Source organism: Capricornis sumatraensis, unplaced genomic scaffold (genome assembly GCF_032405125.1).
Source record: "Capricornis sumatraensis isolate serow.1 unplaced genomic scaffold, serow.2 scaffold1, whole genome shotgun sequence".
NCBI lineage: Eukaryota > Metazoa > Chordata > Mammalia > Artiodactyla > Bovidae > Capricornis > Capricornis sumatraensis.
Genome location: NW_027184612.1, coordinates 16,435,686 through 16,503,354, shown reverse-complemented (window position 1 = coordinate 16,503,354; position 67,669 = coordinate 16,435,686).

Here is a 67,669-nt window from a genome sequence, read left to right as displayed (position 1 = left end):
GTGTGCGGCTGCATTCACTGCTTTGGCGGAGCTGAGTGCGCCTCCAGTACGGCAGAGCTCCAGCTCTGCTCAGAGGCCCGATCTGGCAGAGTCGCTGGCGTGAGGCTGCTCTGCCCTGGGCGAGCCTTGCCCAGACTTGCCTCGCGGCTAGGCTTCCAGTCCAGGAAGGAGCGGGCTGCGCGAGACTGGGAGATGCTACTGACGCCTTCCTGGCCTCAGCTCCACTCCTGCCTTGCCTTTGCACCTAGTCCTCAGGCGTTCTTGTGGAGGGCTTAGTTGCCGGTGGGTTGCACACTGCCAAGCGCTCCAGCTTGAGGGCTCTAGTAGAGGCAAAGTGAGGGCAACTGAAAGTCTATTCTGACGGTTGCTTGACCGCCCAGACTCAGCACAGCACGGAGAGCACAAGGCTCACAGGGCCTCTGCCTGTGGTCTGCAGCCCCACACACGCTGAGGCTGACTCGGTGAGCGCCCAGAAGGTGCCTGACAGACGTCATTTCCCTAGTGCTCTCCTCCACAGCAGAGACGTGTGCAGGTGGTTTGGGCCTGCCCCTGCGTGTCTGGGCTCCCGTCCACAGCCCCAGCTCAGGGAAGCAGGTCCTGAGCCAAGACCTGTGGGAGGCGCAGGGGGCCCCGCCTGGAAGCCTAGTTTACAGCATGTGGGAAGCGAGCCTCCTCGGGAGAAGAGAAGGCAGCCCTGCTGTGTGCGGCTGCATTCACTGCTTTGGCGGAGCCGAGTGCGCCTCCAGTACGGCAGAGCTCCAGCTCTGCTCAGAGGCCCGATCTGGCAGAGTTGCTGGCGTGAGGCTGCTCTGCCCTGGGGGAGCCTTGCCCAGACTTGCCTCGCGGCTAGGCTTCCAGTCCAGAAAGGAGCGGGCTGCGCGAGACTGGGAGATGCTACTGGCGCCTTCCTGGCCTCAGCTCCACTCCTGCCTTGCCTTTACACCTAGTCCCCAGGCGTTCTTGTGGAGGGCTTAGTTGCCGGTGGCTTGCACACTGCCAAGCGCTCCAGCTTGAGGGCTCTAGTAGAGGCAAAGTGAGGGCAACTGAAAGTCTATTCTTACGGTTGCTTGACCGCCCAGACTCAGCACAGCACGGAGAGCACAAGGCTCACAGGGCCTCTGGCTGTGGTCTGCAGCCCCACACACGCTGAGGCTGACTCGGTGAGCGCCCAGAAGGTGCCTGACAGACGTCATTTCCCTAGTGCTCTCCTCCCCAGCAGAGACGTGTGCAGGTGGTTGGGGCCTGCCCCTGCGTGTCTGGGCTCCCGTCCACAGCCCCAGCTCAGGGAAGCAGCTCCTCAGCCAAGACCTGTAGGAGGCGCGGGGCGCCCCCGCCTGGAAGCCTAGTGCACAGCATGAGGGAAGCGAGCCTCCTTGGGAGAAGAGGAGGCAGCTCAGATGCGTGGGGCTGCAATCACTGCTTGGGCGGAGCCGAGTGCGCCTCCAGTACGGCAGAGCTCCAGCTCTGCTCAGAGGCCCGATCTGGCAGAGTTGCTGGCGTGAGGCTGCTCTGCCATGGGCGAGCCTTGCCCAGACTTGCCTCGCGGCTAGGCTTCCAGTCCAGAAAGGAGCGGGCTGCGCGAGACTGGGAGATGCTACTGGCGCCTTCCTGGCCTCAGCTCCACTCCTGCCTTGCCTTTGCACCTAGTCCCCAGGCATTCTTGTGGATGGCTTAGTTGCCGGTGCGTTGCACACTGCCAAGCGCTCCAGCTTGAGGGCTCTAGTAGAGGCAAAGTGAGCGCAAGTCAAAGTCTATTCTTACGGTTGCTTGACCGCCAAGACTCAGCACAGCACGGAGAGCACAAGGCTCACAGGGCCTCTGGCTGTGGTCTGCAGCCCCACACACGCTGAGGCTGACTCGGTGAGCACCCAGAATGTGCCTGACAGACGTCATTTCCCTAGTGCTCTCCGCCCCAGCAGAGATGTGTGCAGGTGGTTGGGGCCTGCCCCTGCGTGTCTGGGCTCCCGTCCACAGCCCCAGCTCAGGGAAGCAGCTCCTCAGCCAAGACCTGTAGGAGGCGCGGGGCGCCCCCGCCTGGAAGCCTAGTGCACAGCATGAGGTAAGCGAGCCTCCTTGGGAGAAGAGGAGGCAGCCCAGATGCGTGGGGCTGCAATCACTGTTTGGGCGGAGCCGAGTGCGCCTCCAGTACGGCAGAGCTCCAGCTCTGCTCAGAGGCCCGATCTGGCAGAGTGCTGGCGTGAGGCTGCTCTGCCCTGGGCGAGCCTTGCCCAGACTTGCCTCGCGGCTAGGCTTCCAGTCCAGAAAGGAGCGGGCTGCGCGAGACTGGGAGATGCTACTGGCGCCTTCCTGGCCTCAGCTCCACTCCTGCCTTGCCTTTGCACCTAGTCCCCAGGCGTTCTTGTGGAGGGCTTAGTTGCCGGTGGGTTGCACACTGCCAAGCGCTCCAGCTTGAGGGCTCTATTAGAGGCAAAGTGAGGACAACTGGAAATCTATTCTTACGGATGATTGACCGCCCAGACTCAGCACAGCACGGAGAGCACAAGGCTCACAGGGCCCCTGGCTGGGGTCTGCAGCCCCACACACGCGGAGGCTGACTCGGTGAGCGCCCAGAAGGTGCCTGACAGACGTCATTTCCCTAGTGCTCTCCTCCCCAGCAGAGACGTGTGCAGGTGGTTGGGGCCTGCCCCTGCGTGTCTGGCCTCCTGTCCACAGCCCCAGCTCAGGGAAGCAGCTCCTGAGCCAAGACCTGTGGGAGGCGCAGGGGGCCCCGCCTGGAAGCCTAGTTTACAGCATGCGGGAAGCGAGCCTCTTCGGGAGAAGAGAAGGCAGCCCTGCTGTGTGCGGCTGCATTCACTGCTTTGGCGGAGCTGAGTGCGCCTCCAGTACGGCAGAGCTCCAGCTCTGCTCAGAGGCCCGATCTGGCAGAGTCGCTGGCGTGAGGCTGCTCTGCCCTGGGCGAGCCTTGCCCAGACTTGCCTCGCGGCTAGGCTTCCAGTCCAGGAAGGAGCGGGCTGCGCGAGACTGGGAGATGCTACTGGCGCCTCCCTGGCCTCAGCTCCACTCCTGCCTTGCCTTTGCACCTAGTCCTCAGGCGTTCTTGTGGAGGGCTTAGTTGCCGGTGGGTTGCACACTGCCAAGCGCTCCAGCAGTGAGGGCTCTATTAGAGGCAATGGGAGGGCAACTGCAGGGCTCCTCCAGCGGTTGCTTGACCGCCCAGACTCAGCACAGCACGGAGAGCACAAGGCTCACAGGGCCTCTGGCTATGGTCTGCAGCCCCACACACGCTGAGGCTGACTCGGTGAGCGCCCAGAAGGTGCCTGACAGACGTATTTCCCTAGTGCTCTCCTCCCCAGCAGAGACGTGTGCAGGTGGTTGGGGCCTGCCCCTGCGTGTCTGGGCTCCCGTCCACAGCCCCAGCTCAGGGAAGCAGCTCCTCAGCCAAGACCTGTAGGAGACGCGGGGCGCCCCCGCCTGGAAGCCTAGTGCACAGCATGAGGGAAGCGAGCCTCCTTGGGAGAAGAGGAGGCAGCCCAGATGCGTGGGGCTGCAATCACTGCTTGGGCGGAGCCGAGTGCGCCTCCAGTACGGCAGAGCTCCAGCTCTGCTCAGAGGCCCGATCTGGCAGAGTGCTGGCGTGAGGCTGCTCTGCCCTGGGGGAGCCTTGCCCAGACTTGCCTCGCGGCTAGGTTTCCAGTCCAGAAAGGAGCGGGATGCGCGAGACTGGGAGATGCTACTGGCTCCTTCCTGGCCTCAGCTCCACTCCTGCCTTGCCTTTGCACCTAGTCCCCAGGCGTTCTTGTGAAGGGCTTAGTTGCCGGTGCGTTGCACACTGCCAAGCGCTCCAGCTTGAGGGCTCTAGTAGAGGCAAAGTGAGGGCAACTGAAAGTCTATTCTTACGGTTGCTTGACCGCCCAGACTCAGCACAGCACGGAGAGCACAAGGCTCACAGGGCCTCTGGCTCTGGTCTGCAGCCCCACACACGCTGAGGCTGACTCGGTGAGCGAACAGAAGGTGCCTGACAGACGTCTTTCCCTAGTTCTCTCCTCCCCAGCAGAGACGTGTGCAGGTTGTTTGGGCCTGTCCCTGCGTGTCTGGGCTCCCGTCCACAGCCCCAGCTCAGGGAAGCAGCTCCTCAGCCAAGACCTGTAGGAGGCGCGGGGCGCCCCCGCCTGGAAACCTACTGCACAGCATGAGGGAAGCGAGCCTCCTTGGGAGAAGAGGAGGCAGCCCAGATGCGTGGGGCTGCAATCACTGCTTGGGCGGAGCCGAGTGCGCCTCCAGTACGGCAGAGCTCCAGCTCTGCTCAGAGGCCCGATCTGGCAGAGTGCTGGCGTGAGGCTGCTCTGCCCTGGGCGAGCCTTGCCCAGACTTGCCTCGCGGCTAGGCTTCCAGTCCAGGAAGGAGCGGGCTGCGCGAGACTGGGAGATGCTACTGGCGCCTTCCTGGCCTCAGCTCCACTCCTGCCTTGCCTTTGCACCTAGTCCTCAGGCGTTCTTGTGGAGGGCTTAGTTGCCGGTGGGTTGCACACTGCCAATCGCTCCAGCAGTGAGGGCTCTATTAGAGGCAATGGGAGGGCAACTGCAGGGCTCCTCCAGCGGTTGCTTGACCGCCCAGACTCAGCACAGCACGGAGAGCACAAGGCTCACAGGGCCTCTGGCTATGGTCTGCAGCCCCACACACGCTGAGGCTGACTCGGTGAGCGCCCAGAAGGTGCCTGACAGACGTCATTTCCCTAGTGCTCTCCTCCCCAGCAGAGACGTGTGCAGGTGGTTGGGGCCTGCCCCTGCGTGTCTGGGCTCCCGTCCACAGCCCCAGCTCAGGGAAGCAGCTCCTCAGCCAAGACCTGTAGGAGGCGCGGGGCGCCCCTGCCTGGAAGCCTAGTGCACAGCATGAGGGAAGCGAGCCTCCTTGGGAGAAGCGGAGGCAGCCCAGATGCGTGGGGCTGCAATCACTGCTTTGGCGGAGCCGAGTGCGCCTCCAGTACGGCAGAGCTCCAGCTCTGCTCAGAGGCCAGATCTGGCAGAGTTGCTGGCGTGAGGCTGCTCTGCCATGGGCGAGCCTTGCCCAAACTTGCCTCGCGGCTAGGCTTCAAGTCCAGGAAGGAGCGGGCTGCGCGAGACTGGGAGATGCTACTGGCGCCTTCCTGGCCTCAGCTCCACTCCTGCCTTGCCTTTGCACCTAGTCCCCAGGCGTTCTTGTGCAGGGCTTAGTTGCCGGTGGGTGGCACACTGCCAAGCGCTCCAGCTTGAGGGCTCTAGTAGAGGCAAAGTGAGGGCAACTGAAAGTCTATTCTGACGGTTGCTTGACCGCCCAGACTCAGCACAGCACGGAGAGCACAAGGCTCACAGGGCCTCTGCCTGTGGTCTGCAGCCCCACACACGCTGAGGCTGACTCGGTGAGCGCCCAGAAGGTGCCTGACAGACGTCATTTCCCTAGTGCTCTCCTCCCCAGCAGAGACGTGTGCAGGTCGTTTGGGCCTGCCCCTGCGTGTCTGGGCTCCCGTCCACAGCCCCAGCTCAGGGAAGCAGGTCCTGAGCCAAGACCTGTGGGAGGCGCAGGGGGCCCCGCCTGGAAGCCTAGTTTACAGCATGTGGGAAGCGAGCCTCCTCGGGAGAAGAGAAGGCAGCCCTGCTGTGTGCGGCTGCATTCACTGCTTTGGCGGAGCCGAGTGCGCCTCCAGTACGGCAGAGCTCCAGCTCTGCTCAGAGGCCCGATCTGGCAGAGTTGCTGGCGTGAGGCTGCTCTGCCCTGGGGGAGCCTTGCCCAGACTTGCCTCGCGGCTAGGCTTCCAGTCCAGAAAGGAGCGGGCTGCGCGAGACTGGGAGATGCTACTGGCGCCTTCCTGGCCTCAGCTCCACTCCTGCCTTGCCTTTGCACCTAGTCCCCAGGCGTTCTTGTGGAGGGCTTAGTTGCCGGTGGGTTGCACACTGCCAAGCGCTCCAGCTTGAGGGCTCTAGTAGAGGCAAAGTGAGGGCAACTGAAAGTCTATTCTTACGGTTGCTTGACCGCCCAGACTCAGCACAGCACGGAGAGCACAAGGCTCACAGGGCCTCTGGCTCTGGTCTGCAGCCCCACACACGCTGAGGCTGACTCGGTGAGCGAACAGAAGGTGCCTGACAGACGTCTTTCCCTAGTGCTCTCCTCCCCAGCAGAGACGTGTGCAGGTTGTTTGGGCCTGTCCCTGCGTGTCTGGGCTCCCGTCCACAGCCCCAGCTCAGGGAAGCAGCTCCTCAGCCAAGACCTGTAGGAGGCGCGGGGCGCCCCCGCCTGGAAACCTAGTGCACAGCATGAGGGAAGCGAGCCTCCTTGGGAGAAGAGGAGGCAGCCCAGATGCGTGGGGCTGCAATCACTGCTTGGGCGGAGCCGAGTGCGCCTCCAGTACGGCAGAGCTCCAGCTCTGCTCAGAGGCCCGATCTGGCAGAGTGCTGGCGTGAGGCTGCTCTGCCCTGGGCGAGCCTTGCCCAGACTTGCCTCGCGGCTAGGCTTCCAGTCCAGGAAGGAGCGGGCTGCGCGAGACTGGGAGATGCTACTGGCGCCTTCCTGGCCTCAGCTCCACTCCTGCCTTGCCTTTGCACCTAGTACTCAGGCGTTCTTGTGGAGGCCTTAGTTGCCGGTGGGTTGCACACTGCCAAGCGCTCCAGCAGTGAGGGCTCTATTAGAGGCAATGGGAGGGAAACTGCAGGGCTCCTCCAGCGGTTGCTTGACCGCCCAGACTCAGCACAGCACGGAGAGCACAAGGCTCACAGGGCCTCTGGCTATGGTCTGCAGCCCCACACACGCTGAGGCTGACTCGGTGAGCGCCCAGAAGGTGCCTGACAGACGTCATTTCCCTAGTGCTCTCCTCCCCAGCAGAGACGTGTGCAGGTGGTTGGGGCCTGCCCCTGCGTGTCTGGGCTCCCGTCCACAGCCCCAGCTCAGGGAAGCAGCTCCTGAGCCAAGACCTGTGGGAGGCGCAGGGGGCCCCGCCTGGAAGCCTAGTTTACAGCATGCGGGAAGCGAGCCTCTTCGGGAGAAGAGAAGGCAGCCCTGCTGTGTGCGGCTGCATTCACTGCTTTGGCGGAGCTGAGTGCGCCTCCAGTACGGCAGAGCTCCAGCTCTGCTCAGAGGCCCGATCTGGCAGAGTCGCTGGCGTGAGGCTGCTCTGCCCTGGGCGAGCCTTGCCCAGACTTGCCTCGCGGCTAGGCTTCCAGTCCAGGAAGGAGCGGGCTGCGCGAGACTGGGAGATGCTACTGGCGCCTTCCTGGCCTCAGCTCCACTCCTGCCTTGCCTTTGCACCTAGTCCTCAGGCGTTCTTGTGGAGGGCTTAGTTGCCGGTGGGTTGCACACTGCCAAGCGCTCCAGCAGTGAGGGCTCTATTAGAGGCAATGGGAGGGCAACTGCAGGGCTCCTCCAGCGGTTGCTTGACCGACCAGACTCAGCACAGCACGGAGAGCACAAGGCTCACAGGGCCTCTGGCTATGGTCTGCAGCCCCACACACGCTGAGGCTGACTCGGTGAGCGCCCAGAAGGTGCCTGACAGACGTATTTCCCTAGTGCTCTCCTCCCCAGCAGAGACGTGTGCAGGTGGTTGGGGCCTGCCCCTGCGTGTCTGGGCTCCCGTCCACAGCCCCAGCTCAGGGAAGCAGCTCCTCAGCCAAGACCTGTAGGAGGCGCGGGGCGCCCCCGCCTGGAAGCCTAGTGCACAGCATGAGGGAAGCGAGCCTCCTTGGGAGAAGAGGAGGCAGCCCAGATGCGTGGGGCTGCAATCACTGCTTGGGCGGAGCCGAGTGCGCCTCCAGTACGGCAGAGCTCCAGCTCTGCTCAGAGGCCCGATCTGGCAGAGTGCTGGCGTGAGGCTGCTCTGCCCTGGGCGAGCCTTGCCCAGACTTGCCTCGCGGCTAGGTTTCCAGTCCAGAAAGGAGCGGGATGCGCGAGACTGGGAGATGCTACTGGCTCCTTCCTGGCCTCAGCTCCACTCCTGCCTTGCCTTTGCACCTAGTCCCCAGGCGTTCTTGTGAAGGGCTTAGTTGCCGGTGGGTTGCACACTGCCAAGCGCTCCAGCTTGAGGGCTCTAGTAGAGGCAAAGTGAGGGCAACTGAAAGTCTATTCTTACGGTTGCTTGACCGCCCAGACTCAGCACAGCACGGAGAGCACAAGGCTCACAGGGCCTCTGGCTCTGGTCTGCAGCCCCACACACGCTGAGGCTGACTCGGTGAGCGAACAGAAGGTGCCTGACAGACGTCTTTCCCTAGTGCTCTCCTCCCCAGCAGAGACGTGTGCAGGTCGTTTGGGCCTGCCCCTGCGTGTCTGGGCTCCCGTCCACAGCCCCAGCTCAGGGAAGCAGGTCCTGAGCCAAGACCTGTGGGAGGCGCAGGGGGCCCCGCCTGGAAGCCTAGTTTACAGCATGTGGGAAGCGAGCCTCCTCGGGAGAAGAGAAGGCAGCCCTGCTGTGTGCGGCTGCATTCACTGCTTTGGCGGAGCCGAGTGCGCCTCCAGTACGGCAGAGCTCCAGCTCTGCTCAGAGGCCCGATCTGGCAGAGTTGCTGGCGTGAGGCTGCTCTGCCCTGGGGGAGCCTTGCCCAGACTTGCCTCGCGGCTAGGCTTCCAGTCCAGAAAGGAGCGGGCTGCGCGAGACTGGGAGATGCTACTGGCGCCTTCCTGGCCTCAGCTCCACTCCTGCCTTGCCTTTGCACCTAGTCCCCAGGCGTTCTTGTGGAGGGCTTAGTTGCCGGTGGGTTGCACACTGCCAAGCGCTCCAGCTTGAGGGCTCTAGTAGAGGCAAAGTGAGGGCAACTGAAAGTCTATTCTTACGGTTGCTTGACCGCCCAGACTCAGCACAGCACGGAGAGCACAAGGCTCACAGGGCCTCTGGCTGTGGTCTGCAGCCCCACACACGCTGAGGCTGATTCGGTGAGCGCCCAGAAGGTGCCTGACAGACGTCATTTCCCTAGTGCTCTCCTCCCCAGCAGAGACGTGTGCAGGTGGTTGGGGCCTGCCCCTGCGTGTCTGGGCTCCCGTCCACAGCCCCAGCTCAGGGAAGCAGCTCCTCAGCCAAGACCTGTAGGAGGCGCGGGGCGCCCCCGCCTGGAAGCCTAGTGCACAGCATGAGGTAAGCGAGCCTCCTTGGGAGAAGAGGAGGCAGCCCAGATGCGTGGGGCTGCAATCACTGTTTGGGCGAAGCCGAGTGCGTCTCCAGTACGGCAGAGCTCCAGCTCTGCTCAGAGGCCCGATCTGGCAGAGTCGCTGGCGTGAGGCTGCTCTGCCCTGGGCGAGCCTTGCCCAGACTTGCCTCGCGGCTAGGCTTCCAGTCCAGGAAGGAGCGGGCTGCGCGAGACTGGGAGATGCTACTGGCGCCTTCCTGGCCTCAGCTCCACTCCTGCCTTGCCTTTGCACCTAGTCCTCAGGCGTTCTTGTGGAGGGCTTAGTTGCCGGTGGGTTGCACACTGCCAAGCGCTCCAGCAGTGAGGGCTCTATTAGAGGCAATGGGAGGGCAACTGCAGGGCTCCTCCAGCGGTTGCTTGACCGACCAGACTCAGCACAGCACGGAGAGCACAAGGCTCACAGGGCCTCTGGCTATGGTCTGCAGCCCCACACACGCTGAGGCTGACTCGGTGAGCGCCCAGAAGGTGCCTGACAGACGTATTTCCCTAGTGCTCTCCTCCCCAGCAGAGACGTGTGCAGGTGGTTGGGGCCTGCCCCTGCGTGTCTGGGCTCCCGTCCACAGCCCCAGCTCAGGGAAGCAGCTCCTCAGCCAAGACCTGTAGGAGGCGCGGGGCGCCCCCGCCTGGAAGCCTAGTGCACAGCATGAGGGAAGCGAGCCTCCTTGGGAGAAGAGGAGGCAGCCCAGATGCGTGGGGCTGCAATCACTGCTTGGGCGGAGCCGAGTGCGCCTCCAGTACGGCAGAGCTCCAGCTCTGCTCAGAGGCCCGATCTGGCAGAGTGCTGGCGTGAGGCTGCTCTGCCCTGGGCGAGCCTTGCCCAGACTTGCCTCGCGGCTAGGTTTCCAGTCCAGAAAGGAGCGGGATGCGCGAGACTGGGAGATGCTACTGGCTCCTTCCTGGCCTCAGCTCCACTCCTGCCTTGCCTTTGCACCTAGTCCCCAGGCGTTCTTGTGAAGGGCTTAGTTGCCGGTGGGTTGCACACTGCCAAGCGCTCCAGCTTGAGGGCTCTAGTAGAGGCAAAGTGAGGGCAACTGAAAGTCTATTCTTACGGTTGCTTGACCGCCCAGACTCAGCACAGCACGGAGAGCACAAGGCTCACAGGGCCTCTGGCTCTGGTCTGCAGCCCCACACACGCTGAGGCTGACTCGGTGAGCGAACAGAAGGTGCCTGACAGACGTCTTTCCCTAGTGCTCTCCTCCCCAGCAGAGACGTGTGCAGGTTGTTTGCGCCTGTCCCTGCGTGTCTGGGCTCCCGTCCACAGCCCCAGCTCAGGGAAGCAGCTCCTCAGCCAAGACCTGTAGGAGGCGCGGGGCGCCCCCGCCTGGAAGCCTAGTGCACAGCATGAGGGAAGCGAGCCTCCTTGGGAGAAGAGGAGGCAGCCCAGATGCGTGGGGCTGCAATCACTGCTTGGGCGGAGCCGAGTGCGCCTCCAGTACGGCAGAGCTCCAGCTCTGCTCAGAGGCCCGATCTGGCAGAGTGCTGGCGTGAGGCTGCTCTGCCCTGGGCGAGCCTTGCCCAGACTTGCCTCGCGGCTAGGCTTCCAGTCCAGGAAGGAGCGGGCTGCGCGAGACTGGGAGATGCTACTGGCGCCTTCCTGGCCTCAGCTCCACTCCTGCCTTGCCTTTGCACCTAGTACTCAGGCGTTCTTGTGGAGGGCTTAGTTGCCGGTGGGTTGCACACTGCCAAGCGCTCCAGCTTGAGGGCTCTATTAGAGGCAAAGTGAGGACAACTGGAAATCTATTCTTACGGATGATTGACCGCCCAGACTCAGCACAGCACGGAGAGCACAAGGCTCACAGGGCCCCTGGCTGGGGTCTGCAGCCCCACACACGCGGAGGCTGACTCGGTGAGCGCCCAGAAGGTGCCTGACAGACGTCATTTCCCTAGTGCTCTCCTCCCCAGCAGAGACGTGTGCAGGTGGTTGGGGCCTGCCCCTGCGTGTCTGGCCTCCTGTCCACAGCCCCAGCTCAGGGAAGCAGCTCCTGAGCCAAGACCTGTGGGAGGCGCAGGGGGCCCCGCCTGGAAGCCTAGTGTACAGCATGCGGGAAGCGAGCCTCTTCGGGAGAAGAGAAGGCAGCCCTGCTGTGTGCGGCTGCATTCACTGCTTTGGCGGAGCTGAGTGCGCCTCCAGTACGGCAGAGCTCCAGCTCTGCTCAGAGGCCCGATCTGGCAGAGTCGCTGGCGTGAGGCTGCTCTGCCCTGGGCGAGCCTTGCCCAGACTTGCCTCGCGGCTAGGCTTCCAGTCCAGGAAGGAGCGGGCTGCGCGAGACTGGGAGATGCTACTGGCGCCTCCCTGGCCTCAGCTCCACTCCTGCCTTGCCTTTGCACCTAGTCCTCAGGCGTTCTTGTGGAGGGCTTAGTTGCCGGTGGGTTGCACACTGCCAAGCGCTCCAGCAGTGAGGGCTCTATTAGAGGCAATGGGAGGGCAACTGCAGGGCTCCTCCAGCGGTTGCTTGACCGCCCAGACTCAGCACAGCACGGAGAGCACAAGGCTCACAGGGCCTCTGGCTATGGTCTGCAGCCCCACACACGCTGAGGCTGACTCGGTGAGCGCCCAGAAGGTGCCTGACAGACGTATTTCCCTAGTGCTCTCCTCCCCAGCAGAGACGTGTGCAGGTGGTTGGGGCCTGCCCCTGCGTGTCTGGGCTCCCGTCCACAGCCCCAGCTCAGGGAAGCAGCTCCTCAGCCAAGACCTGTAGGAGGCGCGGGGCGCCCCCGCCTGGAAGCCTAGTGCACAGCATGAGGGAAGCGAGCCTCCTTGGGAGAAGAGGAGGCAGCCCAGATGCGTGGGGCTGCAATCACTGCTTGGGCGGAGCCGAGTGCGCCTCCAGTACGGCAGAGCTCCAGCTCTGCTCAGAGGCCCGATCTGGCAGAGTGCTGGCGTGAGGCTGCTCTGCCCTGGGGGAGCCTTGCCCAGACTTGCCTCGCGGCTAGGTTTCCAGTCCAGAAAGGAGCGGGATGCGCGAGACTGGGAGATGCTACTGGCTCCTTCCTGGCCTCAGCTCCACTCCTGCCTTGCCTTTGCACCTAGTCCCCAGGCGTTCTTGTGAAGGGCTTAGTTGCCGGTGGGTTGCACACTGCCAAGCGCTCCAGCTTGAGGGCTCTAGTAGAGGCAAAGTGAGGGCAACTGAAAGTCTATTCTTACGGTTGCTTGACCGCCCAGACTCAGCACAGCACGGAGAGCACAAGGCTCACAGGGCCTCTGGCTCTGGTCTGCAGCCCCACACACGCTGAGGCTGACTCGGTGAGCGAACAGAAGGTGCCTGACAGACGTCTTTCCCTAGTGCTCTCCTCCCCAGCAGAGACGTGTGCAGGTCGTTTGGGCCTGCCCCTGCGTGTCTGGGCTCCCGTCCACAGCCCCAGCTCAGGGAAGCAGCTCCTGAGCCAAGACCTGTGGGAGGCGCAGGGGGCCCCGCCTGGAAGCCTAGTTTACAGCATGTGGGAAGCGAGCCTCCTCGGGAGAAGAGAAGGCAGCCCTGCTGTGTGCGGCTGCATTCACTGCTTTGGCGGAGCCGAGTGCGCCTCCAGTACGGCAGAGCTCCAGCTCTGCTCAGAGGCCCGATCTGGCAGAGTTGCTGGCGTGAGGCTGCTCTGCCCTGGGGGAGCCTTGCCCAGACTTGCCTCGCGGCTAGGCTTCCAGTCCAGAAAGGAGCGGGCTGCGCGAGACTGGGAGATGCTACTGGCGCCTTCCTGGCCTCAGCTCCACTCCTGCCTTGCCTTTGCACCTAGTCCCCAGGCGTTCTTGTGGAGGGCTTAGTTGCCGGTGGGTTGCACACTGCCAAGCGCTCCAGCTTGAGGGCTCTAGTAGAGGCAAAGTGAGGGCAACTGAAAGTCTATTCTTACGGTTGCTTGACCGCCCAGACTCAGCACAGCACGGAGAGCACAAGGCTCACAGGGCCTCTGGCTGTGGTCTGCAGCCCCACACACGCTGAGGCTGACTCGGTGAGCGCCCAGAAGTTGCCTGACAGACGTCATTTCCCTAGTGCTCTCCTCCCCAGCAGAGACGTGTGCAGGTTGTTTGGGCCTGTCCCTGCGTGTCTGGGCTCCCGTCCACAGGCCCAGCTCAGGGAAGCAGCTCCTCAGCCAAGACCTGTAGGAGGCACGGGGCGCCCCCGCCTGGAAGCCTAGTGCACAGCATGAGGGAAGCGAGCCTCCTTGGGAGAAGAGGAGGCAGCCCAGATGCGTGGGGCTGCAATCACTGCTTGGGCGGAGCCGAGTGCGCCTCCAGTACGGCAGAGCTCCAGCTCTGCTCAGAGGCCCGATCTGGCAGAGTGCTGGCGTGAGGCTGCTCTGCCCTGGGCGAGCCTTGCCCAGACTTGCCTCGCGGCTAGGCTTCCAGTCCAGAAAGGAGCGGGCTGCGCGAGACTGGGAGATGCTACTGGCGCCTTCCTGGCCTCAGCTCCACTCCTGCCTTGCCTTTGCACCTAGTCCCCAGGCGTTCTTGTGGAGGCCTTAGTTGCCGGTGGGTTGCACACTGCCAAGCGCTCCAGCTTGAGTGCACTATTAGAGGCAAAGTGAGGGCAACTGGAAGTCTATTCTTACGGATGCTTGACCGCCCAGACTCAGCACAGCACGGAGAGCACAAGGCTCACAGGGCCCCTGGCTCGGGTCTGCAGCCCCACACACGCGGAGGCTGACTCGGTGAGCGCCCAGAAGGTGCCTGACAGACGTCATTTCCCTAGTGCTCTCCTCCCCAGCAGAGACGTGTGCAGGTGGTTGGGGCCTGCCCCTGCGTGTCTGGGCTCCCGTCCACAGCCCCAGCTCAGGGAAGCAGCTCCTGAGCCAAGACCTGTGGGAGGCGCAGGGGGCCCCGCCTGGAAGCCTAGTTTACAGCATGCGGGAAGCGAGCCTCTTCGGGAGAAGAGAAGGCAGCCCTGCTGTGTGCGGCTGCATTCACTGCTTTGGCGGAGCTGAGTGCGCCTCCAGTACGGCAGAGCTCCAGCTCTGCTCAGAGGCCCGATCTGGCAGAGTCGCTGGCGTGAGGCTGCTCTGCCCTGGGCGAGCCTTGCCCAGACTTGCCTCGCGGCTAGGCTTCCAGTCCAGGAAGGAGCGGGCTGCGCGAGACTGGGAGATGCTACTGGCGCCTTCCTGGCCTCAGCTCCACTCCTGCCTTGCCTTTGCACCTAGTCCTCAGGCGTTCTTGTGGAGGGCTTAGTTGCCGGTGGGTTGCACACTGCCAAGCGCTCCAGCAGTGAGGGCTCTATTAGAGGCAATGGGAGGGCAACTGCAGGGCTCCTCCAGCGGTTGCTTGACCGACCAGACTCAGCACAGCACGGAGAGCACAAGGCTCACAGGGCCTCTGGCTATGGTCTGCAGCCCCACACACGCTGAGGCTGACTCGGTGAGCGCCCAGAAGGTGCCTGACAGACGTATTTCCCTAGTGCTCTCCTCCCCAGCAGAGACGTGTGCAGGTGGTTGGGGCCTGCCCCTGCGTGTCTGGGCTCCCGTCCACAGCCCCACTTCAGGGAAGCAGCTCCTCAGCCAAGACCTGTAGGAGGCGCGGGGCGCCCCCGCCTGGAAGCCTAGTGCACAGCATGAGGGAAGCGAGCCTCCTTGGGAGAAGAGGAGGCAGCCCAGATGCGTGGGGCTGCAATCACTGCTTGGGCGGAGCCGAGTGCGCCTCCAGTACGGCAGAGCTCCAGCTCTGCTCAGAGGCCCGATCTGGCAGAGTGCTGGCGTGAGGCTGCTCTGCCCTGGGCGACCCTTGCCCAGACTTGCCTCGCGGCTAGGTTTCCATTCCAGAAAGGAGCGGGATGCGCGAGACTGGGAGATGCTACTGGCTCCTTCCTGGCCTCAGCTCCACTCCTGCCTTGCCTTTGCACCTAGTCCCCAGGCGTTCTTGTGAAGGGCTTAGTTGCCGGTGGGTTGCACACTGCCAAGCGCTCCAGCTTGAGGGCTCTAGTAGAGGCAAAGTGAGGGCAACTGAAAGTCTATTCTTACGGTTGCTTGACCGCCCAGACTCAGCACAGCACGGAGAGCACAAGGCTCACAGGGCCTCTGGCTCTGGTCTGCAGCCCCACACACGCTGAGGCTGACTCGGTGAGCGAACAGAAGGTGCCTGACAGACGTCTTTCCCTAGTGCTCTCCTCCCCAGCAGAGACGTGTGCAGGTTGTTTGGGCCTGTCCCTGCGTGTCTGGGCTCCCGTCCACAGCCCCAGCTCAGGGAAGCAGCTCCTCAGCCAAGACCTGTAGGAGGCGCGGGGCGCCCCCGCCTGGAAACCTAGTGCACAGCATGAGGGAAGCGAGCCTCCTTGGGAGAAGAGGAGGCAGCCCAGATGCGTGGGGCTGCAATCACTGCTTGGGCGGAGCCGAGTGCGCCTACAGTACGGCAGAGCTCCAGCTCTGCTCAGAGGCCCGATCTGGCAGAGTGCTGGCGTGAGGCTGCTCTGCCCTGGGCGAGCCTTGCCCAGACTTGCCTCGCGGCTAGGCTTCCAGTCCAGGAAGGAGCGGGCTGCGCGAGACTGGGAGATGCTACTGGCGCCTTCCTGGCCTCAGCTCCACTCCTGCCTTGCCTTTGCACCTAGTACTCAGGCGTTCTTGTGGAGGGCTTAGTTGCCGGTGGGTTGCACACTGCCAAGCGCTCCAGCAGTGAGGGCTCTATTAGAGGCAATGGGAGGGCAACTGCAGGGCTCCTCCAGCGGTTGCTTGACCGCCCAGACTCAGCACAGCACGGAGAGCACAAGGCTCACAGGGCCTCTGGCTATGGTCTGCAGCCCCACACACGCTGAGGCTGACTCGGTGAGCGCCCAGAAGGTGCCTGACAGACGTCATTTCCCTAGTGCTCTCCTCCCCAGCAGAGACGTGTGCAGGTGGTTGGGGCCTGCCCCTGCGTGTCTGGGCTCCCGTCCACAGCCCCAGCTCAGGGAAGCAGCTCCTCAGCCAAGACCTGTAGGAGGCGCGGGGCGCCCCCGCCTGGAAGCCTAGTGCACAGCATGAGGGAAGCGAGCCTCCTTGGGAGAAGAGGAGGCAGCCCAGATGCGTGGGGCTGCAATCACTGCTTTGGCGGAGCCGAGTGCGCCTCCAGTACGGCAGAACTCCAGCTCTGCTCAGAGGCCAGATCTGGCAGAGTTGCTGGCGTGAGGCTGCTCTGCCATGGGCGAGCCTTGCCCAAACTTGCCTCGCGGCTAGGCTTCCAGTCCAGGAAGGAGCGGGCTGCGCGAGACTGGGAGATGCTACTGGCGCCTTCCTGGCCTCAGCTCCACTCCTGCCTTGCCTTTGCACCTAGTCCCCAGGCGTTCTTGTGCAGGGCTTAGTTGCCGGTGGGTTGCACACTGCCAAGCGCTCCAGCTTGAGGGCTCTAGTAGAGGCAAAGTGAGGGCAACTGAAAGTCTATTATGACGGTTGCTTGACCGCCCAGACTCAGCACAGCACGGAGAGCACAAGGCTCACAGGGCCTCTGCCTGTGGTCTGCAGCCCCACACACGCTGAGGCTGACTCGGTGAGCGCCCAGAAGGTGCCTGACAGACGTCATTTCCCTAGTGCTCTCCTCCCCAGCAGAGACGTGTGCAGGTCGTTTGGGCCTGCCCCTGCGTGTCTGGGCTCCCGTCCACAGCCCCAGCTCAGGGAAGCAGGTCCTGAGCCAAGACCTGTGGGAGGCGCAGGGGGCCCCGCCTGGAAGCCTAGTTTACAGCATGTGGGAAGCGAGCCTCCTCGGGAGAAGAGAAGGCAGCCCTGCTGTGTGCGGCTGCATTCACTGCTTTGGCAGAGCCGAGTGCGCCTCCAGTACGGCAGAGCTCCAGCTCTGCTCAGAGGCCCGATCTGGCCGAGTTGCTGGCGTTAGGCTGTTCTGCCATGGGCGAGCCTTGCCCAGACTTGCCTCGCGGCTAGGCTTCCAGTCCAGAAAGGAGCGGGCTGCGCGAGACTGGGAGATGCTACTGGCGCATTCCTGGCCTCAGCTCCACTCCTGCCTTGCCTTTGCACCTAGTCCCCAGGCGTTCTTGTGGAGGGCTTAGTTGCCGGTGCGTTGCACACTGCCAAGCGCTCCAGCTTGAGGGCTCTAGTAGAGGCAAAGTGAGCGCAAGTGAAAGTCTATTCTTACGGTTGCTTGACCGCCAAGACTCAGCACAGCACGGAGAGCACAAGGCTCACAGGGCCTCTGGCTGTGGTCTGCAGCCCCACACACGCTGAGGCTGACTCGGTGAGCACCCAGAAGGTGCCTGACAGACGTCTTTCCCTAGTGCTCTCCTCCCCAGCAGAGACGTGTGCAGGTTGTTTGGGCCTGTCCCTGCGTGTCTGGGCTCCCGTCCACAGGCCCAGCTCAGGGAAGCAGCTCCTCAGCCAAGACCTGTAGGAGGCGCGGGGCGCCCCCGCCTGGAAGCCTAGTGCACAGCATGAGGGAAGCGAGCCTCCTTGGGAGAAGAGGAGGCAGCCCAGATGCGTGGGGCTGCAATCACTGCTTGGGCGGAGCCGAGTGCGCCTCCAGTACGGCAGAGCTCCAGCTCTGCTCAGAGGCCCGATCTGGCAGAGTGCTGGCGTGAGGCTGCTCTGCCCTGGGCGAGCCTTGCCCAGACTTGCCTCGCGGCTAGGCTTCCAGTCCAGAAAGGAGCGGGCTGCGCGAGACTGGGAGATGCTACTGGCGCCTTCCAGGCCTCAGCTCCACTCCTGCCTTGCCTTTGCACCTAGTCCCCAGGCGTTCTTGTGGAGGCCTTAGTTGCCGGTGGGTTGCACACTGCCAAGCGCTCCAGCTTGAGGGCTCTATTAGAAGCAAAGTGAGGGCAACTGGAAGTCTATTCTTACGGATGCTTGACCGCCCAGACTCAGCACAGCACGGAGAGCACAAGGCTCACAGGGCCCCTGGCTGGGGTCTGCAGCCCCACACACGCGGAGGCTGACTCGGTGAGCGCCCAGAAGGTGCCTGACAGACGTCATTTCCCTAGTGCTCTCCTCCCCAGCAGAGACGTGTGCAGGTGGTTGGGGCCTGCCCCTGCGTGTCAGGGCTCCCGTCCACAGCCCCAGCTCAGGAAAGCAGCTCCTGAGCCAAGACCTGTGGGAGGCGCAGGGAGCCCCGCCTGGAAGCCTAGTTTACAGCATGAGGGAAGCGAGCCTCTTCGGGAGAAGAGAAGGCAGCCCTGCTGTGTGCGGCTGCATTCACTGCTTTGGCGGAGCTGAGTGCGCCTCCAGTACGGCAGAGCTCCAGCTCTGCTCAGAGGCCCGATCTGGCAGAGTCGCTGGCGTGAGGCTGCTCTGCCCTGGGCGAGCCTTGCCCAGACTTGCCTCGCAGCTAGGCTTCCAGTCCAGGAAGGAGCGGGCTGCGCGAGACTGGGAGATGCTACTGGCGCCTTCCTGGCCTCAGCTCCACTCCTGCCTTGCCTTTGCACCTAGTCCTCAGGCGTTCTTGTGGAGGGCTTAGTTGCCGGTGGGTTGCACACTGCCAAGCGCTCCAGCAGTGAGGGCTCTATTAGAGGCAATGGGAGGGCAACTGCAGGGCTCCTCCAGCGGTTGCTTGACCGCCCAGACTCAGCACAGCACGGAGAGCACAAGGCTCACAGGGCCTCTGGCTGTGGTCTGCAGCCCCACACACGCTGAGGCTGACTCGGTGAGCGCCCAGAAGGTGCCTGACAGACGTCATTTCCCTAGTGCTCTCCTCCCCAGCAGAGACGTGTGCAGGTGGTTGGGGCCTGCCCCTGCGTGTCTGGGCTCCCGTCCACAGCCCCAGCTCAGGGAAGCAGCTCCTCAGCCAAGACCTGTAGGAGGCGCGGGGCGCCCCCGCCTGGAAGCCTAGTGCACAGCATGAGGGAAGCGAGCCTCCTTGGGAGAAGAGGAGGCAGCCCAGATGCGTGGGGCTGCAATCACTGCTTGGGCGGAGCCGAGTGCGCCTCCAGTACGGCAGAGCTCCAGCTCTGCTCAGAGGCCCGATCTGGCAGAGTGCTGGCGTGAGGCTGCTCTGCCCTGGGCGACCCTTGCCCAGACTTGCCTCGCGGCTAGGTTTCCATTCCAGAAAGGAGCGGGATGCGCGAGACTGGGAGATGCTACTGGCTCCTTCCTGGCCTCAGCTCCACTCCTGCCTTGCCTTTGCACCTAGTCCCCAGGCGTTCTTGTGAAGGGCTTAGTTGCCGGTGGGTTGCACACTGCCAAGCGCTCCAGCTTGAGGGCTCTAGTAGAGGCAAAGTGAGGGCAACTGAAAGTCTATTCTTACGGTTGCTTGACCTCCCAGACTCAGCACAGCACGGAGAGCACAAGGCTCACAGGGCCTCTGGCTCTGGTCTGCAGCCCCACACACGCTGAGGCTGACTCGGTGAGCGAACAGAAGGTGCCTGACAGACGTCTTTCCCTAGTGCTCTCCTCCCCAGCAGAGACGTGTGCAGGTTGTTTGGGCCTGTCCCTGCGTGTCTGGGCTCCCGTCCACAGCCCCAGCTCAGGGAAGCAGCTCCTCAGCCAAGACCTGTAGGAGGCGCGGGGCGCCCCCGCCTGGAAACCTAGTGCACAGCATGAGGGAAGCGAGCCTCCTTGGGAGAAGAGGAGGCAGCCCAGATGCGTGGGGCTGCAATCACTGCTTGGGCGGAGCCGAGTGCGCCTACAGTACGGCAGAGCTCCAGCTCTGCTCAGAGGCCCGATCTGGCAGAGTGCTGGCGTGAGGCTGCTCTGCCCTGGGCGAGCCTTGCCCAGACTTGCCTCGCGGCTAGGCTTCCAGTCCAGGAAGGAGCGGGCTGCGCGAGACTGGGAGATGCTACTGGCGCCTTCCTGGCCTCAGCTCCACTCCTGCCTTGCCTTTGCACCTAGTACTCAGGCGTTCTTGTGGAGGGCTTAGTTGCCGGTGGGTTGCACACTGCCAAGCGCTCCAGCAGTGAGGGCTCTATTAGAGGCAATGGGAGGGCAACTGCAGGGCTCCTCCAGCGGTTGCTTGACCGCCCAGACTCAGCACAGCACGGAGAGCACAAGGCTCACAGGGCCTCTGGCTATGGTCTGCAGCCCCACACACGCTGAGGCTGACTCGGTGAGCGCCCAGAAGGTGCCTGACAGACGTCATTTCCCTAGTGCTCTCCTCCCCAGCAGAGACGTGTGCAGGTGGTTGGGGCCTGCCCCTGCGTGTCTGGGCTCCCGTCCACAGCCCCAGCTCAGGGAAGCAGCTCCTCAGCCAAGACCTGTAGGAGGCGCGGGGCGCCCCCGCCTGGAAGCCTAGTGCACAGCATGAGGGAAGCGAGCCTCCTTGGGAGAAGAGGAGGCAGCCCAGATGCGTGGGGCTGCAATCACTGCTTTGGCGGAGCCGAGTGCGCCTCCAGTACGGCAGAACTCCAGCTCTGCTCAGAGGCCAGATCTGGCAGAGTTGCTGGCGTGAGGCTGCTCTGCCATGGGCGAGCCTTGCCCAAACTTGCCTCGCGGCTAGGCTTCCAGTCCAGGAAGGAGCGGGCTGCGCGAGACTGGGAGATGCTACTGGCGCCTTCCTGGCCTCAGCTCCACTCCTGCCTTGCCTTTGCACCTAGTCCCCAGGCGTTCTTGTGGAGGCCTTAGTTGCCGGTGGGTTGCACACTGCAAAGCGCTCCAGCTTGAGGGCTCTATTAGAGGCAAAGTGAGGGCAACTGGAAGTCTATTCTTACGATGCTTGACCGCCCAGACTCAGCACAGCACGGAGAGCACAAGGCTCACAGGGCCCCTGGCTGGGCTCTGCAGCCCCACACACGCGGAGGCTGACTCGGTGAGCGCCCAGAAGGTGCCTGACAGACGTCATTTCCCTAGTGCTCTCCTCCCCAGCAGAGACGTGTGCAGGTGGTTGGGGCCTGCCCCTGCGTGTCTGGGCTCCCGTCCACAGCCCCAGCTCAGGGAAGCAGCTCCTGAGCCAAGACCTGTGGGAGGCGCAGGGGGCCCCGCCTGGAAGCCTAGTTTACAGCATGTGGGAAGCGAGCCTCCTCGGGAGAAGAGAAGGCAGCCCTGCTGTGTGCGGCTGCATTCACTGCTTTGGCGGAGCCGAGTGCGCCTCCAGTACGGCAGAGCTCCAGCTCTGCTCAGAGGCCCGATCTGGCAGAGTTGCTGGCGTGAGGCTGCTCTGCCCTGGGGGAGCCTTGCCCAGACTTGCCTCGCGGCTAGGCTTCCAGTCCAGAAAGGAGCGGGCTGCGCGAGACTGGGAGATGCTACTGGCGCCTTCCTGGCCTCAGCTCCACTCCTGCCTTGCCTTTGCACCTAGTCCCCAGGCGTTCTTGTGGAGGGCTTAGTTGCCGGTGGGTTGCACACTGCCAAGCGCTCCAGCTTGAGGGCTCTAGTAGAGGCAAAGTGAGGGCAACTGAAAGTCTATTCTTACGGTTGCTTGACCGCCCAGACTCAGCACAGCACGGAGAGCACAAGGCTCACAGGGTCTCTGGCTGTGGTCTGCAGCCCCACACACGCTGAGGCTGATTCGGTGAGCGCCCAGAAGGTGCCTGACAGACGTCATTTCCCTAGTGCTCTCCTCCCCAGCAGAGACGTGTGCAGGTGGTTGGGGCCTGCCCCTGCGTGTCTGGGCTCCCGTCCACAGCCCCAGCTCAGGGAAGCAGCTCCTCAGCCAAGACCTGTAGGAGGCGCGGGGCGCCCCCGCCTGGAAGCCTAGTGCACAGCATGAGGTAAGCGAGCCTCCTTGGGAGAAGAGGAGGCAGCCCAGATGCGTGGGGCTGCAATCACTGTTTGGGCGGAGCCGAGTGCGTCTCCAGTACGGCAGAGCTCCAGCTCTGCTCAGAGGCCCGATCTGGCAGAGTGCTGGCGTGAGGCTGCTCTGCCCTGGGCGAGCCTTGCCCAGACTTGCCTCGCGGCTAGGCTTCCAGTCCAGAAAGGAGCGGGCTGCGCGAGACTGGGAGATGCTACTGGCGCCTTCCTGGCCTCAGCTCCACTCCTGCCTTGCCTTTGCACCTAGTCCCCAGGCGTTCTTGTGGAGGGCTTAGTTGCCGGTGGGTTGCACACTGCCAAGCGCTCCAGCTTGAGGGCTCTATTAGAGGCAAAGTGAGGACAACTGGAAGTCTATTCTTACGGATGCTTGACCGCCCAGACTCAGCACAGCACGGAGAGCACAAGGCTCACAGGGCCCCTGGCTGGGGTCTGCAGCCCCACACACGCGGAGGCTGACTCGGTGAGCGCCCAGAAGGTGCCTGACAGACGTCATTTCCCTAGTGCTCTCCTCCCCAGCAGAGACGTGTGCAGGTGGTTGGGGCCTGCCCCTGCGTGTCTGGGCTCCCGTCCACAGCCCCAGCTCAGGGAAGCAGCTCCTCAGCCAAGACCTGTGGGAGGCGCAGGGGGCCCCGCCTGGAAGCCTAGTTTACAGCATGCGGGAAGCGAGCCTCTTCGGGAGAAGAGAAGGCAGCCCTGCTGTGTGCGGCTGCATTCACTGCTTTGGCGGAGCTGAGTGCGCCTCCAGTACGGCAGAGCTCCAGCTCTGCTCAGAGGCCCGATCTGGCAGAGTCGCTGGCGTGAGGCTGCTCTGCCCTGGGCGAGCCTTGCCCAGACTTGCCTCGCGGCTAGGCTTCCAGTCCAGGAAGGAGCGGGTTGCGCGAGACTGGGAGATGCTACTGGCGCCTTCCTGGCCTCAGCGCCACTCCTGCCTTGCCTTTGCACCTAGTCCTCAGGCGTTCTTGTGGAGGGCTTAGTTGCCGGTGGGTTGCACACTGCCAAGCGCTCCAGCAGTGAGGGCTCTATTAGAGGCAATGGGAGGGCAACTGCAGGGCTCCTCCAGCCGTTGCTTGACCGCCCAGACTCAGCACAGCACGGAGAGCACAAGGCTCACAGTGCCTCTGGCTATGGTCTGCAGCCCCACACACGCTGAGGCTGACTCCGTGAGCGTCCAGAAGGTGCCTGACAGACGTCATTTCCCTAGTGCTCTCCTCCCCAGCAGAGACGTGTGCAGGTGGTTGGGGCCTGCCCCTGCGTGTCTGGGCTCCCGTCCACAGCCCCAGCTCAGGGAAGCAGCTCCTTAGCCAAGACCTGTAGGAGGCGCGGGGCGCCCCCGCCTGGAAGCCTAGTGCACAGCATGAGGGAAGCGAGCCTCCTTGGGAGAAGAGGAGGCAGCCCAGATGCGTGGGGCTGCAATCACTGCTTTGGCGGAGCCGAGTGCGCCTCCACTATGGCAGAGCTTCAGCTCTGCTCAGAGGCCCGATCTGGCAGAGTTGCTGGCGTGAGGCTGCTCTGCCATGGGCGAGCCTTGCCCAAACTTGCCTCTCGGCTAGGCTTCCAGTCGAGGAACGAGCGGGCTGCGCGAGACTGGGAGATGCTACTGGCGCCTTCCTGGCCTCAGCTCCACTCCTGCCTTGCCTTTGCACCTAGTCCCCAGGCGTTCTTGTGGAGGCCTTAGTTGCCGGTGGGTTGCACACTGCCAAGCGCTCCAGCTTGAGGGCTCTATTAGAGGCAAAGTGAGGGCAACTGGAAGTCTATTCTTACGATGCTTGACCGCCCAGACTCAGCACAGCACGGAGAGCACAAGGCTCACAGGGCCCCTGGCTGGGCTCTGCAGCCCCACACACGCGGAGGCTGACTCGGTGAGCGCCCAGAAGGTGCCTGACAGACGTCATTTCCCTAGTGCTCTCCTCCCCAGCAGAGACGTGTGCAGGTGGTTGGGGCCTGCCCCTGCGTGTCTGGGCTCCCGTCCACAGCCCCAGCTCAGGGAAGCAGCTCCTGAGCCAAGACCTGTGGGAGGCGCAGGGGGCCCCGCCTGGAAGCCTAGTTTACAGCATGCGGGAAGCGAGCCTCTTCGGGAGAAGAGAAGGCAGCCCTGCTGTGTGCGGCTGCATTCACTGCTTTGGCGGAGCTGAGTGCGCCTCCAGTACGGCAGAGCTCCAGCTCTGCTCAGAGGCCCGATCTGGCAGAGTCGCTGGCGTGAGGCTGCTCTGCCCTGGGCGAGCCTTGCCCAGACTTGCCTCGCGGCTAGGCTTCCAGTCCAGAAAGGAGCGGGCTGCGCGAGACTGGGAGATGCTACTGGCGCCTTCCTGGCCTCAGCTCCACTCCTGCCTTGCCTTTGCACCTAGTCCCCAGGCGTTCTTGTGGAGGGCTTAGTTGCCGGTGGGTTGCACACTGCCAAGCGCTCCAGCAGTGAGGGCTCTATTAGAGGCAATGGGAGGGCAACTGCAGGGCTCCTCCAGCGGTTGCTTGACCGCCCAGACTCAGCACAGCACGGAGAGCACAAGGCTCACAGGGCCTCTGGCTCTGGTCTGCAGCCCCACACACGCTGAGGCTGACTCGGTGAGCGCCCAGAAGGTGCCTGACAGACGTCATTTCCCTAGTGCTCTCCTCCCCAGCAGAGACGTGTGCAGGTGGTTGGGGCCTGCCCCTGCGTGTCTGGGCTCCCGTCCACAGCCCCAGCTCAGGGAAGCAGCTCCTCAGCCAAGACCTGTAGGAGGCGCGGGGCGCCCCCGCCTGGAAGCCTAGTGCACAGCATGAGGGAAGCGAGCCTCCTTGGGAGAAGAGGAGGCAGCCCAGATGCGTGGGGCTGCAATCACTGCTTTGGCAGACCCGAGTGCGCCTCCAGTACGGCAGAGCTCCAGCTCTGCTCAGAGGCCCGATCTGGCAGAGTTGCTGGCGTGAGGCTGCTCTGCCATGGGCGAGCGTTGCCCAAACTTGCCTCCCGGCTAGGCTTCCAGTCCAGAAAGGAGCGGGCTGCGCGAGACTGGGAGATGCTACTGGCGCCTTCCTGGCCTCAGCTCCACTCCTGCCTTGCCTTTGCACCTAGTCCCCAGGCGTTCTTGTGGAGGGCTTAGTTGCCGGTGGGTTGCACACTGCCAAGCGCTCCAGCTTGAGGGCTCTATTAGAGGCAAAGTGAGGACAACTGGAAGTCTATTCTTACGGATGCTTGACCGCCCAGACTCAGCACAGCACGGAGAGCACAAGGCTCACAGGGCCCCTGGCTGGGGTCTGCAGCCCCACACACGCGGAGGCTGACTCGGTGAGCGCCCAGAAGGTGCCTGACAGACGTCATTTCCCTAGTGCTCTCCTCCCCAGCAGAGACGTGTGCAGGTGGTTGGGGCCTGCCCCTGCGTGTCTGGGCTCCCGTCCACAGCCCCAGCTCAGGGAAGCAGCTCCTGAGCCAAGACCTGTGGGAGGCGCAGGGGGCCCCGCCTGGAAGCCTAGTTTACAGCATGCGGGAAGCGAGCCTCTTCGGGAGAAGAGAAGGCAGCCCTGCTGTGTGCGGCTGCATTCACTGCTTTGGCGGAGCTGAGTGCGCCTCCAGTACGGCAGAGCTCCAGCTCTGCTCAGAGGCCCGATCTGGCAGAGTCGCTGGCGTGAGGCTGCTCTGCCCTGGGCGAGCCTTGCCCAGACTTGCCTCGCGGCTAGGCTTCCAGTCCAGGAAGGAGCGGGTTGCGCGAGACTGGGAGATGCTACTGGCGCCTTCCTGGCCTCAGCGCCACTCCTGCCTTGCCTTTGCACCTAGTCCTCAGGCGTTCTTGTGGAGGGCTTAGTTGCCGGTGGGTTGCACACTGCTAAGCGCTCCAGCAGTGAGGGCTCTATTAGAGGCAATGGGAGGGCAACTGCAGGGCTCCTCCAGCCGTTGCTTGACCGCCCAGACTCAGCACAGCACGGAGAGCACAAGGCTCACAGGGCCTCTGGCTATGGTCTGCAGCCCCACACACGCTGAGGCTGACTCGGTGAGCGTCCAGAAGGTGCCTGACAGACGTCATTTCCCTAGTGCTCTCCTCCCCAGCAGAGACGTGTGCAGGTGGTTGGGGCCTGCCCCTGCGTGTCTGGGCTCCCGTCCACAGCCCCAGCTCAGGGAAGCAGCTCCTCAGCCAAGACCTGTAGGAGGCGCGGGGCGCCCCCGCCTGGAAGCCTAGTGCACAGCATGAGGGAAGCGAGCCTCCTTGGGAGAAGAGGAGGCAGCCCAGATGCGTGGGGCTGCAATCACTGCTTTGGCGGAGCCGAGTGCGCCTCCAGTACGGCAGAGCTTCAGCTCTTCTCAGAGGCCCGATCTGGCAGAGTTGCTGGCGTGAGGCTGCTCTTCCATGGGCGAGCCTTGCCCAAACTTGCCTCGCGGCTAGGCTTCCAGTCCAGGAAAGAGCGTGCTGCGCGAGACTGGGAGATGCTACTGGCGCCTTCCTGGCCTCAGCTCCACTCCTTCCTTGCCTTTGCACCTAGTCCCCAGGCGTTCTTGTGGAGGCCTTAGTTGCCGGTGGGTTGCACACTGCCAAGCGCTCCAGCTTGAGGGCTCTATTAGAGGCAAAGTGAGGGCAACTGGAAGTCTATTCTTACGGATGCTTGACCGCCCAGACTCAGCACAGCACGGAGAGCACAAGGCTCACAGGGCCCCTGGCTGGGGTCTGCAGCCCCACACACGCGGAGGCTGACTCGGTGAGCGCCCAGAAGGTGCCTGACAGACGTCATTTCCCTAGTGCTCTCCTCCCCAGCAGAGACGTGTGCAGGTGGTTTGGGCCTGCCCCTGCGTGTCTGGGCTCCCGTCCACAGCCCCAGCTCAGGGAAGCAGGTCCTGAGCCAAGACCTGTGGGAGGCGCAGGGGGCCCCGCCTGGAAGCCTAGTTTAGAGCATGTGGGAAGCGAGCCTCCTCGGGAGAAGAGAAGGCAGCCCTGCTGTGTGCGGCTGCATTCACTGCTTTGGCGGAGCTGAGTGCGCCTCCAGTACGGCAGAGCTCCAGCTCTGCTCAGAGGCCCGATCTGGCAGAGTTGCTGGCGTGAGGCTGCTCTGCCCTGGGGGAGCCTTGCCCAGACTTGCCTCGCGGCTAGGCTTCCAGTCCAGAAAGGAGCGGGCTGCGCGAGACTGGGAGATGCTACTGGCGCCTTCCTGTCCTCAGCTCCACTCCTGTCTTGCCTTTGCACCTAGTCCCCAGGCGTTCTTGTGGAGGGCTTAGTTGCCGGTGGGTTGCACACTGCCAAGCGCTCCAGCTTTAGGGCTCTAGTAGAGGCAAAGTGAGGGCAACTGAAAGTCTATTCTTACGGTTGCTTGACCGCCCAGACTCAGCACAGTACGGAGAGCACAAGGCTCACAGGGCCTCTGGCTGTGGTCTGCAGCCCCACACACGCTGAGGCTGACTCGGTGAGCGCCCAGAAGGTGCCTGACAGACGTCATTTCCCTAGTGCTCTCCTCCCCAGCAGAGACGTGTGCAGGTGGTTGGGGCCTGCCCCTGCGTGTCTGGGCTCCCGTCCACAGCCCCAGCTCAGGGAAGCAGCTCCTGAGCCAAGACCTGTGGGAGGCGCAGGGGGCCCCGCCTGGAAGCCTAGTGTACAGCATGCGGGAAGCGAGCCTCTTCGTGAGAAGAGAAGGCAGCCCTGCTGTGTGCGGCTGCATTCACTGCTTTGGCGGAGCTGAGTGCGCCTCCAGTACGGCAGAGCTCCAGCTCTGCTCAGAGGCCCGATCTGGCAGAGTCGCTGGCGTGAGGCTGCTCTGCCCTGGGCGAGCCTTGCCCAGACTTGCCTCGCGGCTAGGCTTCCAGTCCAGAAAGGAGCGGGCTGCGCGAGACTGGGAGATGCTACTGGCGCCTCCCTGGCCTCAGCTCCACTCCTGCCTTGCCTTTGCACCTAGTCCTCAGGCGTTCTTGTGGAGGGCTTAGTTGCCGGTGGGTTGCACACTGCCAAGCGCTCCAGCAGTGAGGGCTCTATTAGAGGCAATGGGAGGGCAACTGCAGGGCTCCTCCAGCGGTTGCTTGACCGCCCAGACTCAGCACAGCACGGAGAGCACAAGGCTCACAGGGCCTCTGGCTGTGGTCTGCAGCCCCACGCACGCTGAGGCTGACTAGTGCTCTCCTCCCCAGCAGAGACGTGTGCAGGTGGTTGGGGCCTGCCCCTGCGTGTCTGGGCTCCCGTCCACAGCCCCAGCTCAGGGAAGCAGCTCCTCAGCCAAGACCTGTAGGAGGCGCGGGGCGCCCCCGCCTGGAAGCCTAGTGCACAGCATGAGGGAAGCGAGCCTCCTTGGGAGAAGAGGAGGCAGCCCAGATGCGTGGGGCTGCAATCACTGCTTTGGCGGAGCCGAGTGCGCCTCCAGTACGGCAGAGCTTCAGCTCTGCTCAGAGGCCCGATCTGGCAGAGTTGCTGGCGTGAGGCTGCTCTTCCATGGGCGAGCCTTGCCCAAACTTGCCTCGCGGCTAGGCTTCCAGTCCAGGAAAGAGCGGGCTGCGCGAGACTGGGAGATGCTACTGGCGCCTTCCTGACCTCAGCTCCACTCCTTCCTTGCCTTTGCACCTAGTCCCCAGGCGTTCTTGTGGAGGCCTTAGTTGCCGGTGGGTTGCACACTGCCAAGCGCTCCAGCTTGAGGGCTCTATTAGAGGCAAAGTGAGGGCAACTGGAAGTCTATTCTTACGGATGCTTGACCGCCCAGACTCAGCACAGCACGGAGAGCACAAGGCTCACAGGGCCTCTGGCTGTGGTCTGCAGCCCCACACACGCTGAGGCTGACTCGGTGAGCGCCCAGAAGGTGCCTGACAGACGTCATTTCCCTAGTGCTCTCCTCCCCAGCAGAGACGTGTGCAGGTGGTTGGGGCCTGCCCCTGCGTGTCTGGGCTCCCGTCCACAGCCCCAGCTCAGGGAAGCAGCTCCTGAGCCAAGACCTGTGGGAGGCGCAGGGGGCCCCGCCTGGAAGCCTAGTGTACAGCATGCGGGAAGCGAGCCTCTTCGTGAGAAGAGAAGGCAGCCCTGCTGTGTGCGGCTGCATTCACTGCTTTGGCGGAGCTGAGTGCGCCTCCAGTACGGCAGAGCTCCAGCTCTGCTCAGAGGCCCGATCTGGCAGAGTCGCTGGCGTGAGGCTGCTCTGCCCTGGGCGAGCCTTGCCCAGACTTGCCTCGCGGCTAGGCTTCCAGTCCAGAAAGGAGCGGGCTGCGCGAGACTGGGAGATGCTACTGGCGCCTCCCTGGCCTCAGCTCCACTCCTGCCTTGCCTTTGCACCTAGTCCTCAGGCGTTCTTGTGGAGGGCTTAGTTGCCGGTGGGTTGCACACTGCCAAGCGCTCCAGCAGTGAGGGCTCTATTAGAGGCAATGGGAGGGCAACTGCAGGGCTCCTCCAGCGGTTGCTTGACCGCCCAGACTCAGCACAGCACGGAGAGCACAAGGCTCACAGGGCCTCTGGCTGTGGTCTGCAGCCCCACACACGCTGAGGCTGACTAGTGCTCTCCTCCCCAGCAGAGACGTGTGCAGGTGGTTGGGGCCTGCCCCTGCGTGTCTGGGCTCCCGTCCACAGCCCCAGCTCAGGGAAGCAGCTCCTCAGCCAAGACCTGTAGGAGGCGCGGGGCGCCCCCGCCTGGAAGCCTAGTGCACAGCATGAGGGAAGCGAGCCTCCTTGGGAGAAGAGGAGGCAGCCCAGATGCGTGGGGCTGCAATCACTGCTTTGGCGGAGCCGAGTGCGCCTCCAGTACGGCAGAGCTTCAGCTCTGCTCAGAGGCCCGATCTGGCAGAGTTGCTGGCGTGAGGCTGCTCTTCCATGGGCGAGCCTTGCCCAAACTTGCCTCGCGGCTAGGCTTCCAGTCCAGGAAAGAGCGGGCTGCGCGAGACTGGGAGATGCTACTGGCGCCTTCCTGGCCTCAGCTCCACTCCTTCCTTGCCTTTGCACCTAGTCCCCAGGCGTTCTTGTGGAGGCCTTAGTTGCCGGTGGGTTGCACACTGCCAAGCGCTCCAGCTTGAGTGCACTATTAGAGGCAAAGTGAGGGCAACTGGAAGTCTATTCTTACGGATGCTTGACCGCCCAGACTCAGCACAGCACGGAGAGCACAAGGCTCACAGGGCCCCTGGCTCGGGTCTGCAGCCCCACACACGCGGAGGCTGACTCGGTGAGCGCCCAGAAGGTGCCTGACAGACGTCATTTCCCTAGTGCTCTCCTCCCCAGCAGAGACGTGTGCAGGTGGTTGGGGCCTGCCCCTGCGTGTCTGGGCTCCCGTCCACAGCCCCAGCTCAGGGAAGCAGCTCCTGAGCCAAGACCTGTGGGAGGCGCAGGGGGCCCCGCCTGGAAGCCTAGTTTACAGCATGCGGGAAGCGAGCCTCTTCGGGAGAAGAGAAGGCAGCCCTGCTGTGTGCGGCTGCATTCACTGCTTTGGCGGAGCTGAGTGCGCCTCCAGTACGGCAGAGCTCCAGCTCTGCTCAGAGGCCCGATCTGGCAGAGTCGCTGGCGTGAGGCTGCTCTGCCCTGGGCGAGCCTTGCCCAGACTTGCCTCGCGGCTAGGCTTCCAGTCCAGAAAGGAGCGGGCTGCGCGAGACTGGGAGATGCTACTGGCGCCTCCCTGGCCTCAGCTCCACTCCTGCCTTGCCTTTGCACCTAGTCCTCAGGCGTTCTTGTGGAGGGCTTAGTTGCCGGTGGGTTGCACACTGCCAAGCGCTCCAGCAGTGAGGGCTCTATTAGAGGCAATGGGAGGGCAACTGCAGGGCTCCTCCAGCGGTTGCTTGACCGACCAGACTCAGCACAGCACGGAGAGCACAAGGCTCACAGGGCCTCTGGCTATGGTCTGCAGCCCCACACACGCTGAGGCTGACTCGGTGAGCGCCCAGAAGGTGCCTGACAGACGTATTTCCCTAGTGCTCTCCTCCCCAGCAGAGACGTGTGCAGGTGGTTGGGGCCTGCCCCTGCGTGTCTGGGCTCCCGTCCACAGCCCCAGCTCAGGGAAGCAGCTCCTCAGCCAAGACCTGTAGGAGGCGCGGGGCGCCCCCGCCTGGAAGCCTAGTGCACAGCATGAGGGAAGCGAGCCTCCTTGGGAGAAGAGGAGGCAGCCCAGATGCGTGGGGCTGCAATCACTGCTTGGGCGGAGCCGAGTGCGCCTCCAGTACGGCAGCGCTCCAGCTCTGCTCAGAGGCCCGATCTGGCAGAGTGCTGTCGTGAGGCTGCTCTGCCCTGGGCGAGCCTTGCCCAGACTTGCCTCGCGGCTAGGTTTCCAGTCCAGAAAGGAGCGGGATGCGCGAGACTGGGAGATGCTACTGGCTCCTTCCTGGCCTCAGCTCCACTCCTGCCTTGCCTTTGCACCTAGTCCCCAGGCGTTCTTGTGAAGGGCTTAGTTGCCGGTGGGTTGCACACTGCCAAGCGCTCCAGCTTGAGGGCTCTAGTAGAGGCAAAGTGAGGGCAACTGAAAGTCTATTCTTACGGTTGCTTGACCGCCCAGACTCAGCACAGCACGGAGAGCACAAGGCTCACAGGGCCTCTGGCTCTGGTCTGCAGCCCCACACACGCTGAGGCTGACTCGGTGAGCGAACAGAAGGTGCCTGACAGACGTCTTTCCCTAGTGCTCTCCTCCCCAGCAGAGACGTGTGCAGGTTGTTTGGGCCTGTCCCTGCGTGTCTGGGCTCCCGTCCACAGCCCCAGCTCAGGGAAGCAGCTCCTCAGCCAAGACCTGTAGGAGGCGCGGGGCGCCCCCGCCTGGAAACCTAGTGCACAGCATGAGGGAAGCGAGCCTCCTTGGGAGAAGAGGAGGCAGCCCAGATGCGTGGGGCTGCAATCACTGCTTGGGCGGAGCCGAGTGCGCCTCCAGTACGGCAGAGCTCCAGCTCTGCTCAGAGGCCCGATCTGGCAGAGTGCTGGCGTGAGGCTGCTCTGCCCTGGGCGAGCCTTGCCCAGACTTGCCTCGCGGCTAGGCTTCCAGTCCAGGAAGGAGCGGGCTGCGCGAGACTGGGAGATGCTACTGGCGCCTTCCTGGCCTCAGCTCCACTCCTGCCTTGCCTTTGCACCTAGTACTCAGGCGTTCTTGTGGAGGGCTTAGTTGCCGGTGGGTTGCACACTGCCAAGCGCTCCAGCAGTGAGGGCTCTATTAGAGGCAATGGGAGGGAAACTGCAGGGCTCCTCCAGCGGTTGCTTGACCGCCCAGACTCAGCACAGCACGGAGAGCACAAGGCTCACAGGGCCCCTGGCTGGGGTCTGCAGCCCCACACACGCGGAGGCTGACTCGGTGAGCGCCCAGAAGGTGCCTGACAGACGTCATTTCCCTAGTGCTCTCCTCCCCAGCAGAGACGTGTGCAGGTGGTTTGGGCCTGCCCCTGCGTGTCTGGGCTCCCGTCCACAGCCCCAGCTCAGGGAAGCAGGTCCTGAGCCAAGACCTGTGGGAGGCGCAGGGGGCCCCGCCTGGAAGCCTAGTTTAGAGCATGTGGGAAGCGAGCCTCCTCGGGAGAAGAGAAGGCAGCCCTGCTGTGTGCGGCTGCATTCACTGCTTTGGCGGAGCTGAGTGCGCCTCCAGTACGGCAGAGCTCCAGCTCTGCTCAGAGGCCCGATCTGGCAGAGTTGCTGGCGTGAGGCTGCTCTGCCCTGGGGGAGCCTTGCCCAGACTTGCCTCGCGGCTAGGCTTCCAGTCCAGAAAGGAGCGGGCTGCGCGAGACTGGGAGATGCTACTGGCGCCTTCCTGTCCTCAGCTCCACTCCTGTCTTGCCTTTGCACCTAGTCCCCAGGCGTTCTTGTGGAGGGCTTAGTTGCCGGTGGGTTGCACACTGCCAAGCGCTCCAGCTTTAGGGCTCTAGTAGAGGCAAAGTGAGGGCAACTGAAAGTCTATTCTTACGGTTGCTTGACCGCCCAGACTCAGCACAGCACGGAGAGCACAAGGCTCACAGGGCCTCTGGCTGTGGTCTGCAGCCCCACACACGCTGAGGCTGACTCGGTGAGCGCCCAGAAGGTGCCTGACAGACGTCATTTCCCTAGTGCTCTCCTCCCCAGCAGAGACGTGTGCAGGTGGTTGGGGCCTGCCCCTGCGTGTCTGGGCTCCCGTCCACAGCCCCAGCTCAGGGAAGCAGCTCCTGAGCCAAGACCTGTGGGAGGCGCAGGGGGCCCCGCCTGGAAGCCTAGTGTACAGCATGCGGGAAGCGAGCCTCTTCGTGAGAAGAGAAGGCAGCCCTGCTGTGTGCGGCTGCATTCACTGCTTTGGCGGAGCTGAGTGCGCCTCCAGTACGGCAGAGCTCCAGCTCTGCTCAGAGGCCCGATCTGGCAGAGTCGCTGGCGTGAGGCTGCTCTGCCCTGGGCGAGCCTTGCCCAGACTTGCCTCGCGGCTAGGCTTCCAGTCCAGAAAGGAGCGGGCTGCGCGAGACTGGGAGATGCTACTGGCGCCTCCCTGGCCTCAGCTCCACTCCTGCCTTGCCTTTGCACCTAGTCCTCAGGCGTTCTTGTGGAGGGCTTAGTTGCCGGTGGGTTGCACACTGCCAAGCGCTCCAGCAGTGAGGGCTCTATTAGAGGCAATGGGAGGGCAACTGCAGGGCTCCTCCAGCGGTTGCTTGACCGCCCAGACTCAGCACAGCACGGAGAGCACAAGGCTCACAGGGCCTCTGGCTGTGGTCTGCAGCCCCACACACGCTGAGGCTGACTAGTGCTCTCCTCCCCAGCAGAGACGTGTGCAGGTGGTTGGGGCCTGCCCCTGCGTGTCTGGGCTCCCGTCCACAGCCCCAGCTCAGGGAAGCAGCTCCTCAGCCAAGACCTGTAGGAGGCGCGGGGCGCCCCCGCCTGGAAGCCTAGTGCACAGCATGAGGGAAGCGAGCCTCCTTGGGAGAAGAGGAGGCAGCCCAGATGCGTGGGGCTGCAATCACTGCTTTGGCGGAGCCGAGTGCGCCTCCAGTACGGCAGAGCTTCAGCTCTTCTCAGAGGCCCGATCTGGCAGAGTTGCTGGCGTGAGGCTGCTCTTCCATGGGCGAGCCTTGCCCAAACTTGCCTCGCGGCTAGGCTTCCAGTCCAGGAAAGAGCGTGCTGCGCGAGACTGGGAGATGCTACTGGCGCCTTCCTGGCCTCAGCTCCACTCCTTCCTTGCCTTTGCACCTAGTCCCCAGGCGTTCTTGTGGAGGCCTTAGTTGCCGGTGGGTTGCACACTGCCAAGCGCTCCAGCTTGAGGGCTCTATTAGAGGCAAAGTGAGGGCAACTGGAAGTCTATTCTTACGGATGCTTGACCGCCCAGACTCAGCACAGCACGGAGAGCACAAGGCTCACAGGGCCCCTGGCTGGGGTCTGCAGCCCCACACACGCGGAGGCTGACTCGGTGAGCGCCCAGAAGGTGCCTGACAGACGTCATTTCCCTAGTGCTCTCCTCCCCAGCAGAGACGTGTGCAGGTGGTTTGGGCCTGCCCCTGCGTGTCTGGGCTCCCGTCCACAGCCCCAGCTCAGGGAAGCAGGTCCTGAGCCAAGACCTGTGGGAGGCGCAGGGGGCCCCGCCTGGAAGCCTAGTTTAGAGCATGTGGGAAGCGAGCCTCCTCGGGAGAAGAGAAGGCAGCCCTGCTGTGTGCGGCTGCATTCACTGCTTTGGCGGAGCTGAGTGCGCCTCCAGTACGGCAGAGCTCCAGCTCTGCTCAGAGGCCCGATCTGGCAGAGTTGCTGGCGTGAGGCTGCTCTGCCCTGGGGGAGCCTTGCCCAGACTTGCCTCGCGGCTAGGCTTCCAGTCCAGAAAGGAGCGGGCTGCGCGAGACTGGGAGATGCTACTGGCGCCTTCCTGTCCTCAGCTCCACTCCTGTCTTGCCTTTGCACCTAGTCCCCAGGCGTTCTTGTGGAGGGCTTAGTTGCCGGTGGGTTGCACACTGCCAAGCGCTCCAGCTTTAGGGCTCTAGTAGAGGCAAAGTGAGGGCAACTGAAAGTCTATTCTTACGGTTGCTTGACCGCCCAGACTCAGCACAGTACGGAGAGCACAAGGCTCACAGGGCCTCTGGCTGTGGTCTGCAGCCCCACACACGCTGAGGCTGACTCGGTGAGCGCCCAGAAGGTGCCTGACAGACGTCATTTCCCTAGTGCTCTCCTCCCCAGCAGAGACGTGTGCAGGTGGTTGGGGCCTGCCCCTGCGTGTCTGGGCTCCCGTCCACAGCCCCAGCTCAGGGAAGCAGCTCCTGAGCCAAGACCTGTGGGAGGCGCAGGGGGCCCCGCCTGGAAGCCTAGTGTACAGCATGCGGGAAGCGAGCCTCTTCGTGAGAAGAGAAGGCAGCCCTGCTGTGTGCGGCTGCATTCACTGCTTTGGCGGAGCTGAGTGCGCCTCCAGTACGGCAGAGCTCCAGCTCTGCTCAGAGGCCCGATCTGGCAGAGTCGCTGGCGTGAGGCTGCTCTGCCCTGGGCGAGCCTTGCCCAGACTTGCCTCGCGGCTAGGCTTCCAGTCCAGAAAGGAGCGGGCTGCGCGAGACTGGGAGATGCTACTGGCGCCTCCCTGGCCTCAGCTCCACTCCTGCCTTGCCTTTGCACCTAGTCCTCAGGCGTTCTTGTGGAGGGCTTAGTTGCCGGTGGGTTGCACACTGCCAAGCGCTCCAGCAGTGAGGGCTCTATTAGAGGCAATGGGAGGGCAACTGCAGGGCTCCTCCAGCGGTTGCTTGACCGCCCAGACTCAGCACAGCACGGAGAGCACAAGGCTCACAGGGCCTCTGGCTGTGGTCTGCAGCCCCACGCACGCTGAGGCTGACTAGTGCTCTCCTCCCCAGCAGAGACGTGTGCAGGTGGTTGGGGCCTGCCCCTGCGTGTCTGGGCTCCCGTCCACAGCCCCAGCTCAGGGAAGCAGCTCCTCAGCCAAGACCTGTAGGAGGCGCGGGGCGCCCCCGCCTGGAAGCCTAGTGCACAGCATGAGGGAAGCGAGCCTCCTTGGGAGAAGAGGAGGCAGCCCAGATGCGTGGGGCTGCAATCACTGCTTTGGCGGAGCCGAGTGCGCCTCCAGTACGGCAGAGCTTCAGCTCTGCTCAGAGGCCCGATCTGGCAGAGTTGCTGGCGTGAGGCTGCTCTTCCATGGGCGAGCCTTGCCCAAACTTGCCTCGCGGCTAGGCTTCCAGTCCAGGAAAGAGCGGGCTGCACGAGACTGGGAGATGCTACTGGCGCCTTCCTGACCTCAGCTCCACTCCTTCCTTGCCTTTGCACCTAGTCCCCAGGCGTTCTTGTGGAGGCCTTAGTTGCCGGTGGGTTGCACACTGCCAAGCGCTCCAGCTTGAGGGCTCTATTAGAGGCAAAGTGAGGGCAACTGGAAGTCTATTCTTACGGATGCTTGACCGCCCAGACTCAGCACAGCACGGAGAGCACAAGGCTCACAGGGCCTCTGGCTGTGGTCTGCAGCCCCACACACGCTGAGGCTGACTCGGTGAGCGCCCAGAAGGTGCCTGACAGACGTCATTTCCCTAGTGCTCTCCTCCCCAGCAGAGACGTGTGCAGGTGGTTGGGGCCTGCCCCTGCGTGTCTGGGCTCCCGTCCACAGCCCCAGCTCAGGGAAGCAGCTCCTGAGCCAAGACCTGTGGGAGGCGCAGGGGGCCCCGCCTGGAAGCCTAGTGTACAGCATGCGGGAAGCGAGCCTCTTCGTGAGAAGAGAAGGCAGCCCTGCTGTGTGCGGCTGCATTCACTGCTTTGGCGGAGCTGAGTGCGCCTCCAGTACGGCAGAGCTCCAGCTCTGCTCAGAGGCCCGATCTGGCAGAGTCGCTGGCGTGAGGCTGCTCTGCCCTGGGCGAGCCTTGCCCAGACTTGCCTCGCGGCTAGGCTTCCAGTCCAGAAAGGAGCGGGCTGCGCGAGACTGGGAGATGCTACTGGCGCCTCCCTGGCCTCAGCTCCACTCCTGCCTTGCCTTTGCACCTAGTCCTCAGGCGTTCTTGTGGAGGGCTTAGTTGCCGGTGGGTTGCACACTGCCAAGCGCTCCAGCAGTGAGGGCTCTATTAGAGGCAATGGGAGGGCAACTGCAGGGCTCCTCCAGCGGTTGCTTGACCGCCCAGACTCAGCACAGCACGGAGAGCACAAGGCTCACAGGGCCTCTGGCTGTGGTCTGCAGCCCCACACACGCTGAGGCTGACTAGTGCTCTCCTCCCCAGCAGAGACGTGTGCAGGTGGTTGGGGCCTGCCCCTGCGTGTCTGGGCTCCCGTCCACAGCCCCAGCTCAGGGAAGCAGCTCCTCAGCCAAGACCTGTAGGAGGCGCGGGGCGCCCCCGCCTGGAAGCCTAGTGCACAGCATGAGGGAAGCGAGCCTCCTTGGGAGAAGAGGAGGCAGCCCAGATGCGTGGGGCTGCAATCACTGCTTTGGCGGAGCCGAGTGCGCCTCCAGTACGGCAGAGCTTCAGCTCTTCTCAGAGGCCCGATCTGGCAGAGTTGCTGGCGTGAGGCTGCTCTTCCATGGGCGAGCCTTGCCCAAACTTGCCTCGCGGCTAGGCTTCCAGTCCAGGAAAGAGCGTGCTGCGCGAGACTGGGAGATGCTACTGGCGCCTTCCTGGCCTCAGCTCCACTCCTTCCTTGCCTTTGCACCTAGTCCCCAGGCGTTCTTGTGGAGGCCTTAGTTGCCGGTGGGTTGCACACTGCCAAGCGCTCCAGCTTGAGGGCTCTATTAGAGGCAAAGTGAGGGCAACTGGAAGTCTATTCTTACGGATGCTTGACCGCCCAGACTCAGCACAGCACGGAGAGCACAAGGCTCACAGGGCCCCTGGCTGGGGTCTGCAGCCCCACACACGCGGAGGCTGACTCGGTGAGCGCCCAGAAGGTGCCTGACAGACGTCATTTCCCTAGTGCTCTCCTCCCCAGCAGAGACGTGTGCAGGTGGTTTGGGCCTGCCCCTGCGTGTCTGGGCTCCCGTCCACAGCCCCAGCTCAGGGAAGCAGGTCCTGAGCCAAGACCTGTGGGAGGCGCAGGGGGCCCCGCCTGGAAGCCTAGTTTAGAGCATGTGGGAAGCGAGCCTCCTCGGGAGAAGAGAAGGCAGCCCTGCTGTGTGCGGCTGCATTCACTGCTTTGGCGGAGCTGAGTGCGCCTCCAGTACGGCAGAGCTCCAGCTCTGCTCAGAGGCCCGATCTGGCAGAGTCGCTGGCGTGAGGCTGCTCTGCCCTGGGGGAGCCTTGCCCAGACTTGCCTCGCGGCTAGGCTTCCAGTCCAGAAAGGAGCGGGCTGCGCGAGACTGGGAGATGCTACTGGCGCCTTCCTGTCCTCAGCTCCACTCCTGTCTTGCCTTTGCACCTAGTCCCCAGGCGTTCTTGTGGAGGGCTTAGTTGCCGGTGGGTTGCACACTGCCAAGCGCTCCAGCTTTAGGGCTCTAGTAGAGGCAAAGTGAGGGCAACTGAAAGTCTATTCTTACGGTTGCTTGACCGCCCAGACTCAGCACAGTACGGAGAGCACAAGGCTCACAGGGCCTCTGGCTGTGGTCTGCAGCCCCACACACGCTGAGGCTGACTCGGTGAGCGCCCAGAAGGTGCCTGACAGACGTCATTTCCCTAGTGCTCTCCTCCCCAGCAGAGACGTGTGCAGGTGGTTGGGGCCTGCCCCTGCGTGTCTGGGCTCCCGTCCACAGCCCCAGCTCAGGGAAGCAGCTCCTGAGCCAAGACCTGTGGGAGGCGCAGGGGGCCCCGCCTGGAAGCCTAGTGTACAGCATGCGGGAAGCGAGCCTCTTCGTGAGAAGAGAAGGCAGCCCTGCTGTGTGCGGCTGCATTCACTGCTTTGGCGGAGCTGAGTGCGCCTCCAGTACGGCAGAGCTCCAGCTCTGCTCAGAGGCCCGATCTGGCAGAGTCGCTGGCGTGAGGCTGCTCTGCCCTGGGCGAGCCTTGCCCAGACTTGCCTCGCGGCTAGGCTTCCAGTCCAGAAAGGAGCGGGCTGCGCGAGACTGGGAGATGCTACTGGCGCCTCCCTGGCCTCAGCTCCACTCCTGCCTTGCCTTTGCACCTAGTCCTCAGGCGTTCTTGTGGAGGGCTTAGTTGCCGGTGGGTTGCACACTGCCAAGCGCTCCAGCAGTGAGGGCTCTATTAGAGGCAATGGGAGGGCAACTGCAGGGCTCCTCCAGCGGTTGCTTGACCGCCCAGACTCAGCACAGCACGGAGAGCACAAGGCTCACAGGGCCTCTGGCTGTGGTCTGCAGCCCCACGCACGCTGAGGCTGACTAGTGCTCTCCTCCCCAGCAGAGACGTGTGCAGGTGGTTGGGGCCTGCCCCTGCGTGTCTGGGCTCCCGTCCACAGCCCCAGCTCAGGGAAGCAGCTCCTCAGCCAAGACCTGTAGGAGGCGCGGGGCGCCCCCGCCTGGAAGCCTAGTGCACAGCATGAGGGAAGCGAGCCTCCTTGGGAGAAGAGGAGGCAGCCCAGATGCGTGGGGCTGCAATCACTGCTTTGGCGGAGCCGAGTGCGCCTCCAGTACGGCAGAGCTTCAGCTCTGCTCAGAGGCCCGATCTGGCAGAGTTGCTGGCGTGAGGCTGCTCTTCCATGGGCGAGCCTTGCCCAAACTTGCCTCGCGGCTAGGCTTCCAGTCCAGGAAAGAGCGGGCTGCGCGAGACTGGGAGATGCTACTGGCGCCTTCCTGACCTCAGCTCCACTCCTTCCTTGCCTTTGCACCTAGTCCCCAGGCGTTCTTGTGGAGGCCTTAGTTGCCGGTGGGTTGCACACTGCCAAGCGCTCCAGCTTGAGGGCTCTATTAGAGGCAAAGTGAGGGCAACTGGAAGTCTATTCTTACGGATGCTTGACCGCCCAGACTCAGCACAGCACGGAGAGCACAAGGCTCACAGGGCCTCTGGCTGTGGTCTGCAGCCCCACACACGCTGAGGCTGACTCGGTGAGCGCCCAGAAGGTGCCTGACAGACGTCATTTCCCTAGTGCTCTCCTCCCCAGCAGAGACGTGTGCAGGTGGTTGGGGCCTGCCCCTGCGTGTCTGGGCTCCCGTCCACAGCCCCAGCTCAGGGAAGCAGCTCCTGAGCCAAGACCTGTGGGAGGCGCAGGGGGCCCCGCCTGGAAGCCTAGTGTACAGCATGCGGGAAGCGAGCCTCTTCGTGAGAAGAGAAGGCAGCCCTGCTGTGTGCGGCTGCATTCACTGCTTTGGCGGAGCTGAGTGCGCCTCCAGTACGGCAGAGCTCCAGCTCTGCTCAGAGGCCCGATCTGGCAGAGTCGCTGGCGTGAGGCTGCTCTGCCCTGGGCGAGCCTTGCCCAGACTTGCCTCGCGGCTAGGCTTCCAGTCCAGAAAGGAGCGGGCTGCGCGAGACTGGGAGATGCTACTGGCGCCTCCCTGGCCTCAGCTCCACTCCTGCCTTGCCTTTGCACCTAGTCCTCAGGCGTTCTTGTGGAGGGCTTAGTTGCCGGTGGGTTGCACACTGCCAAGCGCTCCAGCAGTGAGGGCTCTATTAGAGGCAATGGGAGGGCAACTGCAGGGCTCCTCCAGCGGTTGCTTGACCGCCCAGACTCAGCACAGCACGGAGAGCACAAGGCTCACAGGGCCTCTGGCTGTGGTCTGCAGCCCCACACACGCTGAGGCTGACTAGTGCTCTCCTCCCCAGCAGAGACGTGTGCAGGTGGTTGGGGCCTGCCCCTGCGTGTCTGGGCTCCCGTCCACAGCCCCAGCTCAGGGAAGCAGCTCCTCAGCCAAGACCTGTAGGAGGCGCGGGGCGCCCCCGCCTGGAAGCCTAGTGCACAGCATGAGGGAAGCGAGCCTCCTTGGGAGAAGAGGAGGCAGCCCAGATGCGTGGGGCTGCAATCACTGCTTTGGCGGAGCCGAGTGCGCCTCCAGTACGGCAGAGCTTCAGCTCTGCTCAGAGGCCCGATCTGGCAGAGTTGCTGGCGTGAGGCTGCTCTTCCATGGGCGAGCCTTGCCCAAACTTGCCTCGCGGCTAGGCTTCCAGTCCAGGAAAGAGCGGGCTGCGCGAGACTGGGAGATGCTACTGGCGCCTTCCTGGCCTCAGCTCCACTCCTTCCTTGCCTTTGCACCTAGTCCCCAGGCGTTCTTGTGGAGGCCTTAGTTGCCGGTGGGTTGCACACTGCCAAGCGCTCCAGCTTGAGTGCACTATTAGAGGCAAAGTGAGGGCAACTGGAAGTCTATTCTTACGGATGCTTGACCGCCCAGACTCAGCACAGCACGGAGAGCACAAGGCTCACAGGGCCCCTGGCTCGGGTCTGCAGCCCCACACACGCGGAGGCTGACTCGGTGAGCGCCCAGAAGGTGCCTGACAGACGTCATTTCCCTAGTGCTCTCCTCCCCAGCAGAGACGTGTGCAGGTGGTTGGGGCCTGCCCCTGCGTGTCTGGGCTCCCGTCCACAGCCCCAGCTCAGGGAAGCAGCTCCTGAGCCAAGACCTGTGGGAGGCGCAGGGGGCCCCGCCTGGAAGCCTAGTTTACAGCATGCGGGAAGCGAGCCTCTTCGGGAGAAGAGAAGGCAGCCCTGCTGTGTGCGGCTGCATTCACTGCTTTGGCGGAGCTGAGTGCGCCTCCAGTACGGCAGAGCTCCAGCTCTGCTCAGAGGCCCGATCTGGCAGAGTCGCTGGCGTGAGGCTGCTCTGCCCTGGGCGAGCCTTGCCCAGACTTGCCTCGCGGCTAGGCTTCCAGTCCAGGAAGCAGCGGGCTGCGCGAGACTGGGAGATGCTACTGGCGCCTTCCTGGCCTCAGCTCCACTCCTGCCTTGCCTTTGCACCTAGTCCTCAGGCGTTCTTGTGGAGGGCTTAGTTGCCGGTGGGTTGCACACTGCCAAGCGCTCCAGCAGTGAGGGCTCTATTAGAGGCAATGGGAGGGCAACTGCAGGGCTCCTCCAGCGGTTGCTTGACCGACCAGACTCAGCACAGCACGGAGAGCACAAGGCTCACAGGGCCTCTGGCTATGGTCTGCAGCCCCACACACGCTGAGGCTGACTCGGTGAGCGCCCAGAAGGTGCCTGACAGACGTATTTCCCTAGTGCTCTCCTCCCCAGCAGAGACGTGTGCAGGTGGTTGGGGCCTGCCCCTGCGTGTCTGGGCTCCCGTCCACAGCCCCAGCTCAGGGAAGCAGCTCCTCAGCCAAGACCTGTAGGAGGCGCGGGGCGCCCCCGCCTGGAAGCCTAGTGCACAGCATGAGGGAAGCGAGCCTCCTTGGGAGAAGAGGAGGCAGCCCAGATGCGTGGGGCTGCAATCACTGCTTGGGCGGAGCCGAGTGCGCCTCCAGTACGGCAGCGCTCCAGCTCTGCTCAGAGGCCCGATCTGGCAGAGTGCTGTCGTGAGGCTGCTCTGCCCTGGGCGAGCCTTGCCCAGACTTGCCTCGCGGCTAGGTTTCCAGTCCAGAAAGGAGCGGGATGCGCGAGACTGGGAGATGCTACTGGCTCCTTCCTGGCCTCAGCTCCACTCCTGCCTTGCCTTTGCACCTAGTCCCCAGGCGTTCTTGTGAAGGGCTTAGTTGCCGGTGGGTTGCACACTGCCAAGCGCTCCAGCTTGAGGGCTCTAGTAGAGGCAAAGTGAGGGCAACTGAAAGTCTATTCTTACGGTTGCTTGACCGCCCAGACTCAGCACAGCACGGAGAGCACAAGGCTCACAGGGCCTCTGGCTCTGGTCTGCAGCCCCACACACGCTGAGGCTGACTCGGTGAGCGAACAGAAGGTGCCTGACAGACGTCTTTCCCTAGTGCTCTCCTCCCCAGCAGAGACGTGTGCAGGTTGTTTGGGCCTGTCCCTGCGTGTCTGGGCTCCCGTCCACAGCCCCAGCTCAGGGAAGCAGCTCCTCAGCCAAGACCTGTAGGAGGCGCGGGGCGCCCCCGCCTGGAAACCTAGTGCACAGCATGAGGGAAGCGAGCCTCCTTGGGAGAAGAGGAGGCAGCCCAGATGCGTGGGGCTGCAATCACTGCTTGGGCGGAGCCGAGTGCGCCTCCAGTACGGCAGAGCTCCAGCTCTGCTCAGAGGCCCGATCTGGCAGAGTGCTGGCGTGAGGCTGCTCTGCCCTGGGCGAGCCTTGCCCAGACTTGCCTCGCGGCTAGGCTTCCAGTCCAGGAAGGAGCGGGCTGCGCGAGACTGGGAGATGCTACTGGCGCCTTCCTGGCCTCAGCTCCACTCCTGCCTTGCCTTTGCACCTAGTACTCAGGCGTTCTTGTGGAGGGCTTAGTTGCCGGTGGGTTGCACACTGCCAAGCGCTCCAGCAGTGAGGGCTCTATTAGAGGCAATGGGAGGGAAACTGCAGGGCTCCTCCAGCGGTTGCTTGACCGCCCAGACTCAGCACAGCACGGAGAGCACAAGGCTCACAGGGCCTCTGGCTATGGTCTGCAGCCCCACACACGCTGAGGCTGACTCGGTGAGCGCCCAGAAGGTGCCTGACAGACGTCATTTCCCTAGTGCTCTCCTCCCCAGCAGAGACGTGTGCAGGTGGTTGGGGCCTGCCCCTGCGTGTCTGGGCTCCCGTCCACAGCCCCAGCTCAGGGAAGCAGCTCCTCAGCCAAGACCTGTAGGAGGCGCGGGGCGCCCCCGCCTGGAAGCCTAGTGCACAGCATGAGGGAAGCGAGCCTCCTTGGGAGAAGAGGAGGCAGCCCAGATGCGTGGGGCTGCAATCACTGCTTTGGCGGAGCCGAGTGCGCCTCCAGTACGGCAGACCTTCAGCTCTGCTCAGAGGCCCGATCTGGCAGAGTTGCTGGCGTGAGGCTGCTCTTCCATGGGCGAGCCTTGCCCAAACTTGCCTCGCGGCTAGGCTTCCAGTCCAGGAAAGAGCGGGCTGCGCGAGACTGGGAGATGCTACTGGCGCCTTCCTGGCCTCAGCTCCACTCCTTCCTTGCCTTTGCACCTAGTCCCCAGGCGTTCTTGTGGAGGCCTTAGTTGCCGGTGGGTTGCACACTGCCAAGCGCTCCAGCTTGAGTGCACTATTAGAGGCAAAGTGAGGGCAACTGGAAGTCTATTCTTACGGATGCTTGACCGCCCAGACTCAGCACAGCACGGAGAGCACAAGGCTCACAGGGCCCCTGGCTCGGGTCTGCAGCCCCACACACGCGGAGGCTGACTCGGTGAGCGCCCAGAAGGTGCCTGACAGACGTCATTTCCCTAGTGCTCTCCTCCCCAGCAGAGACGTGTGCAGGTGGTTGGGGCCTGCCCCTGCGTGTCTGGGCTCCCGTCCACAGCCCCAGCTCAGGGAAGCAGCTCCTGAGCCAAGACCTGTGGGAGGCGCAGGGGGCCCCGCCTGGAAGCCTAGTTTACAGCATGCGGGAAGCGAGCCTCTTCGGGAGAAGAGAAGGCAGCCCTGCTGTGTGCGGCTGCATTCACTGCTTTGGCGGAGCTGAGTGCGCCTCCAGTACGGCAGAGCTCCAGCTCTGCTCAGAGGCCCGATCTGGCAGAGTCGCTGGCGTGAGGCTGCTCTGCCCTGGGCGAGCCTTGCCCAGACTTGCCTCGCGGCTAGGCTTCCAGTCCAGGAAGCAGCGGGCTGCGCGAGACTGGGAGATGCTACTGGCGCCTTCCTGGCCTCAGCTCCACTCCTGCCTTGCCTTTGCACCTAGTCCTCAGGCGTTCTTGTGGAGGGCTTAGTTGCCGGTGGGTTGCACACTGCCAAGCGCTCCAGCAGTGAGGGCTCTATTAGAGGCAATGGGAGGGCAACTGCAGGGCTCCTCCAGCGGTTGCTTGACCGACCAGACTCAGCACAGCACGGAGAGCACAAGGCTCACAGGGCCTCTGGCTATGGTCTGCAGCCCCACACACGCTGAGGCTGACTCGGTGAGCGCCCAGAAGGTGCCTGACAGACGTATTTCCCTAGTGCTCTCCTCCCCAGCAGAGACGTGTGCAGGTGGTTGGGGCCTGCCCCTGCGTGTCTGGGCTCCCGTCCACAGCCCCAGCTCAGGGAAGCAGCTCCTCAGCCAAGACCTGTAGGAGGCGCGGGGCGCCCCCGCCTGGAAGCCTAGTGCACAGCATGAGGGAAGCGAGCCTCCTTGGGAGAAGAGGAGGCAGCCCAGATGCGTGGGGCTGCAATCACTGCTTGGGCGGAGCCGAGTGCGCCTCCAGTACGGCAGCGCTCCAGCTCTGCTCAGAGGCCCGATCTGGCAGAGTGCTGTCGTGAGGCTGCTCTGCCCTGGGCGAGCCTTGCCCAGACTTGCCTCGCGGCTAGGTTTCCAGTCCAGAAAGGAGCGGGATGCGCGAGACTGGGAGATGCTACTGGCTCCTTCCTGGCCTCAGCTCCATTCCTGCCTTGCCTTTGCACCTAGTCCCCAGGCGTTCTTGTGAAGGGCTTAGTTGCCGGTGGGTTGCACACTGCCAAGCGCTCCAGCTTGAGGGCTCTAGTAGAGGCAAAGTGAGGGCAACTGAAAGTCTATTCTTACGGTTGCTTGACCGCCCAGACTCAGCACAGCACGGAGAGCACAAGGCTCACAGGGCCTCTGGCTCTGGTCTGCAGCCCCACACACGCTGAGGCTGACTCGGTGAGCGAACAGAAGGTGCCTGACAGACGTCTTTCCCTAGTGCTCTCCTCCCCAGCAGAGACGTGTGCAGGTTGTTTGGGCCTGTCCCTGCGTGTCTGGGCTCCCGTCCACAGCCCCAGCTCAGGGAAGCAGCTCCTCAGCCAAGACCTGTAGGAGGCGCGGGGCGCCCCCGCCTGGAAACCTAGTGCACAGCATGAGGGAAGCGAGCCTCCTTGGGAGAAGAGGAGGCAGCCCAGATGCGTGGGGCTGCAATCACTGCTTGGGCGGAGCCGAGTGCGCCTCCAGTACGGCAGAGCTCCAGCTCTGCTCAGAGGCCCGATCTGGCAGAGTGCTGGCGTGAGGCTGCTCTGCCCTGGGCGAGCCTTGCCCAGACTTGCCTCGCGGCTAGGCTTCCAGTCCAGGAAGGAGCGGGCTGCGCGAGACTGGGAGATGCTACTGGCGCCTTCCTGGCCTCAGCTCCACTCCTGCCTTGCCTTTGCACCTAGTACTCAGGCGTTCTTGTGGAGGGCTTAGTTGCCGGTGGGTTGCACACTGCCAAGCGCTCCAGCAGTGAGGGCTCTATTAGAGGCAATGGGAGGGAAACTGCAGGGCTCCTCCAGCGGTTGCTTGACCGCCCAGACTCAGCACAGCACGGAGAGCACAAGGCTCACAGGGCCTCTGGCTATGGTCTGCAGCCCCACACACGCTGAGGCTGACTCGGTGAGCGCCCAGAAGGTGCCTGACAGACGTCATTTCCCTAGTGCTCTCCTCCCCAGCAGAGACGTGTGCAGGTGGTTGGGGCCTGCCCCTGCGTGTCTGGGCTCCCGTCCACAGCCCCAGCTCAGGGAAGCAGCTCCTGAGCCAAGACCTGTGGGAGGCGCAGGGGGCCCCGCCTGGAAGCCTAGTTTACAGCATGCGGGAAGCGAGCCTCTTCGGGAGAAGAGAAGGCAGCCCTGCTGTGTGCGGCTGCATTCACTGCTTTGGCGGAGCTGAGTGCGCCTCCAGTACGGCAGAGCTCCAGCTCTGCTCAGAGGCCCGATCTGGCAGAGTCGCTGGCGTGAGGCTGCTCTGCCCTGGGCGAGCCTTGCCCAGACTTGCCTCGCGGCTAGGCTTCCAGTCCAGGAAGGAGCGGGCTGCGCGAGACTGGGAGATGCTACTGGCGCCTTCCTGGCCTCAGCTCCACTCCTGCCTTGCCTTTGCACCTAGTCCTCAGGCGTTCTTGTGGAGGGCTTAGTTGCCGGTGGGTTGCACACTGCCAAGCGCTCCAGCAGTGAGGGCTCTATTAGAGGCAATGGGAGGGCAACTGCAGGGCTCCTCCAGCGGTTGCTTGACCGACCAGACTCAGCACAGCACGGAGAGCACAAGGCTCACAGGGCCTCTGGCTATGGTCTGCAGCCCCACACACGCTGAGGCTGACTCGGTGATCGCCCAGAAGGTGCCTGACAGACGTATTTCCCTAGTGCTCTCCTCCCCAGCAGAGACGTGTGCAGGTGGTTGGGGCCTGCCCCTGCGTGTCTGGGCTCCCGTCCACAGCCCCAGCTCAGGGAAGCAGCTCCTCAGCCAAGACCTGTAGGAGGCGCGGGGCGCCCCCGCCTGGAAGCCTAGTGCACAGCATGAGGGAAGCGAGCCTCCTTGGGAGAAGAGGAGGCAGCCCAGATGCGTGGGGCTGCAATCACTGCTTGGGCGGAGCCGAGTGCGCCTCCAGTACGGCAGAGCTCCAGCTCTGCTCAGAGGCCCGATCTGGCAGAGTGCTGGCGTGAGGCTGCTCTGCCCTGGGCGACCCTTGCCCAGACTTGCCTCGCGGCTAGGTTTCCATTCCAGAAAGGAGCGGGATGCGCGAGACTGGGAGATGCTACTGGCTCCTTCCTGGCCTCAGCTCCACTCCTGCCTTGCCTTTGCACCTAGTCCCCAGGCGTTCTTGTGAAGGGCTTAGTTGCCGGTGGGTTGCACACTGCCAAGCGCTCCAGCTTGAGGGCTCTAGTAGAGGCAAAGTGAGGGCAACTGAAAGTCTATTCTTACGGTTGCTTGACCGCCCAGACTCAGCACAGCACGGAGAGCACAAGGCTCACAGGGCCTCTGGCTCTGGTCTGCAGCCCCACACACGCTGAGGCTGACTCGGTGAGCGAACAGAAGGTGCCTGACAGACGTCTTTCCCTAGTGCTCTCCTCCCCAGCAGAGACGTGTGCAGGTTGTTTGGGCCTGTCCCTGCGTGTCTGGGCTCCCGTCCACAGCCCCAGCTCAGGGAAGCAGCTCCTCAGCCAAGACCTGTAGGAGGCGCGGGGCGCCCCCGCCTGGAAACCTAGTGCACAGCATGAGGGAAGCGAGCCTCCTTGGGAGAAGAGGAGGCAGCCCAGATGCGTGGGGCTGCAATCACTGCTTGGGCGGAGCCGAGTGCGCCTACAGTACGGCAGAGCTCCAGCTCTGCTCAGAGGCCCGATCTGGCAGAGTGCTGGCGTGAGGCTGCTCTGCCCTGGGCGAGCCTTGCCCAGACTTGCCTCGCGGCTAGGCTTCCAGTCCAGGAAGGAGCGGGCTGCGCGAGACTGGGAGATGCTACTGGCGCCTTCCTGGCCTCAGCTCCACTCCTGCCTTGCCTTTGCACCTAGTACTCAGGCGTTCTTGTGGAGGGCTTAGTTGCCGGTGGGTTGCACACTGCCAAGCGCTCCAGCAGTGAGGGCTCTATTAGAGGCAATGGGAGGGCAACTGCAGGGCTCCTCCAGCGGTTGCTTGACCGCCCAGACTCAGCACAGCACGGAGAGCACAAGGCTCACAGGGCCTCTGGCTATGGTCTGCAGCCCCACACACGCTGAGGCTGACTCGGTGAGCGCCCAGAAGGTGCCTGACAGACGTCATTTCCCTAGTGCTCTCCTCCCCAGCAGAGACGTGTGCAGGTGGTTGGGGCCTGCCCCTGCGTGTCTGGGCTCCCGTCCACAGCCCCAGCTCAGGGAAGCAGCTCCTCAGCCAAGACCTGTAGGAGGCGCGGGGCGTCCCCGCCTGGAAGCCTAGTGCACAGCATGAGGGAAGCGAGCCTCCTTGGGAGAAGAGGAGGCAGCCCAGATGCGTGGGGCTGCAATCACTGCTTTGGCGGAGCCGAGTGCGCCTCCAGTACGGCAGAACTCCAGCTCTGCTCAGAGGCCAGATCTGGCAGAGTTGCTGGCGTGAGGCTGCTCTGCCATGGGCGAGCCTTGCCCAAACTTGCCTCGCGGCTAGGCTTCCAGTCCAGGAAGGAGCGGGCTGCGCGAGACTGGGAGATGCTACTGGCGCCTTCCTGGCCTCAGCTCCACTCCTGCCTTGCCTTTGCACCTAGTCCCCAGGCGTTCTTGTGCAGGGCTTAGTTGCCGGTGGGTTGCACACTGCCAAGCGCTCCAGCTTGAGGGCTCTAGTAGAGGCAAAGTGAGGGCAACTGAAAGTCTATTCTGACGGTTGCTTGACCGCCCAGACTCAGCACAGCACGGAGAGCACAAGGCTCACAGGGCCTCTGCCTGTGGTCTGCAGCCCCACACACGCTGAGGCTGACTCGGTGAGCGCCCAGAAGGTGCCTGACAGACGTCATTTCCCTAGTGCTCTCCTCCCCAGCAGAGACGTGTGCAGGTCGTTTGGGCCTGCCCCTGCGTGTCTGGGCTCCCGTCCACAGCCCCAGCTCAGGGAAGCAGGTCCTGAGCCAAGACCTGTGGGAGGCGCAGGGGGCCCCGCCTGGAAGCCTAGTTTACAGCATGTGGGAAGCGAGCCTCCTCGGGAGAAGAGAAGGCAGCCCTGCTGTGTGCGGCTGCATTCACTGCTTTGGCAGAGCCGAGTGCGCCTCCAGTACGGCAGAGCTCCAGCTCTGCTCAGAGGCCCGATCTGGCCGAGTTGCTGGCGTTAGGCTGTTCTGCCATGGGCGAGCCTTGCCCAGACTTGCCTCGCGGCTAGGCTTCCAGTCCAGAAAGGAGCGGGCTGCGCGAGACTGGGAGATGCTACTGGCGCATTCCTGGCCTCAGCTCCACTCCTGCCTTGCCTTTGCACCTAGTCCCCAGGCGTTCTTGTGGAGGGCTTAGTTGCCGGTGCGTTGCACACTGCCAAGCGCTCCAGCTTGAGGGCTCTAGTAGAGGCAAAGTGAGCGCAAGTGAAAGTCTATTCTTACGGTTGCTTGACCGCCAAGACTCAGCACAGCACGGAGAGCACAAGGCTCACAGGGCCTCTGGCTGTGGTCTGCAGCCCCACACACGCTGAGGCTGACTCGGTGAGCACCCAGAAGGTGCCTGACAGACGTCTTTCCCTAGTGCTCTCCTCCCCAGCAGAGACGTGTGCAGGTTGTTTGGGCCTGTCCCTGCGTGTCTGGGCTCCCGTCCACAGGCCCAGCTCAGGGAAGCAGCTCCTCAGCCAAGACCTGTAGGAGGCGCGGGGCGCCCCCGCCTGGAAGCCTAGTGCACAGCATGAGGGAAGCGAGCCTCCTTGGGAGAAGAGGAGGCAGCCCAGATGCGTGGGGCTGCAATCACTGCTTGGGCGGAGCCGAGTGCGCCTCCAGTACGGCAGAGCTCCAGCTCTGCTCAGAGGCCCGATCTGGCAGAGTGCTGGCGTGAGGCTGCTCTGCCCTGGGCGAGCCTTGCCCAGACTTGCCTCGCGGCTAGGCTTCCAGTCCAGAAAGGAGCGGGCTGCGCGAGACTGGGAGATGCTACTGGCGCCTTCCTGGCCTCAGCTCCACTCCTGCCTTGCCTTTGCACCTAGTCCCCAGGCGTTCTTGTGGAGGCCTTAGTTGCCGGTGGGTTGCACACTGCCAAGCGCTCCAGCTTGAGGGCTCTATTAGAAGCAAAGTGAGGGCAACTGGAAGTCTATTCTTACGGATGCTTGACCGCCCAGACTCAGCACAGCACGGAGAGCACAAGGCTCACAGGGCCCCTGGCTGGGGTCTGCAGCCCCACACACGCGGAGGCTGACTCGGTGAGCGCCCAGAAGGTGCCTGACAGACGTCATTTCCCTAGTGCTCTCCTCCCCAGCAGAGACGTGTGCAGGTGGTTGGGGTCTGCCCCTGCGTGTCAGGGCTCCCGTCCACAGCCCCAGCTCAGGAAAGCAGCTCCTGAGCCAAGACCTGTGGGAGGCGCAGGGAGCCCCGCCTGGAAGCCTAGTTTACAGCATGCGGGAAGCGAGCCTCCTTGGGAGAAGAGGAGGCAGCCCAGATGCGTGGGGCTGCAATCACTGCTTTGGCGGAGCCGAGTGCGCCTCCAGTACGGCAGAGCTCCAGCTCTGCTCAGAGGCCCGATCTGGCAGAGTTGCTGGCGTGAGGCTGCTCTGCCATGGGCGAGCGTTGCCCAAACTTGCCTCGCGGCTAGGCTTCCAGTCCAGAAAGGAGCGGGCTGCGCGAGACTGGGAGATGCTACTGGCGCCTTCCTGGCCTCAGCTCCACTCCTGCCTTGCCTTTGCACCTAGTCCCCAGGCGTTCTTGTGCAGGGCCTAGTTGCCGGTGGGTTGCACACTGCCAAGCGCTCCAGCTTGAGGGCTCTAGTAGAGGCAAAGTGAGGGCAACTGAAAATCTATTCTGACGGTTGCTTGACCGCCCAGACTCAGCACAGCACGGAGAGCACAAGGCTCACAGGGCCTCTGCCTGTGGTCTGCAGCCCCACACACGCTGAGGCTGACTCGGTGAGCGCCCAGAAGGTGCCTGACAGACGTCATTTCCCTAGTGCTCTCCTCCCCAGCAGAGACGTGTGCAGGTGGTTTGGGCCTGCCCCTGCGTGTCTGGGCTCCCGTCCACAGCCCCAGCTCAGGGAAGCAGGTCCTGAGCCAAGACCTGTGGGAGGCGCAGGGGGCCCCGCCTGGAAGCCTAGTTTACAGCATGTGGGAAGCGAGCCTCCTCGGGAGAAGAGAAGGCAGCCCTGCTGTGTGCGGCTGCATTCACTGCTTTGGCGGAGCCGAGTGCGCCTCCAGTACGGCAGAGCTCCAGCTCTGCTCAGAGGCCCGATCTGGCAGAGTTGCTGGCGTGAGGCTGCTCTGCCCTGGGGGAGCCTTGCCCAGACTTGCCTCGCGGCTAGGCTTCCAGTCCAGAAAGGAGCGGGCTGCGCGAGACTGGGAGATGCTACTGGCGCCTTCCTGGCCTCAGCTCCACTCCTGCCTTGCCTTTGCACCTAGTCCCCAGGCGTTCTTGTGGAGGGCTTAGTTGCCGGTGGGTTGCACACTGCCAAGCGCTCCAGCTTGAGGGCTCTAGTAGAGGCAAAGTGAGGGCAACTGAAAGTCTATTCTTACGGTTGCTTGACCGCCCAGACTCAGCACAGCACGGAGAGCACAAGGCTCACAGGGCCTCTGGCTGTGGTCTGCAGCCCCACACACGCTGAGGCTGATTCGGTGAGCGCCCAGAAGGTGCCTGACAGACGTCATTTCCCTAGTGCTCTCCTCCCCAGCAGAGACGTGTGCAGGTGGTTGGGGCCTGCCCCTGCGTGTCTGGGCTCCCGTCCACAGCCCCAGCTCAGGGAAGCAGCTCCTGAGCCAAGACCTGTGGGAGGCGCAGGGGGCCCCGCCTGGAAGCCTAGTTTACAGCATGCGGGAAGCGAGCCTCTTCGGGAGAAGAGAAGGCAGCCCTGCTGTGTGCGGCTGCATTCACTGCTTTGGCGGAGCTGAGTGCGCCTCCAGTACGGCAGAGCTCCAGCTCTGCTCAGAGGCCCGATCTGGCAGAGTCGCTGGCGTGAGGCTGCTCTGCCCTGGGCGAGCCTTGCCCAGACTTGCCTCGCGGCTAGGCTTCCAGTCCAGGAAGGAGCGGGCTGCGCGAGACTGGGAGATGCTACTGGCGCCTTCCTGGCCTCAGCTCCACTCCTGCCTTGCCTTTGCACCTAGTCCTCAGGCGTTCTTGTGGAGGGCTTAGTTGCCGGTGGGTTGCACACTGCCAAGCGCTCCAGCAGTGAGGGCTCTATTAGAGGCAATGGGAGGGCAACTGCAGGGCTCCTCCAGCGGTTGCTTGACCGACCAGACTCAGCACAGCACGGAGAGCACAAGGCTCACAGGGCCTCTGGCTATGGTCTGCAGCCCCACACACGCTGAGGCTGACTCGGTGAGCGCCCAGAAGGTGCCTGACAGACGTATTTCCCTAGTGCTCTCCTCCCCAGCAGAGACGTGTGCAGGTGGTTGGGGCCTGCCCCTGCGTGTCTGGGCTCCCGTCCACAGCCCCAGCTCAGGGAAGCAGCTCCTCAGCCAAGACCTGTAGGAGGCGCGGGGCGCCCCCGCCTGGAAGCCTAGTGCACAGCATGAGGGAAGCGAGCCTCCTTGGGAGAAGAGGAGGCAGCCCAGATGCGTGGGGCTGCAATCACTGCTTGGGCGGAGCCGAGTGCGCCTCCAGTACGGCAGAGCTCCAGCTCTGCTCAGAGGCCCGATCTGGCAGAGTTGCTGGCGTGAGGCTGCTCTGCCCTGGGCGAGCCTTGCCCAGACTTGCCTCGCGGCTAGGCTTCCAGTCCAGAAAGGAGCGGGCTGCGCGAGACTGGGAGATGCTACTGGCGCCTTCCTGGCCTCAGCTCCACTCCTGCCTTGCCTTTGCACCTAGTCCCCAGGCGTTCTTGTGGAGGGCTTAGTTGCCGGTGGGTTGCACACTGCCAAGCGCTCCAGCTTGAGGGCTCTATTAGAGGCAAAGTGAGGCCAACTGGAAGTCTATTCTTACGGATGCTTGACCGCCCAGACTCAGCACAGCACGGAGAGCACAAGGCTCACAGGGCCCCTGGCTGGGGTCTGCAGCCCCACACACGCGGAGGCTGACTCGGTGAGCGCCCAGAAGGTGCCTGACAGACGTCATTTCCCTAGTGCTCTCCTCCCCAGCAGAGACGTGTGCAGGTGGTTGGGGCCTGCCCCTGCGTGTCTGGGCTCCCGTCCACAGCCCCAGCTCAGGGAAGCAGCTCCTGAGCCAAGACCTGTGGGAGGCGCAGGGGGCCCCGCCTGGAAGCCTAGTTTACAGCATGCGGGAAGCGAGCCTCTTCGGGAGAAGAGAAGGCAGCCCTGCTGTGTGCGGCTGCATTCACTGCTTTGGCGGAGCTGAGTGCGCCTCCAGTACGGCAGAGCTCCAGCTCTGCTCAGAGGCCCGATCTGGCAGAGTCGCTGGCGTGAGGCTGCTCTGCCCTGGGCGAGCCTTGCCCAGACTTGCCTCGCGGCTAGGCTTCCAGTCCAGGAAGGAGCGGGCTGCGCGAGACTGGGAGATGCTACTGACGCCTTCCTGGCCTCAGCTCCACTCCTGCCTTGCCTTTGCACCTAGTCCTCAGGCGTTCTTGTGGAGGGCTTAGTTGCCGGTGGGTTGCACACTGCCAAGCGCTCCAGCTTGAGGGCTCTAGTAGAGGCAAAGTGAGGGCAACTGAAAGTCTATTCTGACGGTTGCTTGACCGCCCAGACTCAGCACAGCACGGAGAGCACAAGGCTCACAGGGCCTCTGCCTGTGGTCTGCAGCCCCACACACGCTGAGGCTGACTCGGTGAGCGCCCAGAAGGTGCCTGACAGACGTCATTTCCCTAGTGCTCTCCTCCACAGCAGAGACGTGTGCAGGTGGTTTGGGCCTGCCCCTGCGTGTCTGGGCTCCCGTCCACAGCCCCAGCTCAGGGAAGCAGGTCCTGAGCCAAGACCTGTGGGAGGCGCAGGGGGCCCCGCCTGGAAGCCTAGTTTACAGCATGTGGGAAGCGAGCCTCCTCGGGAGAAGAGAAGGCAGCCCTGCTGTGTGCGGCTGCATTCACTGCTTTGGCGGAGCCGAGTGCGCCTCCAGTACGGCAGAGCTCCAGCTCTGCTCAGAGGCCCGATCTGGCAGAGTTGCTGGCGTGAGGCTGCTCTGCCCTGGGGGAGCCTTGCCCAGACTTGCCTCGCGGCTAGGCTTCCAGTCCAGAAAGGAGCGGGCTGCGCGAGACTGGGAGATGCTACTGGCGCCTTCCTGGCCTCAGCTCCACTCCTGCCTTGCCTTTACACCTAGTCCCCAGGCGTTCTTGTGGAGGGCTTAGTTGCCGGTGGCTTGCACACTGCCAAGCGCTCCAGCTTGAGGGCTCTAGTAGAGGCAAAGTGAGGGCAACTGAAAGTCTATTCTTACGGTTGCTTGACCGCCCAGACTCAGCACAGCACGGAGAGCACAAGGCTCACAGGGCCTCTGGCTGTGGTCTGCAGCCCCACACACGCTGAGGCTGACTCGGTGAGCGCCCAGAAGGTGCCTGACAGACGTCATTTCCCTAGTGCTCTCCTCCCCAGCAGAGACGTGTGCAGGTGGTTGGGGCCTGCCCCTGCGTGTCTGGGCTCCCGTCCACAGCCCCAGCTCAGGGAAGCAGCTCCTCAGCCAAGACCTGTAGGAGGCGCGGGGCGCCCCCGCCTGGAAGCCTAGTGCACAGCATGAGGGAAGCGAGCCTCCTTGGGAGAAGAGGAGGCAGCTCAGATGCGTGGGGCTGCAATCACTGCTTGGGCGGAGCCGAGTGCGCCTCCAGTACGGCAGAGCTCCAGCTCTGCTCAGAGGCCCGATCTGGCAGAGTTGCTGGCGTGAGGCTGCTCTGCCATGGGCGAGCCTTGCCCAGACTTGCCTCGCGGCTAGGCTTCCAGTCCAGAAAGGAGCGGGCTGCGCGAGACTGGGAGATGCTACTGGCGCCTTCCTGGCCTCAGCTCCACTCCTGCCTTGCCTTTGCACCTAGTCCCCAGGCATTCTTGTGGATGGCTTAGTTGCCGGTGCGTTGCACACTGCCAAGCGCTCCAGCTTGAGGGCTCTAGTAGAGGCAAAGTGAGCGCAAGTCAAAGTCTATTCTTACGGTTGCTTGACCGCCAAGACTCAGCACAGCACGGAGAGCACAAGGCTCACAGGGCCTCTGGCTGTGGTCTGCAGCCCCACACACGCTGAGGCTGACTCGGTGAGCACCCAGAATGTGCCTGACAGACGTCATTTCCCTAGTGCTCTCCGCCCCAGCAGAGATGTGTGCAGGTGGTTGGGGCCTGCCCCTGCGTGTCTGGGCTCCCGTCCACAGCCCCAGCTCAGGGAAGCAGCTCCTCAGCCAAGACCTGTAGGAGGCGCGGGGCGCCCCCGCCTGGAAGCCTAGTGCACAGCATGAGGTAAGCGAGCCTCCTTGGGAGAAGAGGAGGCAGCCCAGATGCGTGGGGCTGCAATCACTGTTTGGGCGGAGCCGAGTGCGCCTCCAGTACGGCAGAGCTCCAGCTCTGCTCAGAGGCCCGATCTGGCAGAGTGCTGGCGTGAGGCTGCTCTGCCCTGGGCGAGCCTTGCCCAGACTTGCCTCGCGGCTAGGCTTCCAGTCCAGAAAGGAGCGGGCTGCGCGAGACTGGGAGATGCTACTGGCGCCTTCCTGGCCTCAGCTCCACTCCTGCCTTGCCTTTGCACCTAGTCCCCAGGCGTTCTTGTGGAGGGCTTAGTTGCCGGTGGGTTGCACACTGCCAAGCGCTCCAGCTTGAGGGCTCTATTAGAGGCAAAGTGAGGACAACTGGAAATCTATTCTTACGGATGATTGACCGCCCAGACTCAGCACAGCACGGAGAGCACAAGGCTCACAGGGCCCCTGGCTGGGGTCTGCAGCCCCACACACGCGGAGGCTGACTCGGTGAGCGCCCAGAAGGTGCCTGACAGACGTCATTTCCCTAGTGCTCTCCTCCCCAGCAGAGACGTGTGCAGGTGGTTGGGGCCTGCCCCTGCGTGTCTGGCCTCCTGTCCACAGCCCCAGCTCAGGGAAGCAGCTCCTGAGCCAAGACCTGTGGGAGGCGCAGGGGGCCCCGCCTGGAAGCCTAGTTTACAGCATGCGGGAAGCGAGCCTCTTCGGGAGAAGAGAAGGCAGCCCTGCTGTGTGCGGCTGCATTCACTGCTTTGGCGGAGCTGAGTGCGCCTCCAGTACGGCAGAGCTCCAGCTCTGCTCAGAGGCCCGATCTGGCAGAGTCGCTGGCGTGAGGCTGCTCTGCCCTGGGCGAGCCTTGCCCAGACTTGCCTCGCGGCTAGGCTTCCAGTCCAGGAAGGAGCGGGCTGCGCGAGACTGGGAGATGCTACTGGCGCCTCCCTGGCCTCAGCTCCACTCCTGCCTTGCCTTTGCACCTAGTCCTCAGGCGTTCTTGTGGAGGGCTTAGTTGCCGGTGGGTTGCACACTGCCAAGCGCTCCAGCAGTGAGGGCTCTATTAGAGGCAATGGGAGGGCAACTGCAGGGCTCCTCCAGCGGTTGCTTGACCGCCCAGACTCAGCACAGCACGGAGAGCACAAGGCTCACAGGGCCTCTGGCTATGGTCTGCAGCCCCACACACGCTGAGGCTGACTCGGTGAGCGCCCAGAAGGTGCCTGACAGACGTATTTCCCTAGTGCTCTCCTCCCCAGCAGAGACGTGTGCAGGTGGTTGGGGCCTGCCCCTGCGTGTCTGGGCTCCCGTCCACAGCCCCAGCTCAGGGAAGCAGCTCCTCAGCCAAGACCTGTAGGAGACGCGGGGCGCCCCCGCCTGGAAGCCTAGTGCACAGCATGAGGGAAGCGAGCCTCCTTGGGAGAAGAGGAGGCAGCCCAGATGCGTGGGGCTGCAATCACTGCTTGGGCGGAGCCGAGTGCGCCTCCAGTACGGCAGAGCTCCAGCTCTGCTCAGAGGCCCGATCTGGCAGAGTGCTGGCGTGAGGCTGCTCTGCCCTGGGGGAGCCTTGCCCAGACTTGCCTCGCGGCTAGGTTTCCAGTCCAGAAAGGAGCGGGATGCGCGAGACTGGGAGATGCTACTGGCTCCTTCCTGGCCTCAGCTCCACTCCTGCCTTGCCTTTGCACCTAGTCCCCAGGCGTTCTTGTGAAGGGCTTAGTTGCCGGTGCGTTGCAAACTGCCAAGCGCTCCAGCTTGAGGGCTCTAGTAGAGGCAAAGTGAGGGCAACTGAAAGTCTATTCTTACGGTTGCTTGACCGCCCAGACTCAGCACAGCACGGAGAGCACAAGGCTCACAGGGCCTCTGGCTCTGGTCTGCAGCCCCACACACGCTGAGGCTGACTCGGTGAGCGAACAGAAGGTGCCTGACAGACGTCTTTCCCTAGTTCTCTCCTCCCCAGCAGAGACGTGTGCAGGTTGTTTGGGCCTGTCCCTGCGTGTCTGGGCTCCCGTCCACAGCCCCAGCTCAGGGAAGCAGCTCCTCAGCCAAGACCTGTAGGAGGCGCGGGGCGCCCCCGCCTGGAAACCTACTGCACAGCATGAGGGAAGCGAGCCTCCTTGGGAGAAGAGGAGGCAGCCCAGATGCGTGGGGCTGCAATCACTGCTTGGGCGGAGCCGAGTGCGCCTCCAGTACGGCAGAGCTCCAGCTCTGCTCAGAGGCCCGATCTGGCAGAGTGCTGGCGTGAGGCTGCTCTGCCCTGGGCGAGCCTTGCCCAGACTTGCCTCGCGGCTAGGCTTCCAGTCCAGGAAGGAGCGGGCTGCGCGAGACTGGGAGATGCTACTGGCGCCTTCCTGGCCTCAGCTCCACTCCTGCCTTGCCTTTGCACCTAGTACTCAGGCGTTCTTGTGGAGGGCTTAGTTGCCGGTGGGTTGCACACTGCCAAGCGCTCCAGCAGTGAGGGCTCTATTAGAGGCAATGGGAGGGAAACTGCAGGGCTCCTCCAGCGGTTGCTTGACCGCCCAGACTCAGCACAGCACGGAGAGCACAAGGCTCACAGGGCCTCTGGCTATGGTCTGCAGCCCCACACACGCTGAGGCTGACTCGGTGAGCGCCCAGAAGGTGCCTGACAGACGTCATTTCCCTAGTGCTCTCATCCCCAGCAGAGACGTGTGCAGGTGGTTGGGGCCTGCCCCTGCGTGTCTGGGCTCCCGTCCACAGCCCCAGCTCAGGGAAGCAGCTCCTCAGCCAAGACCTGTAGGAGGCGCGGGGCGCCCCTGCCTGGAAGCCTAGTGCACAGCATGAGGGAAGCGAGCCTCCTTGGGAGAAGCGGAGGCAGCCCAGATGCGTGGGGCTGCAATCACTGCTTTGGCGGAGCCGAGTGCGCCTCCAGTACGGCAGAGCTCCAGCTCTGCTCAGAGGCCAGATCTGGCAGAGTTGCTGGCGTGAGGCTGCTCTGCCATGGGCGAGCCTTGCCCAAACTTGCCTCGCGGCTAGGCTTCAAGTCCAGGAAGGAGCGGGCTGCGCGAGACTGGGAGATGCTACTGGCGCCTTCCTGGCCTCAGCTCCACTCCTGCCTTGCCTTTGCACCTAGTCCCCAGGCGTTCTTGTGCAGGGCTTAGTTGCCGGTGGGTGGCACACTGCCAAGCGCTCCAGCTTGAGGGCTCTAGTAGAGGCAAAGTGAGGGCAACTGAAAGTCTATTCTGACGGTTGCTTGACCGCCCAGACTCAGCACAGCACGGAGAGCACAAGGCTCACAGGGCCTCTGCCTGTGGTCTGCAGCCCCACACACGCTGAGGCTGACTCGGTGAGCGCCCAGAAGGTGCCTGACAGACGTCATTTCCCTAGTGCTCTCCTCCCCAGCAGAGACGTGTGCAGGTCGTTTGGGCCTGCCCCTGCGTGTCTGGGCTCCCGTCCACAGCCCCAGCTCAGGGAAGCAGGTCCTGAGCCAAGACCTGTGGTAGGCGCAGGGGGCCCCGCCTGGAAGCCTAGTTTACAGCATGTGGGAAGCGAGCCTCCTCGGGAGAAGAGAAGGCAGCCCTGCTGTGTGCGGCTGCATTCACTGCTTTGGCGGAGCCGAGTGCGCCTCCAGTACGGCAGAGCTCCAGCTCTGCTCAGAGGCCCGATCTGGCAGAGTTGCTGGCGTGAGGCTGCTCTGCCCTGGGGGAGCCTTGCCCAGACTTGCCTCGCGGCTAGGCTTCCAGTCCAGAAAGGAGCGGGCTGCGCGAGACTGGGAGATGCTACTGGCGCCTTCCTGGCCTCAGCTCCACTCCTGCCTTGCCTTTGCACCTAGTCCCCAGGCGTTCTTGTGGAGGGCTTAGTTGCCGGTGGGTTGCACACTGCCAAGCGCTCCAGCTTGAGGGCTCTAGTAGAGGCAAAGTGAGGGCAACTGAAAGTCTATTCTTACGGTTGCTTGACCGCCCAGACTCAGCACAGCACGGAGAGCACAAGGCTCACAGGGCCTCTGGCTCTGGTCTGCAGCCCCACACACGCTGAGGCTGACTCGGTGAGCGAACAGAAGGTGCCTGACAGACGTCTTTCCCTAGTGCTCTCCTCCCCAGCAGAGACGTGTGCAGGTTGTTTGGGCCTGTCCCTGCGTGTCTGGGCTCCCGTCCACAGCCCCAGCTCAGGGAAGCAGCTCCTCAGCCAAGACCTGTAGGAGGCGCGGGGCGCCCCCGCCTGGAAACCTAGTGCACAGCATGAGGGAAGCGAGCCTCCTTGGGAGAAGAGGAGGCAGCCCAGATGCGTGGGGCTGCAATCACTGCTTGGGCGGAGCCGAGTGCGCCTCCAGTACGGCAGAGCTCCAGCTCTGCTCAGAGGCCCGATCTGGCAGAGTGCTGGCGTGAGGCTGCTCTGCCCTGGGCGAGCCTTGCCCAGACTTGCCTCGCGGCTAGGCTTCCAGTCCAGGAAGGAGCGGGCTGCGCGAGACTGGGAGATGCTACTGGCGCCTTCCTGGCCTCAGCTCCACTCCTGCCTTGCCTTTGCACCTAGTACTCAGGCGTTCTTGTGGAGGCCTTAGTTGCCGGTGGGTTGCACACTGCCAAGCGCTCCAGCAGTGAGGGCTCTATTAGAGGCAATGGGAGGGAAACTGCAGGGCTCCTCCAGCGGTTGCTTGACCGCCCAGACTCAGCACAGCACGGAGAGCACAAGGCTCACAGGGCCTCTGGCTATGGTCTGCAGCCCCACACACGCTGAGGCTGACTCGGTGAGCGCCCAGAAGGTGCCTGACAGACGTCATTTCCCTAGTGCTCTCCTCCCCAGCAGAGACGTGTGCAGGTGGTTGGGGCCTGCCCCTGCGTGTCTGGGCTCCCGTCCACAGCCCCAGCTCAGGGAAGCAGCTCCTGAGCCAAGACCTGTGGGAGGCGCAGGGGGCCCCGCCTGGAAGCCTAGTTTACAGCATGCGGGAAGCGAGCCTCTTCGGGAGAAGAGAAGGCAGCCCTGCTGTGTGCGGCTGCATTCACTGCTTTGGCGGAGCTGAGTGCGCCTCCAGTACGGCAGAGCTCCAGCTCTGCTCAGAGGCCCGATCTGGCAGAGTCGCTGGCGTGAGGCTGCTCTGCCCTGGGCGAGCCTTGCCCAGACTTGCCTCGCGGCTAGGCTTCCAGTCCAGGAAGGAGCGGGCTGCGCGAGACTGGGAGATGCTACTGGCGCCTTCCTGGCCTCAGCTCCACTCCTGCCTTGCCTTTGCACCTAGTCCTCAGGCGTTCTTGTGGAGGGCTTAGTTGCCGGTGGGTTGCACACTGCCAAGCGCTCCAGCAGTGAGGGCTCTATTAGAGGCAATGGGAGGGCAACTGCAGGGCTCCTCCAGCGGTTGCTTGACCGCCCAGACTCAGCACAGCACGGAGAGCACAAGGCTCACAGGGCCTCTGGCTATGGTCTGCAGCCCCACACACGCTGAGGCTGACTCGGTGAGCGCCCAGAAGGTGCCTGACAGACGTCATTTCCCTAGTGCTCTCCTCCCCAGCAGAGACGTGTGCAGGTGGTTGGGGCCTGCCCCTGCGTGTCTGGGCTCCCGTCCACAGCCCCAGCTCAGGGAAGCAGCTCCTGAGCCAAGACCTGTGGGAGGCGCAGGGGGCCCCGCCTGGAAGCCTAGTTTACAGCATGCGGGAAGCGAGCCTCTTCGGGAGAAGAGAAGGCAGCCCTGCTGTGTGCGGCTGCATTCACTGCTTTGGCGGAGCTGAGTGCGCCTCCAGTACGGCAGAGCTCCAGCTCTGCTCAGAGGCCCGATCTGGCAGAGTCGCTGGCGTGAGGCTGCTCTGCCCTGGGCGAGCCTTGCCCAGACTTGCCTCGCGGCTAGGCTTCCAGTCCAGGAAGGAGCGGGCTGCGCGAGACTGGGAGATGCTACTGGCGCCTTCCTGGCCTCAGCTCCACTCCTGCCTTGCCTTTGCACCTAGTCCTCAGGCGTTCTTGTGGAGGGCTTAGTTGCCGGTGGGTTGCACACTGCCAAGCGCTCCAGCAGTGAGGGCTCTATTAGAGGCAATGGGAGGGCAACTGCAGGGCTCCTCCAGCGGTTGCTTGACCGACCAGACTCAGCACAGCACGGAGAGCACAAGGCTCACAGGGCCTCTGGCTATGGTCTGCAGCCCCACACACGCTGAGGCTGACTCGGTGAGCGCCCAGAAGGTGCCTGACAGACGTATTTCCCTAGTGCTCTCCTCCCCAGCAGAGACGTGTGCAGGTGGTTGGGGCCTGCCCCTGCGTGTCTGGGCTCCCGTCCACAGCCCCAGCTCAGGGAAGCAGCTCCTCAGCCAAGACCTGTAGGAGGCGCGGGGCGCCCCCGCCTGGAAGCCTAGTGCACAGCATGAGGGAAGCGAGCCTCCTTGGGAGAAGAGGAGGCAGCCCAGATGCGTGGGGCTGCAATCACTGCTTGGGCGGAGCCGAGTGCGCCTCCAGTACGGCAGAGCTCCAGCTCTGCTCAGAGGCCCGATCTGGCAGAGTGCTGGCGTGAGGCTGCTCTGCCCTGGGCGAGCCTTGCCCAGACTTGCCTCGCGGCTAGGTTTCCAGTCCAGAAAGGAGCGGGATGCGCGAGACTGGGAGATGCTACTGGCTCCTTCCTGGCCTCAGCTCCACTCCTGCCTTGCCTTTGCACCTAGTCCCCAGGCGTTCTTGTGAAGGGCTTAGTTGCCGGTGGGTTGCACACTGCCAAGCGCTCCAGCTTGAGGGCTCTAGTAGAGGCAAAGTGAGGGCAACTGAAAGTCTATTCTTACGGTTGATTGACCGCCCAGACTCAGCACAGCACGGAGAGCACAAGGCTCACAGGGCCTCTGCCTGTGGTCTGCAGCCCCACACACGCTGAGGCTGACTCGGTGAGCGAACAGAAGGTGCCTGACAGACGTCTTTCCCTAGTGCTCTCCTCCCCAGCAGAGACGTGTGCAGGTCGTTTGGGCCTGCCCCTGCGTGTCTGGGCTCCCGTCCACAGCCCCAGCTCAGGGAAGCAGGTCCTGAGCCAAGACCTGTGGGAGGCGCAGGGGGCCCCGCCTGGAAGCCTAGTTTACAGCATGTGGGAAGCGAGCCTCCTCGGGAGAAGAGAAGGCAGCCCTGCTGTGTGCGGCTGCATTCACTGCTTTGGCGGAGCCGAGTGCGCCTCCAGTACGGCAGAGCTCCAGCTCTGCTCAGAGGCCCGATCTGGCAGAGTTGCTGGCGTGAGGCTGCTCTGCCCTGGGGGAGCCTTGCCCAGACTTGCCTCGCGGCTAGGCTTCCAGTCCAGAAAGGAGCGGGCTGCGCGAGACTGGGAGATGCTACTGGCGCCTTCCTGGCCTCAGCTCCACTCCTGCCTTGCCTTTGCACCTAGTCCCCAGGCGTTCTTGTGGAGGGCTTAGTTGCCGGTGGGTTGCACACTGCCAAGCGCTCCAGCTTGAGGGCTCTAGTAGAGGCAAAGTGAGGGCAACTGAAAGTCTATTCTTACGGTTGCTTGACCGCCCAGACTCAGCACAGCACGGAGAGCACAAGGCTCACAGGGCCTCTGGCTGTGGTCTGCAGCCCCACACACGCTGAGGCTGATTCGGTGAGCGCCCAGAAGGTGCCTGACAGACGTCATTTCCCTAGTGCTCTCCTCCCCAGCAGAGACGTGTGCAGGTGGTTGGGGCCTGCCCCTGCGTGTCTGGGCTCCCGTCCACAGCCCCAGCTCAGGGAAGCAGCTCCTCAGCCAAGACCTGTAGGAGGCGCGGGGCGCCCCCGCCTGGAAGCCTAGTGCACAGCATGAGGTAAGCGAGCCTCCTTGGGAGAAGAGGAGGCAGCCCAGATGCGTGGGGCTGCAATCACTGTTTGGGCGAAGCCGAGTGCGTCTCCAGTACGGCAGAGCTCCAGCTCTGCTCAGAGGCCCGATCTGGCAGAGTCGCTGGCGTGAGGCTGCTCTGCCCTGGGCGAGCCTTGCCCAGACTTGCCTCGCGGCTAGGCTTCCAGTCCAGGAAGGAGCGGGCTGCGCGAGACTGGGAGATGCTACTGGCGCCTTCCTGGCCTCAGCTCCACTCCTGCCTTGCCTTTGCACCTAGTCCTCAGGCGTTCTTGTGGAGGGCTTAGTTGCCGGTGGGTTGCACACTGCCAAGCGCTCCAGCAGTGAGGGCTCTATTAGAGGCAATGGGAGGGCAACTGCAGGGCTCCTCCAGCGGTTGCTTGACCGACCAGACTCAGCACAGCACGGAGAGCACAAGGCTCACAGGGCCTCTGGCTATGGTCTGCAGCCCCACACACGCTGAGGCTGACTCGGTGAGCGCCCAGAAGGTGCCTGACAGACGTATTTCCCTAGTGCTCTCCTCCCCAGCAGAGACGTGTGCAGGTGGTTGGGGCCTGCCCCTGCGTGTCTGGGCTCCCGTCCACAGCCCCAGCTCAGGGAAGCAGCTCCTCAGCCAAGACCTGTAGGAGGCGCGGGGCGCCCCCGCCTGGAAGCCTAGTGCACAGCATGAGGGAAGCGAGCCTCCTTGGGAGAAGAGGAGGCAGCCCAGATGCGTGGGGCTGCAATCACTGCTTGGGCGGAGCCGAGTGCGCCTCCAGTACGGCAGAGCTCCAGCTCTGCTCAGAGGCCCGATCTGGCAGAGTGCTGGCGTGAGGCTGCTCTGCCCTGGGCGAGCCTTGCCCAGACTTGCCTCGCGGCTAGGTTTCCAGTCCAGAAAGGAGCGGGATGCGCGAGACTGGGAGATGCTACTGGCTCCTTCCTGGCCTCAGCTCCACTCCTGCCTTGCCTTTGCACCTAGTCCCCAGGCGTTCTTGTGAAGGGCTTAGTTGCCGGTGGGTTGCACACTGCCAAGCGCTCCAGCTTGAGGGCTCTAGTAGAGGCAAAGTGAGGGCAACTGAAAGTCTATTCTTACGGTTGCTTGACCGCCCAGACTCAGCACAGCACGGAGAGCACAAGGCTCACAGGGCCTCTGGCTCTGGTCTGCAGCCCCACACACGCTGAGGCTGACTCGGTGAGCGAACAGAAGGTGCCTGACAGACGTCTTTCCCTAGTGCTCTCCTCCCCAGCAGAGACGTGTGCAGGTTGTTTGCGCCTGTCCCTGCGTGTCTGGGCTCCCGTCCACAGCCCCAGCTCAGGGAAGCAGCTCCTCAGCCAAGACCTGTAGGAGGCGCGGGGCGCCCCCGCCTGGAAGCCTAGTGCACAGCATGAGGGAAGCGAGCCTCCTTGGGAGAAGAGGAGGCAGCCCAGATGCGTGGGGCTGCAATCACTGCTTGGGCGGAGCCGAGTGCGCCTCCAGTACGGCAGAGCTCCAGCTCTGCTCAGAGGCCCGATCTGGCAGAGTGCTGGCGTGAGGCTGCTCTGCCCTGGGCGAGCCTTGCCCAGACTTGCCTCGCGGCTAGGCTTCCAGTCCAGGAAGGAGCGGGCTGCGCGAGACTGGGAGATGCTACTGGCGCCTTCCTGGCCTCAGCTCCACTCCTGCCTTGCCTTTGCACCTAGTACTCAGGCGTTCTTGTGGAGGGCTTAGTTGCCGGTGGGTTGCACACTGCCAAGCGCTCCAGCAGTGAGGGCTCTATTAGAGGCAATGGGAGGGAAACTGCAGGGCTCCTCCAGCGGTTGCTTGACCGCCCAGACTCAGCACAGCACGGAGAGCACAAGGCTCACAGGGCCTCTGGCTGTGGTCTGCAGCCCCACACACGCTGAGGCTGACTCGGTGAGCACCCAGAATGTGCCTGACAGACGTCATTTCCCTAGTGCTCTCCGCCCCAGCAGAGATGTGTGCAGGTGGTTGGGGCCTGCCCCTGCGTGTCTGGGCTCCCGTCCACAGCCCCAGCTCAGGGAAGCAGCTCCTCAGCCAAGACCTGTAGGAGGCGCGGGGCGCCCCCGCCTGGAAGCCTAGTGCACAGCATGAGGTAAGCGAGCCTCCTTGGGAGAAGAGGAGGCAGCCCAGATGCGTGGGGCTGCAATCACTGTTTGGGCAGAGCCGAGTGCGCCTCCAGTACGGCAGAGCTCCAGCTCTGCTCAGAGGCCTGATCTGGCAGAGTGCTGGCGTGAGGCTGCTCTGCCCTGGGCGAGCCTTGCCCAGACTTGCCTCGCGGCTAGGCTTCCAGTCCAGAAAGGAGCGGGCAGCGCGAGACTGGGAGATGCTACTGGCGCCTTCCTGGCCTCAGCTCCACTCCTGACTTGCCTTTGCACCTAGTCCCCAGGCGTTCTTGTGGAGGGCTTAGTTGCCGGTGGGTTGCACACTGCCAAGCGCTCCAGCTTGAGGGCTCTATTAGAGGCAAAGTGAGGACAACTGGAAATCTATTCTTACGGATGATTGACCGCCCAGACTCAGCACAGCACGGAGAGCACAAGGCTCACAGGGCCCCTGGCTGGGGTCTGCAGCCCCACACACGCGGAGGCTGACTCGGTGAGCGCCCAGAAGGTGCCTGACAGACGTCATTTCCCTAGTGCTCTCCTCCCCAGCAGAGACGTGTGCAGGTGGTTGGGGCCTGCCCCTGCGTGTCTGGCCTCCTGTCCACAGCCCCAGCTCAGGGAAGCAGCTCCTGAGCCAAGACCTGTGGGAGGCGCAGGGGGCCCCGCCTGGAAGCCTAGTGTACAGCATGCGGGAAGCGAGCCTCTTCGGGAGAAGAGAAGGCAGCCCTGCTGTGTGCGGCTGCATTCACTGCTTTGGCGGAGCTGAGTGCGCCTCCAGTACGGCAGAGCTCCAGCTCTGCTCAGAGGCCCGATCTGGCAGAGTCGCTGGCGTGAGGCTGCTCTGCCCTGGGCGAGCCTTGCCCAGACTTGCCTCGCGGCTAGGCTTCCAGTCCAGGAAGGAGCGGGCTGCGCGAGACTGGGAGATGCTACTGGCGCCTCCCTGGCCTCAGCTCCACTCCTGCCTTGCCTTTGCACCTAGTCCTCAGGCGTTCTTGTGGAGGGCTTAGTTGCCGGTGGGTTGCACACTGCCAAGCGCTCCAGCAGTGAGGGCTCTATTAGAGGCAATGGGAGGGCAACTGCAGGGCTCCTCCAGCGGTTGCTTGACCGCCCAGACTCAGCACAGCACGGAGAGCACAAGGCTCACAGGGCCTCTGGCTATGGTCTGCAGCCCCACACACGCTGAGGCTGACTCGGTGAGCGCCCAGAAGGTGCCTGACAGACGTATTTCCCTAGTGCTCTCCTCCCCAGCAGAGACGTGTGCAGGTGGTTGGGGCCTGCCCCTGCGTGTCTGGGCTCCCGTCCACAGCCCCAGCTCAGGGAAGCAGCTCCTCAGCCAAGACCTGTAGGAGGCGCGGGGCGCCCCCGCCTGGAAGCCTAGTGCACAGCATGAGGGAAGCGAGCCTCCTTGGGAGAAGAGGAGGCAGCCCAGATGCGTGGGGCTGCAATCACTGCTTGGGCGGAGCCGAGTGCGCCTCCAGTACGGCAGAGCTCCAGCTCTGCTCAGAGGCCCGATCTGGCAGAGTGCTGGCGTGAGGCTGCTCTGCCCTGGGCGAGCCTTGCCCAGACTTGCCTCGCGGCTAGGCTTCCAGTCCAGAAAGGAGCGGGCTGCGCGAGACTGGGAGATGCTACTGGCTCCTTCCTGGCCTCAGCTCCACTCCTGCCTTGCCTTTGCACCTAGTCCCCAGGCGTTCTTGTGCAGGGCTTAGTTGCCGGTGGGTTGCACACTGCCAAGCGCTCCAGCTTGAGGGCTCTAGTAGAGGCAAAGTGAGGGCAACTGAAAGTCTATTCTTACGGTTGCTTGACCGCCCAGACTCAGCACAGCACGGAGAGCACAAGGCTCACAGGGCCTCTGGCTCTGGTCTGCAGCCCCACACACGCTGAGGCTGACTCGGTGAGCGAACAGAAGGTGCCTGACAGACGTCTTTCCCTAGTGCTCTCCTCCCCAGCAGAGACGTGTGCAGGTCGTTTGGGCCTGCCCCTGCGTGTCTGGGCTCCCGTCCACAGCCCCAGCTCAGGGAAGCAGCTCCTGAGCCAAGACCTGTGGGAGGCGCAGGGGGCCCCGCCTGGAAGCCTAGTTTACAGCATGTGGGAAGCGAGCCTCCTCGGGAGAAGAGAAGGCAGCCCTGCTGTGTGCGGCTGCATTCACTGCTTTGGCGGAGCCGAGTGCGCCTCCAGTACGGCAGAGCTCCAGCTCTGCTCAGAGGCCCGATCTGGCAGAGTTGCTGGCGTGAGGCTGCTCTGCCCTGGGGGAGCCTTGCCCAGACTTGCCTCGCGGCTAGGCTTCCAGTCCAGAAAGGAGCGGGCTGCGCGAGACTGGGAGATGCTACTGGCGCCTTCCTGGCCTCAGCTCCACTCCTGCCTTGCCTTTGCACCTAGTCCCCAGGCGTTCTTGTGGAGGGCTTAGTTGCCGGTGGGTTGCACACTGCCAAGCGCTCCAGCTTGAGGGCTCTAGTAGAGGCAAAGTGAGGGCAACTGAAAGTCTATTCTTACGGTTGCTTGACCGCCCAGACTCAGCACAGCACGGAGAGCACAAGGCTCACAGGGCCTCTGGCTGTGGTCTGCAGCCCCACACACGCTGAGGCTGACTCGGTGAGCGCCCAGAAGTTGCCTGACAGACGTCATTTCCCTAGTGCTCTCCTCCCCAGCAGAGACGTGTGCAGGTTGTTTGGGCCTGTCCCTGCGTGTCTGGGCTCCCGTCCACAGGCCCAGCTCAGGGAAGCAGCTCCTCAGCCAAGACCTGTAGGAGGCACGGGGCGCCCCCGCCTGGAAGCCTAGTGCACAGCATGAGGGAAGCGAGCCTCCTTGGGAGAAGAGGAGGCAGCCCAGATGCGTGGGGCTGCAATCACTGCTTGGGCGGAGCCGAGTGCGCCTCCAGTACGGCAGAGCTCCAGCTCTGCTCAGAGGCCCGATCTGGCAGAGTGCTGGCGTGAGGCTGCTCTGCCCTGGGCGAGCCTTG